This window comes from Cololabis saira, chromosome 5, assembly GCF_033807715.1.
Source record: "Cololabis saira isolate AMF1-May2022 chromosome 5, fColSai1.1, whole genome shotgun sequence".
In the NCBI taxonomy this organism is placed as follows: Eukaryota; Metazoa; Chordata; class Actinopteri; order Beloniformes; family Belonidae; genus Cololabis; species Cololabis saira.
In genome coordinates, this window is record NC_084591.1 from 6,975,722 (window position 1) to 7,040,721 (window position 65,000).

General features: G+C 42.4%; 4 protein-coding genes and 1 long non-coding RNA gene across 12 annotated transcripts; all 5 read left to right on the forward strand.

Annotated features, from left to right (window-relative positions):
- The first annotated feature begins 953 nt into the window (after nt 1-953).
- On the forward strand, nt 954-2,811 carry LOC133444574 (uncharacterized). Its single transcript, XR_009782724.1, has 3 exons — nt 954-1,007; nt 1,447-1,575; nt 2,780-2,811. It is a non-coding gene; the product is annotated as an uncharacterized LOC133444574 (long non-coding RNA).
- Nucleotides 2,812-2,817: 6 nt separating this feature from the next.
- On the forward strand, nt 2,818-8,663 carry LOC133444535 (mannose-binding protein C-like; the record flags this gene model as incomplete). The annotated part of the gene is made up of 3 exons (XM_061722376.1): nt 2,818-2,947; nt 7,965-8,030; nt 8,259-8,663. Coding segments are annotated over 3 exons (576 nt in total), but the record flags the coding sequence as incomplete, so codon positions are not given.
- A 10,592-nt stretch (nt 8,664-19,255) lies between these two features.
- LOC133443708 (mannose-binding protein C-like) lies at nt 19,256-32,378 on the forward strand. Of its 5 annotated transcripts, none has more exons than XM_061720876.1 (6): nt 19,262-19,309; nt 19,457-19,482; nt 19,758-19,886; nt 21,202-21,336; nt 28,494-28,559; nt 29,780-32,378. In XM_061720876.1, the coding sequence occupies exons 3-6, from the start codon at nt 19,796-19,798 to the stop codon at nt 30,157-30,159; spliced, it is 672 nt and encodes a 223-aa protein (XP_061576860.1). In that variant the 5' UTR covers nt 19,262-19,309; nt 19,457-19,482; nt 19,758-19,795; the 3' UTR covers nt 30,160-32,378. The 5 variants fall into 5 exon arrangements, with proteins under 5 accessions (XP_061576857.1, XP_061576860.1, XP_061576856.1 ...); XM_061720872.1 differs by having other exon boundaries at nt 21,202-21,342; nt 29,780-32,377; XM_061720873.1 differs by lacking the exon at nt 19,457-19,482 and having other exon boundaries at nt 19,256-19,309; nt 21,202-21,342; nt 29,780-32,377.
- A 1,445-nt stretch (nt 32,379-33,823) lies between these two features.
- Nucleotides 33,824-44,967, forward strand: LOC133443709 (mannose-binding protein C-like). Of its 4 annotated transcripts, none has more exons than XM_061720878.1 (6): nt 33,824-33,871; nt 34,019-34,142; nt 34,312-34,440; nt 35,749-35,889; nt 44,258-44,323; nt 44,551-44,967. In XM_061720878.1, exons 3-6 carry the CDS (start codon nt 34,350-34,352, stop codon nt 44,928-44,930), a joined length of 678 nt encoding a protein of 225 aa, XP_061576862.1. In that variant the 5' UTR covers nt 33,824-33,871; nt 34,019-34,142; nt 34,312-34,349; the 3' UTR covers nt 44,931-44,967. The 4 variants fall into 4 exon arrangements, with proteins under 4 accessions (XP_061576862.1, XP_061576863.1, XP_061576861.1 ...); XM_061720877.1 differs by having other exon boundaries at nt 33,828-33,871; nt 34,019-34,044; XM_061720879.1 differs by lacking the exon at nt 34,019-34,142 and having other exon boundaries at nt 33,827-33,871.
- On the forward strand, nt 37,230-38,342 carry LOC133443707 (uncharacterized). The gene has a single exon (XM_061720870.1). It carries the CDS (start codon nt 37,397-37,399, stop codon nt 38,267-38,269), a length of 873 nt encoding a protein of 290 aa, XP_061576854.1. The 5' UTR covers nt 37,230-37,396; the 3' UTR covers nt 38,270-38,342.
- Nucleotides 44,968-65,000: the final 20,033 nt, after the last annotated feature.

Sequence of the window (65,000 nt, forward strand, 5' to 3'; positions counted from 1 at the left end):
TATATATTTTTTTTAATTAATATATATATATATATATATATATATATTTTTTTTTATATTTTTTTTAAAGCTTAAGTAAAAAATACTTACCAAGCCAGGCTAGGAACCAACAGACGAGAGCAGTGGGCGGACCACTGAACGCGGCTGGGACATCTAGCATGTGGAGGAATCAGCCCAACAACAAACAATTCAAGACCGTTTGTGTGGCTGGGGAGCGAGCCAGCCCGACACACGGGCGCTCGATCCAGATGGAAAAAGGGAGAGGTAAGATGGCTTGACAGCCACAGCCTTAGAGGGCACAACGTGCGCTCCGACCAAGAGTCACAGGCAGGCTGTCAAACACCACCAACCAGAGTTGAGCTTACCTCCCCGAACCTGCAGAAAATATAGATCCGAAACACGGATCTACGGAGCAATTAACCAGCGATGTACGTCAGGTTAACAGCGAGAAGATTCAAGAGGCCGGATGTAGTCTACCGGGCGGTATTTATAGACGCACAGGTAGCCTACACGTCACTCACGTGACACTGTTGTTATTAAATCTCGACCTGCGCGGAGCGCGAGGAGACATATCCACTCTGTTTACTGCCACTGGCAGTCTGGAAGGAATGAAACAGAACTTAATAAAGCTCCCTGGTTTCCTTGAATATTGTCAGGTGTGATCGTTTGAGTTAATTTTCCTTTTATTCTTTAATATTTGCTGCAAATCATTTAATTTTTTTGCAAAGAAATTTAACATAAAACTTTCCAATGCAAATCTGGAATGACAAATAAAGTATGTCTATATCTAAGTCTAAGTCTAAGAACAAACAAACTCTCTTTCACTGCAGCGTCTTGGCTTTTAGACCATGTTTAGTTTGTTTCTCCCTCGCTCTCTTTTCCCCTCTGTAGCTGTGTTTACACTGGGCTGGATCTCTGATCCGTCATGTGACTCAATTGTTTTCTTCATCACTTCTTTGGATACAGCAGAGGAGCAGAACGTCTTGGAGAAAATTCCTGTTTGCGCTGTGAGTCTTTTTGCTTTCTAGATTTAGATATCTGAAACTAATTCATAACCTCGAAACGACTTAAGAATGAATGTATAATCAATAATATTAAAAACTGAATTTGTGCATAGAACAGTCCTTTATTTCTGATAATTTGGCCTCCTCAGAAGGATCCTCGGAAAATTAAACCTGGGTGGGGTCTCTGAGGACACTTTAGCGGCTTCTTGAGGCGGGTTGAATCCTGAAACTTGAGAAAATCTTGCAACAAACGTCATGCATCAGGGCATCGAGTTCGTCTCAGTGTTGCAGCAGTAAAATTCCTGATGTGTACCTTTAAAATAAAAACCACGTGGACGTTGCTTACAATCTCATTGTCAATTACTGTATGTATTTCTTAGTTATAGTTTTGTGGAAACAGTTTATAAAAACTGTAAATACAGAAATGTCTGTATCTTCTTAGTTTTTGTTTTTAACAGCGTTCCAGCCTAGACTGAGGGGATGAGGTCTTGTCTTCTGCTTTGTGTCCTGTGCCTGATGGTTGCTAAAGGCCTTTCCACGCCACCATGTGTGTGTAATGATGGACCTCCAGGTTAATATCACTGGTTTGTTTTGACTTCACAACTTTTACCCCAACTCTGATCATGCATTGAGTTGAACATGATGGGTTTTCATTCATTCATTCATTCATTATCTTACCCGCTTTATCCCTTGCGGGGTCACGGGGGTCTGCTGGAGCCTATCCCAGCTCATTTTAGGTGAGAGGCAGGGGTTACACCCTGGACAGGTCACCAGTCCATCACAGGGCCACATAGAAACACACAAACCATGCTCACAATCACACTCACGCTCACACCTACGGGCAATTTTAGAATCATCAATTAACCTAGCATGCATGTTTTTGGACGAAAAAATGGATGGGTTTTCAACTGTGGAAAAAGAGACCTCAGTAGTTTGTTTACTGGAAATTACAAATTTTACTGTCATATCTACAGAAACAATGCAAGACCATTGATAGATTTAATGTTTAACCTTGAATGTTTTGCCATTTGTTTGCCAGTGTCTATATGACTTTGTAGAGGTGTGTACAGCTTACAACAGAGTACAATATTAACATGATTATTTTTTACCACATTGGATAAGAAAAGAAAAAAAAACCTGAGTAACACTGCAGTTCCCAAGATTGAAAGGGTTTTTTGATGTCTTAACCGTGTGGTCCTTCAGGATGGGGGAGATCACGAGCCTGTTTATTTTATCTTTGCTTCTTTTTATTTAGCTAAATGATTTTATAGAAAAACGGCACTGTTTGTTGGCTGTCTGGATGTGAAGGTGACTTCCCATGGGCTTTGGAAGACCTGGCTAAATGCAGAATTGTCCGTTGTTATTGAGGGTTGGTGTTGTTAAGAGTATGTGATGTACAACAGGAGGCAGATACAGAAATTACTCTTTTTGACTGTTTCCTCTTCTTTTGGGTGTGTTTCCTTCTTTTTTTCCTCTGTGATGGATAATGTTTTGTTCTGGATGGTTTATTTCTAAAGGGTCAATAATGGACTTTTTAAAATGTAAAATCTCTTATCACAGTTTGAATGCACCATTTTTGTTTAGTTCAAACATGTCATCACACACCTTTTCTGTTTTTACATTTGGTAACATGAATATTCCATTCTTGTCTTCATTCAGTATTATTTTGCTCCGTTTCTACTTTCTTACTTTCCAAACTAGTCTTTATTTTTGTATGTGTACAAAGACATGGCAGATGCAGTTCTTCTGATATTTTTTGTTTGTGTGGGTGTTAGGATCACCTGGACCTAGTGGACCACCTGGAGCCGATGGAAATCCTGGAAGCGATGGAAGGCCTGGAGAGCGTGGAGCGCCTGGAGCCTTTGGAGCACCTGGATTCCCTGGAGCCGATGGAAATCCTGGAAGCGATGGAAGGCCTGGACCAGTTATAATGTGTGGTAGAGGTGATTCTTTTATTTTTTACACAACTGTCCTAGGAATCTGATTTCTGATAATATGAAAATTATAAGATACTATGTGTTATTGCTATTTATTTTTCAGCTGTAGTACAATATACAAGTACATGTCAGATCTCAACGGGGGATTAATAGTTTTATGGAATTGTATTCTTAGTACGCTGAATATGCAGCTTACATTCGCTAGAAAAAGAGTTTTTAATGATTTTACGTTGTTGAAATACAATCGCAGATCAAGTCTGGCATCAATTATTGTTAAGTGCAGAGGCAGTTATGATAAAAATATATCCAGGAGTAAAAAGATCTGATGGATCTGTTGTAGCGGTCTGAAGGATATCCTGTACGTTTGTAGGATCTCCTCTTGCGTTCTGTGTTGCTGAATCACTGTGTTGTGAAGAGGATGCTCAGGGTTGTCCATGATCTTCATTTTGTGAAGTATCCTCCTTTGCACAATCATCTCCAGCGGTTCCCGAACAGCATTCTTTATCAGTTTGTTTAGGTTTTTTAAGTCACTCCAATGTTGCTCCACCAACACATGACTGCATGTGTGATTGCATTCTCCACAACAGACGCGTCATAGAAGACATACCGTATTTTCGCGACCATAAGGCGCACATTTTTATTTTATTTTTTTTTAATGTGCCGGGCGCCTTAAGAAACGGTGCGCCGTGTCTATTACCTGAATTACGGTAATGTAAGGCCGGCCACCATGAGAACGGTAAAGGGAGAAGGGGGCGGGTGAAGCCCCCGTGAGTTGCGACGTGAATGAGACTCCACTGAGCTGATTAATGCGAAACAGATGATGAAAACTTTTAAGGATTTTCTTGATGTGTAAAGTGAAATAAAATACAATCAAACTAAGTTTTGCTCCGCTCTATTTAAATAAGCACACTTGTGTGTGAGTGTTCTGCAGCGCGCGTGTGTTTTGCATGTCGGGAACCGAGGATGCACCTGCCGTGGGGTTGCAGGGTCCGATCGCCGCATCCCTGCGGCAGATCCGGCTGAAATGCCGGTGCTCTTTCCCCGGGAGCCCTGCTACCAGTCCATGTGGGCTACTCCGGTCCCGGCCGGTCGGAACCGTCCACATTCCCCGGTTAAAGCCGCGGTGATGGGCGCTGCTGCAGCCCGACTTCCTGGTTCCCCAAGCGGTCCGATCGACCTGGTTCCCGGCCGCTTTGCGAGCAGAGATTTCTGGGGTCTGTCTCAGGTCAGATCAGCTTCACACTCCGAGATTTTCAGCCAAATCTGTCGGTTACAAACCCGGTACCGGATCTCCGACATGCGCGTGTGTGTATTCGCGGCGCGACACACACACATTCTCGTTTATGTGCTCCTTGCCTGGCGCAGCTGATGGACAGAAACTGTATGGTGATTTTTAAAAGAAAAACTTTGCATAAGACGTTTCCAGCCGGAGTCATTATAAGGACGAATGAAAAGGGGTGGCTGGATGAAGGGATGATGATCAAGAAGCTGAGACAGGTCTGGAAATTCGGACTGGCGCAGCTGAATTAGCGGAGCGGAGTTCCTGTCTGTTACAAACCCGGTACCGGTGTTGTGCCAAAAAGTGATTGCCTGCCAGAATCGGATTTCTCCCCTGAAAATGGGTCTTTTTACCTGCCAAAAATTGATTGAAGGCCAAATACAATTAATGAAAGGTTGTTTCTACCTAAATAGGATTTTATCTTATTATTGAGCGTCATAATAAACACTAGAGCTCACAGGATTGCTTTTAACTCTTTTTAAGGACCATTATAACACAAAATAGGCATTTTCACCTGCCAAAAATTGATTGAAGGCCAAATACAGTTAAGGAAAAGTTGTTTCTGCCTAAATATGACTTGATCTCATTCTTGAGCTTCATAATCTGAAAATCTGACGTTTAAACGCTATCACTCAACGGGCTGCTGTGCGCGCTCCCGCGGCCACAAATCAGAAGAAATCCGATTCTGGCAGGCAATCACTTTTTGGCACAACACCGGCTCCCCGACAGCGCGTGTGTGTGAGCGGGACCAGCGCGCGGGGGGGGGCGGACCGGGACCCGGGACCCGGGACCCGGTCCAGCGCGAGGGGGGCGGAGCGGGACCCGGGACCCGGGACTGCCGCGGGACCAGCGCGGGGGGGGAGCGGACCGGGACCCGGGACCCGGTCCAGCGCGAGGGAGCGGGACCCGGGACCGCCGCGGTCGGGATCCGCAGCACAACGGGGTATGAAAAGTTTATTTAGTCTTGTGCTTGCCTGCCACGCTGATGGACAGAAACTGCCGGCTATGGTGATTTTTAAAAGAAAAGCGTTCCCTAAACAGACTTTTCCAGCCAGAGGGAAATGAAAAGGGCTGGATGGATGAGGAGATGATCGGGTGGCTGAGACAGGTTTATGTGCGGCGTCCCAGTGGTTTTTTTTTTATTCTTTAATGCAGAAACAGAATATGAACCTTTGAAGGGTTTGATTGATGTGAAAAGTGAAATAAAATATCAAACTAAGTTTTGCTTCCGCTCTATTTTTAGCGCGTGTGTGTTTTGCAACGCGTGTGTGTGCAGCACCGTCTCCGTATACGGCGCCTTTTGGGTCGGTGCGCTGTATGTGTGTTTTAAAACCAAAAATGACACACAAAACTGAGGGTGCGCCTTTCCACACAGTGCGCCATATGGTCGTGAAAATACGGTACATCTTGCTGCAAACCCCAAAGGAACTTAGCTTCCTTAAGAGGCTCTGTTAAGTCCTCTGTACGTTCATATAAACAGGATTGGTGTTGTATCTTCAGTCCAGTCTGCTGTCCAGGTGAACACCGATGTACCTATACTTCTCCACCACCTCCACTTCTACACCCATGTTGGAAAAACTATTCATCTTAATCCTGACTCTCCTAAAATCAGTAATAATTCCCTATTGGCTTGTTCACATTCAAGATGAGATGATTGTTCCCACGCCATACCACAAAACAGTCCATCAGTACTCAGTCTCTTTTCCATCACTGATACAATCCAAAACTGCAGTCATCCATTGTTTCTGCAGATGATGCGGCTCTGATTTTTACTCCAAAACTGAGCCGTACAGCGTGAAGAGGAATGGTGAGAGGACAGTTCCCTGTGGTGCTCCTGTGCTGCTGACCACCTGGTCAGACACACAACCATTCAGTCTCATACACTGTGGCCTGTTTGTCAGGTAGTCTGTAATCTAGGTGATTGTGGAGGCATCCACCTGTGTCTTCTGGAGTTGTTTACGTAGTAATGCAAGCTGGATGGTGTTAAAAGCACTGGAGAAATCAAAGAACATGATCCTCACAGCGCTGCCTGCTTTGTCCGGATCAGGTAATACTGCTGATGATAATAATGCTGATGTGGGCTTCTATGACATACTACAACCCCCCTGGTCTGCATGCACCTCACTTTGGTCTTGTTTGCAACAGATAGTTTATTTATTTATGTATTTTTGGCTACAATTACATCCAGCACTGAAGCAGGATGAAGAAGGATGTATCCATCTGAACTATAATAATATATTAAATGTAATCCCTCTGTTCAAGTGTCATGTTCAATTCAATTTTATATAACAGAAGTTGTCTCTAAGTGCTATCCAGAAACCTAGAACATGACGTCCGAGCAATTATTACATAAAACATGGCAGGTAAAATCTCTCTGAGTGGGTGGAAAACCTTAAGCCAAATAGTGGCAAGAAAAACTCCCCTTTAGGAGGGAAGAAACCTGGACCAGGACTTGGATCAGCTGGGCTGAGTAGGAAAAGAGAGAACAGACACAGAGAATGAAGAACAGAGAGAGGAGAGATACAATGGCTAACTGGGGCACTACAGGGATGACTATATAAGCAGATGTAGCCAGCACTGATGTGGTTAGGGGGGGGGGCTGCAGTTGAGGATTTCAGCAGACATCCACCAGATATCCACACAGACAGGTGGAAGCAGCAGTGGGATGATCAGAGGGGGGGACTGCAGGTCAGCATGCAGCTCCTGAAGCTCCGGCCTGCAAACGTGCACAAAAGAGAATCAGACCAGCACAACAAACTACAAGAATGATGGACAACAATGATGGCCATGAAATACTTCTAATTAACAACTGAGAAAGGAAAGAGAAGGAGGGGTGATGGCCACCGCTCAGTGGATCATGTTGGTGTCCCCCTGCAGCGTGGGCCTATAGCATTATACACTAATGGGGCCCGTTCATTGCTGCTTGCAGCGTTAATTTATGTTTTAATTGTGTCTTGCCGCTTTTAATGTTGATGTAAAGAACTTTGATTTACATTGTGTTAAATTGTGCTCTACAAATAAACTTACACGCACAAAAATCGGTACAGACCTGTATCATGTCGCAACTTAAAGAAAAGTCTCTTGGCGCCATGGCCGAAACCGAACAGAAAGTCGGCCATTTTGAATTAATCGTGTCATTTTGGCGAAATTTATGCCATTTCTTCGGACGCTTCTTCGCCCGAATCATAACGTGCACCCAGGTGTGTTGTACATCAAAATGTGCGTCTCCATCCTGCGACGACGGGCATTACTTTTCTCAGTCAAAAGCATTACCGTGGCGACGATAGATGCCAAGTACCTGACCTTCATTGGCATGAATTAGCCCCGCCCCTTCTTCTGATTGGTCGATATGTGATGGTCCCTATTTTCTGCCATAACTTTTGAATGGTTCGGCATAGAGAGTTGTGGGTGGTGTTATCCACTAAATGTCCAGGCCTGAAGAATCTACATGTAAGTCATACAAGCTTCCACTGCAGCCTGAACGTGCACAAGGGTGTGAGGGCCCGTTCATCGCTGCTTGCAGCTTTAATTTATGTTTTAATTGTGTCTTGCCGCTTTTAATGTTGATGTAAAGAACTTTGATTTAACTTTTGATTTATTTTTCCTCAAAACCAATTACAGCAGTGTTTCTTGGATGAAAGCATCAGCTAAATATAATGTAATGCCTTACAGTCTTTAAAAACCTTTTACTTTTAAAATTGCACATTTTATATTAGCTTAGTACCTGTTCTTTGTTTCCTCCAGATGTCTTTGGAGCTATTGCACAGGATGTTGACACACTGATGAAGACCACAGCTAAGTTTGAACTGGGTAAGTATCCCACCAAAAGACTATATGACTATATGATTTTATAAAGTAAAATCATACAGATAAGGAACATTTCTGTAACATGAACATTATTGCTTTATGTCGGTATTTCTTAGATATACATATATTATTATTTTGTCCACATTATACAGATATGAACGAAAATTCAACTTTATTCATGACAACATTTTTGTTTCTGTGTGACTTTATTCCTGATTTTCTCTATTTCAGCTGCAAATTTTGACTTTACACGGAGGGTTGGGCAGAAATACTTTGTGTCCAACAAACTCAGAGGCTCCTTCCAGGAGGCCGTCGAGTTCTGCTCTCAACAAGGTTTAGAGCTGGCTTTACCCCACAAGGACCAGGAGAACCGCATCCTGACTCAGCTGTTTGGTGACGTGGATAACGTAGCCTGGATCAACGTCAACAATAGAGCAGTGGCAAACTTTCAATCTGACATGAAAAACCAGCGTCTCACCTTCACCAACTGGGAAGGAGGACAACCAGATAAATCCATCCAGGATACTGGCTGCACCACGCTGCGAGACAATGGCTACTGGCGAGTGACGCGCGACTGCTCCCTGAACGCTTACATCATCTGTCAAATATAGACCCCCATGGAGTAACGTTAAGGACACAAATCTTTTTTTTTTTTTTTTTAAACTTTATTTTTCAGTTTTTCGTTAACAAACATTGAACTTACAAACGTAGATATACAAAGAGAGTATCCCCCCACCCCCCACCCCCCACCCCCAAGGCTCTTACACAGGCATAAAATTAATGAACAAACAAAAGTAAATAGATACACAGAAGCAAAAACAAATACAATCCTTCATTGGAAGTGAAAGCTTTCCACAAATTCTATAAATGGACTCCAGGCCAAAGTGAAGTTTTTGCGGGCTTTACATATCTTGTATCTCAGTTTCTCTAACGGTAAGAAAGATAGTACATCCCTCAGCCACTGTAGGAATGACGGGGCTACCCTTGATTTCCAGTTAAAAAGTATAAGTCTGCGTGCAAGCAGAGAAGCAAATGCTAAGACATTTGCCTGTAATTTTGAGACTTTACAGCCCGGAGGTGGTACACCAAAGATGGCTGTGTGATAGCTAGGTGTTACAGTTTGATCACAAATTGTAGAGAATACACCAAATATCTGTTTCCAATAATCATTAAGAGAAGTACATGACCAGAACATGTGTCCAGTTGTGGCAGGCACATAGCCGCACCTAGGACAACCAGGGACGGTAGTGGGAAAGAGTTTGGACAATTTATCTCTTGAGTAGTGCAGGCGGTGAAGTATTTTAAATTGAATTAAGCCATGGCGTATACACAACGATGAAGTGTGAATATGTTCCAAACTACTTTGCCACATATCCTCAGAAAGCTCAACCCCCAAATCCCCCTCCCATGCTACTTTAGTCTTATCCCATGACATCGGTTTCAAGCCCCTTATCATGTTGTAAATCACAGAAACTCGTTTCTTCCCATAGGGATCCAGTTCTAAAATAGCATCTAACTGGCTCTTAGGTGGTATAAAAGGGAATGAGGGAAACTTTGCTCTGGTGAAGCTACGTATCTGGAGAAATCTAAAATAATGCGATCTGGGTATATTATGGTCATTTTCGAGCGTTTCAAACGAAATAAAGGTGTTATCTTCGTATAAATCGCAGAAGAATATCAGTCCATTTCTATGCCAATAATGAAATGCATTGTCGAACCCAGATGGAAGAAAGAAATAGTTATTTGCTACTGGGAAGAATCTGCTATGCTGCTTCAAATGAAAATGTCTCCTAAACTGTGACCATATCTTGAGTGAGGCTTTAACTACCGGATTTGCAAGCTCTGTATTACAGTTGGATGGTAACGATGACGTGAGTGTTGGTAGAGGGTTGGATAATAATTCCATGTGGACCCAGTCTGGACCTTGCTTATTCTCATATGTGTAAATCCAATGAGTAAATTTAACTATGTTAGCTGCCCAATAATACCAGAGAAAATTGGGTAGTCCTAACCCACCAGCATCTTTAGGAACCTCCAGATATATTTTTTTCATTCTAGGATTAGAATTGTTCCATATAAATGAAGAGATAAGTCTGTCTAATTGTTTAAATGATTTCAGAGAGATAAATATAGGGATCATCTGAAAAACATAAAGAAATCTAGGGAGAACTGTCATTTTAACTATATTAATGCGACCTGCCAGTGAAATCGGTAATATTGACCATTTCGCAAAATCCTGTTTCGTTCGGTCAAGTAATGACTTAAAGTTATGTTTCTCCAAATTCTCCATCTTGTGGGTAACTGCAATTCCTAGATAGGTAAACACGCTGCGTTCTATCTTGAACGGGAATTCAGAATAGTCTGTGTCTGAGTCGTCAATTGGAAAAAGAAGGCTCTTTGAGTAGTTCAATTTATAGCCTGAGAGATGTCTAAAGTTTTCTAGGATCAACAATAACTTTGGTATTGATACTATCGGATTGGATATATATAAGAGCAGGTCGTCTGCATATAGTGCCACCTTGTGGATTTTACCACCACGGGAGATACCAGTGACACCCTCTTCCGCTCTAAGGGCTATAGCAAGGGGCTCGACCGCCAGATCGAACAAATATGGGGAGAGGCCGCAGCCCTGCCTGCAAGATCTGTGAAGGGGAAAATAGTCAGAGATATTGTTATTGGTTCGTACAGCCGCAGTGGGTGCATCATATATTATTTTAATCCATGTCAGGAATGATGATCCAAAGCCAAATTTACCTAAAACCGCAAACAGGTACTGCCACCCAACACGATCAAAAGCTTTTTCGGCATCCAAGGAGATCACCACCTCTGCGCTCTCCTCAGATGCCGTATGTGGGGTGTACAGGATGTTGAACAATCTATGCATATTGTAAAATGATTGTCTGCCCGGGATGAAGCCCGTTTGATCCGGGTCAATGACTGTTGGAATCACACCGTCTATGCGGGTGGCTAGTATTTTTGTGAGAATTTTATAATCGCAGTTCAGAAGGCTTATTGGGCGGTACGAGCCGCATAGTAAAGGGTCCTTGTCCTTTTTGAGTAGTACTGAGATTATAGCTTGGGTCATTGTTTGCGGCAATTTCCGTTGCTCAAAGATGTCCTGGTACAACTGGCTAAGTAATGGTGCTAGCTTATTAGCAAATTCTTTGTATATCTCAATCGGAAACCCATCAGGCCCCCCCGCCTTACCACTCTGCATTGATCTAATTGCCTGCATCACCTCAGCCGCTGTAATTTTCCTATCCATTTGCAAACTGTCCTCTGGGTTGATCGTCGGTATAGTCAGCCCCTCTAAAAATTTAATGATATCAGACGGGTCGTTCGGTGGCTCCGATCTGTATAGAGTCATATAGAATTGTTTAAATTCGTCATTTATTGCATTAGGGTTGGTGGTTTTCTCTCCCAGTTCTGTTCGGATCTCAGGAATCGTGTTTACAGCTGCGGACTGTCTAATTTGGTGGGCTAAAAGTTTACCAGCCTTCTCCCCGTGTTCATAGAATTTTTGTTTTGATTTAAAAAATAGTTGTTCAGTTTGTTGAATGGAAAGGTTGTCGAATTCAGTTTTTAACAATAATTTTTCTCTGTAGAGCTCGGGCGTTGGAGAGTCGGCGTATTTACGATCAACCTCTGCTATACTGCGAGACAAATCACTCAAGCGCTGTTTGCGTTTCTTTCTCTCATAAGCTGTGTAGGAGATTATCTGGCCTCTGAGATAGGCCTTAAGGGCCTCCCACACAGTGGTTAGAGGCATATCTGGAGTGAGATTGAATTCCAGAAAACTATCAATTTGTTGGGAAATTAACTCCTTAAAAGAGTCCCTGGATAACAACAGAGGATCAAACCGCCATGTACGGCGTGGTCTGGTACACTCTGGGAAGCATATATCCAGCTGTACTGGGCCATGGTCGGAAATAACAATGCTATTGTACTGGCTATCCTTGATCATAGGGAGAGTTCCACTATCTACAAGGAAAAAGTCAATTCTAGAAAAAGAGTGGTGGACTGGGGAGAAGAAAGAATATTGTCCAGTAGTTGGATTGTATCTCCTCCAGGGGTCAGAAAGTGCATAAGTTTCTATAAATGCCTGGATGACTGCACCCGATTTTGAAATTTTACTATTAGGCCTGGGATTCGATCTATCAAGTTTTGGGTGCAAAACACAGTTAAAGTCGCCCCCCAGTATCAATTGGTTGCTGCCGGGATCTGGTAATAGTGCGATAAAATTAGTAAAAAAAAGGGGGTCGTCCCAATTGGGTCCATATACATTAGCCAATGTTACCTGGGTACCGTACAGTTTGCCAGTTACAATAACATATCTACCCCTGGGATCACAAACAGTCTGCGATGGGATGAATGGGATGCCCTTTCTGATCAAAATAGCTGTACCACGCACTTTATCCTCATTTTTTGAACAGAATAATTGCCCTATCCAAGCTTTCTTTAGTTTAGTACATTCACTAGATCGTAAGTGAGTCTCCTGTAAAAATACGATATCACTTCTTAGTGTTTTTATATGTGCAAACACCCTGCTTCGCTTCACTGGGTTATGGATTCCCTTTATGTTCCAACTCAAAAAACGAATATGGTCTGACTTAAGTGTATTGGACATTGTATTTCTAGGAAAAAGAAAAGCAAGAAATGTGACAAAATGCAAAAGAGTCCCTGCCTGACTACAAAACTAAAACTAAAACTAAAACTGAGCCTTGAATCCCTATGCTGATCTACTAAACCCGTCGAGATCGCACTTCCCTCTTCTAGCATTACCCTGCAGATAACCATGTAACCTATCCTCTTAACAGGCCCTAACCAGGGCGAACCATGATGTAGATTGGGTCGAACTTAGACTGAATGTTATTTGCATATAGCCAGTTACAAAAGAAACAAAAAAAAAAAACACAAAAAAAAACACACAAACCAAAGTATCTCTGCATGACCCAACTCTCTCCTTTAAATCGTTTCCCATGCACACAATATTAGCATTTAACATCCCTTCCTCGTATTTGTATGTCTGAGAATAATTAAAGGGTTCAGAGCATTGTACATATAAACTTGCTTAAGGAGGGGAAAAAAAAAAAAAAAAAAAACTATAACTAACTATATAGCAGACCGCCATATAGAAATGGCATGCATGTGTGCATATACACAGACTTCTTATTCACCGAGGGAAAAAAAAATAAATAAAAAAAAGGGTAGGCTATAAAATGAATAAATAAAATAGGAGAGAGGAATAAAGTATATATGATGTATTTCAAACACCAGGCACCATCATCACTGAGCTAAAACATGTCAATATCTCCCGGGAGCCTCGCTGCTGGCATCATGGAAAAAGGGGGCGGGTGAATAAATGTTGTCAGAGAACAGAAAAAAAAGAAGGGTCTGATATTCAAACCCTCCACAATTTGACTCACCCACTTGTTATTAACATCTAGTCCCCATTGTCCGGTTAGTTAAATCAATTTACACTGTCCTTGGGCTTCAAGTTCTTTTTAATGTATTCCACCGCTGCCGCTGGATCCTCGAACCGCTTCTCCAGACCAGCTGAGTCGGTGATGCGCAGCACCGCGGGAAACCGGACCCCGAACCTGACATTCTGGCAGCTCCGTAGTAGACGTTTAGCTTCGGCAAATGTCGCTCTCTTCTTGGCCACCGTCACCGTGTAGTCTGGAAAGATGCTCACTCTCTTGCCGTGCAGTGTCAGCGGCGCCGAGCGCGCCGCGCCGCGGAGGACCTCATCCCGTTCCGGTAGGTAATGGAATCTGATCACGATGACTCTGGGGGGGTCCCCGTCGGCGGCGCGTCGGGCGGTGCGGTACGCCGCATCCAGGGTCGGGGTAAAGCTCAGGCCCAGTAGTTCTTGCAGTAACTTGGCGACATTCACAGTGGGCCGCTGTCCCTCGCACAATTCAACACCTTCTTTTATCCCAACCAGACGCGCACAATATCGGCGCTGCCCCCCGTCGATTTCTTCCACTTTCTGGCGGAGTGAGGCAACCTCTGTTTTTAGCACGGCAACCTCGTTCTCAGTGGTGGTCGTTTTATCGGAGTACATGTTCAAGCCGGATTCCAACTCGCTCAGGCGGGTCTCCTGCTTCACCACGTCCTCCCGGAGCGCATCTATCTTAGTGTTCAAATCAGCCGCACTTGAGTCTATCCGTGACAGAATCCTATTTTCACTGCTCGCAATGGCAGCCATGACGGCAGATAGATCTGTTGTCTCCTCATCTGAGGATTCCTCATTTGCGGACGCGTTTTCAACCGAGTCCGAGGTTTTAGCAGAGGCCTCCTTCTTGCTGCGTTTTCCTTTAGGCATTTTGCGGTTTAGTCGTCTGTTATAAAACAGATAAAGCTGTCAGTACGATGCCTTGGCGTTGTTCAGTTGCCAGAGATGAACTCAGTCCGTCCAAAATTGTTTTCTAAAAAAATTATTTACAAAAAAGGTTCGCCCCGATCGGGAGCTCTGTACAAACACGACCTCACATGTCTCTGCTCGCTCAAGGACACAAATCTTACTTTTCACATATTCCTTTTATTGTACAGTATTCATTGTAGAGTCGTACAAAGAGGTCTGTAAGAAGTGTTCCAGAAATGAAACCAGTTTAATCAAGTGAGACTGCTGATCAGCACATTTAACTACACGTAACCAATGAAAAATAACCATTAAATCAACACAGGTGAAGGAATGGAAATGATCATGGGCGCAATTTCCACTGGGGACAGGGGGGACATGTCCCCCCCACTTTTCAAAATCATGTTTTTGTCCCCCCCACTTTTTATAGTTTAAAAACTAACGGTAGGCTCAGCCTGTAATTGCGAATCATCAAGACACCCAGTGCTAAGGTACTGACGGCACGGCGGCACAGCAGCCCCGCTCCCCCTCCTCCCTCCGCTCTCCCCTCACTGCTGCTCAAGGCTGATTTATGGTTCCGCGTTAAATCGATGCAGAGCCTACGGCGTAGGTTACGCGGCGATGCGCACCGTACAGTGCGCGTCGCCGCGTACGCCGTAACCCTACGACGTAGGTTCTGCGCCGATTAACGCAGAACCATAAATCAGCCTTCACAGACAGACAGCCAGGACGCGGCGCAGAAATGAAGAGGAGCCGGCAGCTCAGTTTAAAATCCATTTTTGCTATTAGTATTGTTACTTTAGAACAATATTACTCCAGTAAAAGTAAAAAGAACTTTGCATTAAAACTACTCTTAAAAGCACAATTTATCCAAAACCTTACTCAAGCAAATGTAACTGAGTACTACCCACCTCAGGTTATGTGTGTTGTATAGAGTATGGAAAGCACATTTTCTCTCTGCTGTTACTTCACTAACTGTAATGTTGGACGTGTACCACAGGCTCAAACTCAGAGAGAGGCAGGGGAAAGCAGTAGCACTGTAGTGCAGGTTAATATGTTGTAAATGGTTAGGTGATTTTGGTTTGTTTATAAGGAAAGGAAGAAATGAACATGATCTATTTTCATACTGTATTTCATAGGAGAAATATGTGGAGACAGGTGTAAGTGAAGAAGTGCAGGCAAGCAGGAACCCAAACATGTTAGCCCAAAAGTGATTGTAGAACAGCATCTCAGCAACAAAACCTTAAGATCAAGAGAAGTCATACTGTGAATTTCCTTGGCTCAACATTATAAACAAGGAGGAGTCAATGGAATCCTATGTTTTTTTTGTGCCCAAGCTTTTGAAAATGAAAAATCAAGCCTGGCCAAGAATGCAGATCCAGCATTTTCCCAAAACAGGCAAAAAAAAAAAAAATGTAAAATTTCTAAAAAAGTAAATGCATATTAAAATTGTTTGATTGTTCGCATTCACACACACATAGTCTTACAAAGCCACACTGCACATCCACGCTACAGCTACACGCACAAATTTGCCATTCCTACTTGTGTCCCCCCCACCTCTGAAACGAAAGTTTCGCCCTTGGAAATGATGTTTGTTGTACCCTCTTTTACTTATTTTCTTTATTTGGATAATACATGGAAAGCTCTTTATTAAAACCATAAGTACGTTTTCCTCAAAAATCCATCACACTGAATCCGCGATCACCCTGTGATCACATCGCAAAGATGTTTGTTGCTGTTACAAGTTTAATTTCAAGGAAAACATTGATGTTGGACAAGATTAAGATAATTTAGTCAGAAATGAAAGTGGGTATTCTGGAAAAATCTGCCTCCAAAATCCTCCAGAAACATCTGTGAATATCATTACGATGAACCCATCTGTGGGCAGTAATTTGTTTTATGCGTATGAACATTTATGACTTACACTTGAATGACGAGACAAAACATGTTATTTCATTTTCACACATATTAAATTTGAAAAATGATTTGCCACAACTTGAATCCAAAGTAAACCTATGAGGTTTCTTTGTGTTATGTTAATAAACATCAATGGGTGCTCGGTTGTTAGGTGCTAAGATGCAGATGATATTAAAAAAAAGATAATGCTATAGGCCTACGCTGCAGGGGGACTCCGACATGATCCACTGTGCCCATCACGCCTCCTTCTCTTTCCTTCCTCAGTTATTAATAAGAAGTATCTCATCACCATCATTGTTCTCCATTGTTCTTGTAGTTTGTTGTGTCGGTCTGCTACCTCCTTTTCTCTTATGGACATGTTTGCAGGCCGGAGCTTCAGGAGTTGCATGGTGACCTGCAGTCCCACCCTCTGATCATCCCACTGCTTGCTTCCACCTGTCTGTGTGGATGCTTTGTAGACGCCTGCTGAAATCCTGACCTGCAGCCCCCCCCTCTGACCACCTCAGTGTCTGCTGTCTACATCTGCTTATATAGTCATCCCTGTACTGCAGTAGTTAGCCATTGTGTCTCTGTCTCTCCTCACTCTGTTCTTCATTGATCATAACATTCTTCTCAGCAGACTGGAAAAGTGGGTGGGACTTACCGGCACTGTGCTTCAATGGTTCAAATCTTACTTACAAGATAGGGCCTTTTTTGTGTCAATAGGAAACCATGAGTCTAAGAGAACCAAGATCACATGTGGGGTTCCTCAAGGGTCCATTCTCAGACCACTTCTATTCAACATCTACAGTATATGCTACCCCTAGCTCAGATTATGGAACATCACAACATTTCCTACCATACTTATGCCGATGACACACAGCTTTATATTTCAGTGTCACCACATGACTACAGTCCCCTGATCTCATTGAGTAACTGTATTCACCAAATCAATGAGTGGATGTGCCAGAATATTCTCCAGCTAAATGCAGAAAAGACAGAGGTGATAATTTTTGGCCCTAAAAATGAAAGGGAAAAGATCAGCGCTCACCTTGGCTCCATGTCATTGACAGCTACAAATCAAGCCAGAAATCTTGGTGTAATTATTGACTCAGACCTGAACTTCAACAGCCATCTAAAGTTTATCACCAAATCTGCCTATTACCACCTAAAAAACATTGCTAGAATTAAGGGTATTCTGTCTAAACAAGACATGGAAAAACTTATTCATGCATTCATTTTCAGTAGGTTGGATTATTGCAATGGCATCTTTACAGGCCTTAACAAGAAATCTATCAGGCAGCTGCAGCTGATCCAGAACGCTGGAGAGTCCTTACAAACACCAGGAAACTGGACCACATTACACCGGTCATGAAATCACTACACTGGCTTCCAGTGAGTCAAAGGATAGAGTTTAAAATCTTACTGCTGGTCTACAAAGACCTGAATGGTCTTGGACCAAAATACATGGTTGATCTGTTAGTTCCTATGAAGCTCCCAGACCCCTGAGGTTCATCTGGATCTGGTTTGTTATGTGTCCCAAGAACCAGAACCAAGCTAGGTGAGGCAGCGTTCAGTTATTCTGCTCCTCACCGGTGGAACAAACTTCCTGTAGACCTGAGGTCTGCTCCAACTGTCAGCTCCTTCAAATCAGGGTTAAAAACATTACTGTTTACTGAAGTGTACTCTTAAATTAAACCTGCTGTACTCTACTGCCCTTATTTTTTTTTATTTTTTATTTATTTATTTATTTTTTTAACAGCTTGTGCTTTTTATTATTTTACTTCTTTTCTTATTCTTACCTATTTGTTATTATGTCTTGCCGCTTTTAATGTCAATGTAAAGCACTTTGAATTACCTTGTGTTGAATTGTGCTATATAAATACATTTGCCTTGCCTTGCCTTGCCATTGTCTTTTCCTGCTCTGCCCAGCTGGCAGCCGGCAAGAGGGTCCCATCTTATGATCCAGATCCTGATGGAGGTTTCTTCTTCTGTAATAATTGCTCAAGGGGTCATGTTCTGGGTCTCTGGAAAACGCCTAGAGACAACTTCTGTTGTAATAGACCCTATATAGATAAAATTGAATTGAATTGAATTCAAAGCTTGTGTAAAATTATACTAGTGATAATTGCATGTTTTTTTTGCAACGCAGATGCTTTAGATTGGATGTCTTTTTGCAGCGCAGCTGCTTTAGATTGCATGTGTTTTTGCAGTCCAGCTGCTTTAGATTGGATGTCTTTTTGCAGCGCAGATGCTTTAGATTGCATGTTTTTTTTGGAGAGTAGTTGCTTTATATTGCATGTCTTTTTCCAGCGCAGCTGCTTTAGATTGCATATCTTTTAGCAGCGCAGCTGCTTTAAATTACATGTCTTTTGCAGTGAAGCTGCTTTAGATTGGATGTCTTTTTGCAGTGCAGCTGCTTTAGATTGCATGTGTTTTTGCAGCGCAGCTACTTTAGATTGCATTTCTTTTTGCAGTGCCTCATAAAAATGGTAATATGGTCTCAAGAGCTTGGCTGGGCAAACAGTTTTATTGTGGGGTTGCAGTGTTCACATTGGAAGCATTAAATACCCTGGGGGAGTGGAAAGCTTCCCCAGGTTGGATCCATCCTCAGTTTTAATGAACTTTGGAAAACTTAATAAAGCTCCCTGGTTTCCTTGAATATTGTCAGGTGTGATCGTTTGAGTTAATTTTCCTTTTATTCTTTAATATTTGCTGCAAATGATTTCATTTTGTTGAAAAGAAATTTAACATAAAAATTTCCAATGCAAATCTGGAATGACAAATAAAGTCTGTCTATATCTAAGTCTAGGTCTAAGAACAAACACACTCTCTTTCACTGCAGCGTCTTGGCTTTTAGACCATGTTTAGATTGTTTCTCCCTCGCTCTCTTTTCCCCTCTGTAGCTGTGTTTACACTCGGCTGGATCTCTGATCCGTCATGTGACTCAATTGTTTTCTTCATCACTTCTTTGGATACAGCAGAGGAGCAGAACGTCCTGGAGAAAATTCCTGTTTGCGCTGTGAGTCTTTTTGCTTTCTAGACTTAGATATCTGAAACCAATTTATCACCTCGAAACGACTTAAGAATAAATGTATAAATCAATAATATTAAAAACTGAATTTGTGCATAGAACAGTCCTTTATTTCTGATAATTTGTCCTCCTCAGAAGGATCCTCGGAAAAATAAACCTGGGTGGGTTCTCTGAGGAAACTTTAGCGGATTCTTGAGGCGGGTTGAATCCTGGAACTTGAGAAAATCTTGCAACATACGTCGTGCATCAGGGCATCGAGGTCGTCTCAGTGTTGCAGCAGTAAAATTCCTGATGTGTTATTGCAAAGTTTTAAAATAAAAACCACGTGGACGTTGCTTACACTCTCATTGTCACTTACTGTATATATTTCTTAGTTATAGTTTTATTGAAACAGTTTATAAAAACTGTAAATACAAAAATGTCTGTTTCTTTTTAGTTTTTGTTTTTAACAGCGTTCCAGCCTAGACTGAGGGGATGAGGTCTTGTCTTCTGCTTTGTGTCCTGTGCCTGATGGTTGCTAAAGGCCTTTCCACGTCACCATGTGTGTGTAATGATGGACCTCCAGGTTAATATCACTGGTTTGTTTTGACTTCACAACTTTTTGTCAAGGTTTGACATTCCCCCCAGCTTTCAGTTTCTGTCTTGCCCCGCCTGTGTCCCATCTGCCTTGATTGTCTGCACCTGTGTCTCGTCATGTCTCGTTATCCCCTGAGTATATCTGGTCTTGTCATTCCCTTGTTCCCTGTCGGACCGTACTGTTTGTTCCCCATGTTTCCTGCCACGTTTTGTTCCTCAAGTTTTTTGATCCCTTTTTAGTTTGTCTTGATCCTGCCCAGCAGCGCCTTGTTTTCGCCTTTTTTTTGGAAATAAATCCTGTTTTTTGCCAACTCCTGCCTCCCGCCTCCTGCTCTCCCTGCGTTTGGGTCCACACCTTACCCCAGACGGGACACCTTTACCCCAACTCTGATCATGCATTGAGTTGAACATGATGGGTTTTCAACTGTGGAAAAAGAGACCTCAGTAGTTTGTTTTCTTTTTACTGGAAATTACAAATTTTACTGTCATATCTACAGAAACAATGCAAGACTGTTGATAGATTTGATGTTTAACCTTGCATGTCTTGCCATTTGTTTGCCAGTGTCTATATGACTTTGTAGAGGTGTGTACAGCTTACAACAGAGTACAATATTAACATGATTATTTTTTACCACATTGGATAAGAAAAGAAAAAAAAACCTGAGTAACACTGCAGTTCCCAAGATTGAAAGGGTTTTTTGATGTCTTAACGGTGTGGTCTTTCAGGATGGGGGAGATCACGAGCCTGTTTATTTTATCTTTGCTTCTTTTTATTTAGCTATATGATTTTATAGAAAAACGGCTCTGTTTGTTGGCTGTCTGGATGTGAAGGTGACTTCCCATGGGCTTTGGAAGACCTGGCTAAATGCAGAATTGTCCGTTGTTATTGAGGGTTGGTGTTGTTAAGAGTATGTGATGTACAACAGGAGGCAGATACAGAAATTACTCTTTTTGACTGTTTCCTCTTCTTTTGGGTGTGTTTCCTTCTTTTTTTCCTCTGTGATGGATAATGTTTTGTTCTGGATGGTTTATTTCTAAAGGGTCAATAATGGACTTTTTAAAATGTAAAATCTCTTATCACAGTTTGAATGCAGCATTTTTGTTTAGTTCAAACATGTCATCACACACCTTTTCTGTTTTTACATTTGGTAACATGAATTATCCATTCTTGTCTTCATTCAGTATTATTTTGCTCCGTTTCTACTTTCTTACTTTCCAAACTACCGGTGGTCTTTATTTTTGTATGTGTACAAAGACATGGCAGATGCAGTTCTTCTGATATTTTTTGTTTGTGTGGGTGTTAGGATCACCTGGACCTAGTGGACCACCTGGAGCCCCTGGATTCCCTGGAATCCATGGAAAGCCTGGAAGCGATGGAAGGCCTGGATTCTCTGGAATACCTGGAGCCCCTGGACCACCTGGACCAGTTATAATGTGTGGTAGAGGTGATTCTTTATTTTTTACACAACTGTCCTAGGAATCTGATTTCTGATAATATGAAAATTATAAGATACTATGTGTCATTGCTATTTATTGTTCAGCTGTAGTACAATATACAAGTACATGTCAGATCTCAACGGGGGATTAATACAGTTTTATGGAATTGTATTCTTAGTACGCTGAATATGCAGCTTACATTCGCTAGAAAAAGAGTTTTTAATGATTTTACGTTGTTGAAATACAATCGCAGATCAAGTCTGGCATCAATTATTGTTAAGTGCAGAGGCAGTTATGATAAAAATATATCCAGGAGTAAAAAGATCTGATGGATCTGTTGTAGCGGTCTGAAGGATATCCTGTACGTTTGTAGGATCTCCTCTTGCGTTCTGTGTTGCTGAATCACTGTGTTGTGAAGAGGATGCTCAGGGTTGTCCATGATCTTCTTCATTTTGTAAAGTATCCTCCTTTGCACAATCATCTCCAGCGGTTCCCGAACAGAACCAGCATTCTTTATCAGTTTGTTTAGGTTTTTTAAGTCACTCCGATGTTGCTCCACCAACACATGACTGCATGTGTGATTGCATTCTCTTCAAAGAAGACATACATCTTGCTGCAAACCCCAAAGGAACTTCACTTCCTTAAGAGGCTCTGTTAAGTCCTCTGTACGTTCATATAAACAGGATTGGTGTTGTATCTTCAGTCCAGTCTGCTGTCCAGGTGAACACCGATGTACCTATACTTCTCCACCACCTCCACTTCTACACCCATGTTGGAAAAACTATTCATCTTAATCCTGACTCTCCTAAAATCAGTAATAATTCCCTCTTGCCTTGTTCACATTCAAGATGAAATGATTGTTCCCACACTATGCCACAAAACAGTCCATCAGTACTCTGAACTCATTCTCTTTTCCATCACTGATACAATCCAAAACTGCAGTCATCCATTGTTTCTGCAGATGATAAGGCTCTGATTTGTACTCCAAAACTGAGCCGTACAGCGTGAAGAGGAATGGTGAGAGGACAGTTCCCTGTGGTGCTCCTGTGCTGCTGACCACCTGGTCAGACAAACAACCATTCAGTCTCATACACTGTGGCCTGTTTGTCAGGTAGTCTGTAATCTAGGTGATTGTGGAGGCATCCACCTGTGTCTTCTGGAGTTGTTTACGTAGTAATGCAAGCTGGATGGTGTTAAAAGCACTGGAGAAATCAAAGAACATGATCCTCACAGCGCTGCCTGTTTTGTCCGGAACCCCCCTGGTCTAAAATATTCTTCCATGCACCTCACTTTGGTCTTGGTTGCAACAGATAGTTTATTTATTTATTTATTTTTGGCTACAATTACATCCAGCACTGAAGCAGGATGAAGAAGGATGTATCCATCTGAACTATAATAATATATTAAATGTAATCCCTCTGTTCAAGTGTCATGTTCTATTCAATTCAATTCAATTCAATTCAATTTTATATAACAGAAGTTGTCTCTAAGTGCTATCCAGAAACCTAGAACATGACCTCCGAGCAATTATTACATAAAACATGGCAGGTAAAATCTCCCTGAGTGGGTGGAAAACCTTAAGCCAAATAGTGGCAAGAAAAACTCCCCTTTAGGAGGGAAGAAACCTGGACCAGGACTTGGATCAGCTGGGCAGAGCAGGAAAAGAGAGAACAGACACAGAGAATGAAGAACAGAGAGAGGAGAGACACAATGTCTAACTGGGGCACTACAGGGATGACTATATAAGCAGATGTACCCAGCACTGATGTGGTTAGAGGGGGTGGGGTCTGCAGTTGAGGATATCAGCAGACATCCACCAGATATCCACACAGACAGGTGGAAGCAGCAGTGGGATGATCAGAGGGGGGGACTGCAGATCAGCATGCAGCTCCTGAAGCTCCGGCCTGCAAACGTGCACAAAAGAGAAGCAGACCAGCACAACAAACTATAAGAATGATGGACAACAATGATGGCCATGAAATACTTCTAATTAATAACTGAGAAAGGAAAGAGAAGGAGGGGTGATGGTCACCGCTCAGTGGATCATGTTGGTGTCCCCCTGCAGCGTAGGCCTATAGCATTATACACTAATGGCCCTTTTGCACTGGTCCCGCTTCACCTCGGTTCTACCCGCCACAGCCCCGTCTTGCCCTTTTGCACTAGGGCTGAGACCAGTACTCGAGTTGTAAAAAAAAATCAGGGGGGATGGTGGATTTTATCATATGGGGACAGATAATTTGTGCTCATTACAAATAATATAATATATTACAAATAATAGCATTGACCAAAACACCTGCAGGAATGACATAGCAGCAGTTAAATGCAGCCTTCTGTAAGCTTTAAATATCCACTGGGCTTGCATCAAATACATCAAAACACAAAAATAAAAAACAGTTTTCTGAACTTATCAATATGACTCTGTCCTTCAGAGTAAAATGGTTCACTGCAAAAACTCAAAATAAGAATATTTGTCCTATTTCTAGTTAAAATGTCTCATTTTAGTAAAAAATCTTATTACACTTAAAACAAGACTCATCACTGGAAAAAACAACAATTTTCACCTGTTTCAAGTAGATTTTCTCTTGAAATAAGTAGAAAAATCTGCCAGGGGAACAATATTTTTTTTGCTTGTAATGAGAAGATAAATCTTGTCCCACTAGCAGATTTTTCTACTTATTTCAAGTGAAAATTTACTTGAAACAGGTGAAAATTGTCAAATAAGTTATTTTTCTGGTGTTATTTTTCTGGTGATGACTCTAAATGTTGAAATAGCACTAAAACCACATTCATTGATGAAATGACATAAGGGATGGAAAGGGGGGATGGCAGTTTTACAGGGGGGATGATTTTTACTGTTTTTATTTCAAGGGGGATGCCATCCCCCCTCATCCCCCCTCAACTCCAGTACTGGCTGAGACGGGTAGAGCCGCTCCAAGCCGATACTATTTCTGTAACCATTCGAGCGAGGTTCTATCCGGGCTGAGCCGGGACTATTTCTGACGTCACCACACTGTGCGCCACTGATTGGTCGGGGGACGGGGCCGTCATCAAACTACAGGCCCCTGATTGGTCGGGGGGCGGGGCCGTCAAACGTTTGAATCAGGAAGCGGGAGTCAGCGCGAGAGCGACCCGCGGCTCGCGGCGATTTTATTATAAAGCGCAAAACGTCTTGTTGGTGATCCAACTCTGAGGTGCAGATGTTCATAAACCTGGTGGCTGACGAGAGAATTAAAAAGGGATGTAGACTGGCTGTTTTACTCTCAGCCGCTCGCGGCTCCAGCTGATTTCTGATCAGCACCGACATGAACAAAGCGGTTGCGCAATCGAGTACGTCACAGCAGCTTCCCCCCAACCTGCCCACTTCTCATCTGGCTGTGGAAAAACAAACGGGGACAAACGAGTAGAGGCGTGACGAGCCGAGTCGGGCTCAGTAAGTCCGAGTGCAAAAGTGCCATAATGGGGCCCGTTCATCGCTGCTTGCAGCTTTAATTTATGTTTTAATTGTGTCTTGCCGCTTTTAATGTTGATGTAAAGAACTTTGATTTACATTATGTTAAATTGTGCTCTACAAATAAACTTAAAACTTACATGCACAGAAATCGGTACAAACCTATATCATGTCGCAACTTAAAGAAAAGTCTCTTGGCGCCATGGCCGAAACCGAACAGGAAGTCGGCCATTTTTAGTTAATCATGTCATTTTGGCGAAATTTATGCCATTTCTTCAGCCGCCTCTTCGCCCGAACCGTAACGTGCACCCAGGTGTGTTATACATCAAAATGTGCGTCTCCATCCTGCGACGACGCGCATTACTTTTCTCAGTCAAAAGCGTTACCGTGGCGACGATAGATGCCAAGTACCTGACCTTCATTGGCATGAATTAGCCCCGCCCCTTCTTCTGATTGGTCGATATGTGATAGTTCCTATTTTCTGCCATAACTTTTGAATGGTTTGACATAAAGAGTCGTGGGGGGTCCTTGAACATAATTGGTCTAAATTAGCCCCGCCCCTTCTTCTGATTGGTCTATATCTGATAGTTCCTACTTTCTCCCGTAACTTTTGAATGGTTTGATATAGAGAGCCGTGGCTGGTGTCATCCGCTAAATGTCCAGGCCTGAAGAATCTACATGCAAGTCATACAAGCTTCCACTGCAGCCTGAACGTGCACAAGGGTGCGAGGGCCCGTTCATTGCTGCTTGCAGCTTTAATTTATGTTTTAATTAGGGCCCGAGCACCTTCAGTGCGAAGGCCCTATTGTATCTGTAGGAATTTTTTTTCTTTCGTTCTTCTGACGAAAGGAGGGCCTTTTTGCCCCCCTAAACGTGCCCAAAAAGTCACCAAATTTTTCATGCAAGTCAGGCCTGGCGAAAAATTTGATATTTAATGGTTTACATTAATGGGCGTGGCAAAATGGCTCAACAGCGCCCCCTTGAAAACTTTGTGCCTCAAGCCCCACGATACGGTTTGACGTACATGCACGAAAATCGGTACACACCTGTATCATGGCACAACTGAAAGAAAAGTCTCTTGGCGTCATGCCCTAAACCGAACAGGAAGTTGGCCATTTTGAATTAGTCGTGTCATTTTGGCGAAAATTATGCCATTCCTTCCAAAGTTAATTCAGCCCGAACCGTAACGTGCACCCAGGTGTGTTATACATCAAAATGTGCGTCTCCATCCTGCGACAACACGCATTACTTTTCTCTTTCAAAAGCGTTACCGTGGCGGCGCTAGACGCCAAAAAGCGCGTCCACCCTTCATCTGATTGGTTCGACAGAAAAAACTTTGCGCCTCAAGCCCCACAATACGGTTTGACGTACATGAACGAAAATCGCTACACACCTGTATCATGTCGCAACTAAAAGAAAAGTCTCTTGGCGCCATGGCCGAAACCTAACAGGAAGTCGGCCATTTTGAACATTCTGAATTAATCGCGTAATTTTGGAGCAATATATGCCATTCCTTCGAGAATCAATTCAGCCCGAACCGTATTGTGAACCCAGATGTGTTATACATCAAAATGTGCGTCTCCATCCTGCGACTACACGCATTACTTTTCTCTTTCAAAATTGTTACCGTGGCGACGCTAGACGCCAACAAGCGCACCCCCCCTTCATCTGATTGGTCCATATTTGATAGTTCCCCAAAAGGCACCAAATTTGGCATGCAAGCCAGGCCTGGCGATAAATTTGATATTTCATGGTTTGCATTAATGGCCGTGGCAAAATGGCTCAACAACGCCCCCTGGAAAACTTTGTGCCTCAAGCCCCACAATACGGTTTGACGTACATGCACGAAAATCGCTACACACCTGTATCATGGCACAACTTAAAGAAAAGTCTCTTGGAGCCATGGCCGAAACCGAACAGGATGTCGGCCATTTTGAATAAATTGTGTCATTTTGGCGAAATTTATGCCATTCCTTCGGAAGTTAATTCAGCCCGAACCGTAACGTGCACCCAAGTGTGTTATACATCAAAATGTGCGTCTACATCCTGCGACTACCCGCATTACTTTTCTCTTTCAAAAGTGTTACCGTGGCGACGCTAGACGCCAAAAGGCGCGCCCCCCCTTCATGTGATTGGTCCATATTTGATAGTTCTCCAAAAGTCACCAAATTTTGCATGCAAGCCAGGCTTGGCGATAAATTTGATATTTCATGGTTTGCATTAATGGGCGTGGCCTAACGGCTCAACAGCGCCCCCTAGAATAATTTTATCTTCCATAACATTGGAATGGTTTGACATAGAGAGTCCTGGGTGGTGTCATCAGATTCTTTATGGAGTCCTTGACCTTCATTGGCCAGAATTAGCCCCCCCTCTTCTGATTGGTTGTCCCTTTTTTCTGCTATAACTTTTGAATGGTTTGACATAGGAAGTCGTGGGTGGTGTCATGGGACTCTGTAGTGAATTCTTAAGCTTCGTTGGCCTTAATTAGCCCCCCCCCTTCTTCTGATTGGTTGTCCCGATTTTCTGCTATAACTTTGGAATGGTTTGACATAGAGAGTCGTGGGTGGTGTCATCAGATTCTGTATGGAGTCCTTGACCTTCATTGGCCTGAATTAGCCCCGCCCCTTCTTCTGATTACAAATCAGGAAAAAAAAGTTCCAGACATTTTATCGCTATGTTGGTCTCTCCTAACCCAGTAAGTCAAAGTGAAAGGAATAGCTGAGACATAGCTCAGCCAGGAAATTGCAGTCTTTGGTGCCAGAGGTCGGGAGTTCGAGCCTTGCTGTATGCCAAAATTTTTGTCAGCAATTTTTGTGTTTTTTTACATCAATATGTGCGTCTCTGTCCTGCGACGACGCACATTACTTTTCTCTTTCAAAAGTGTTACCGTGGCGACGCTAGACGCGAAAAAGCGCTTGTCCCTTTCATCTGATTGGTCCATATTTGATAGTTCTCCAAAAGTCACCAAATTTTGCATGCAAGCCAGGCCTGGTGATAAATTTGATATTTCATGGTTTGCATTAATGGCCGTTGCCTAACGGCTCAACAGCGCCCCCTAGAAAACTATTCTCTGCCATAACTTTTGAATGGTTTGACATAAAGAGTCGTGGGTGGTGTCATGGGACTCGGTATTGAGTCCTTGACCTTCATTGGCCTGAATTAGCCCCGCCCCTTCTTCTGATTGGTTGTCCCGATTTTCTGCCATAACTTTTGAATGGTTTGAAATAGAGAGTCGTGGGTGGTGTCATCATACTCTGTATGGAGTCCTTGACCTTCATTGGCCTGAATTAGCCCTGCCCCTTTTTCTGATTGGTTCTTCCTTTTTTCTGCTATAACTTTTGAATGGTTTGGCATAGAGAGTCGTGGGTGGTGTCATTTCTGATATGCTTATGGGGGGCGGTGGACGTGAGTGCGAGGGCCCGTTCATCGCTGCTTGCAGCTTTAATTGTGTCTTGCCGCTTTTAATGTTGATGTAAAGAACTTTGATTTACCTTGTGTTTAATTGTGCTCTACAAATAAACTTGCCTTGTCTAATAAATGATGTGTGATTTTGGCTCAGTTGTTTTTTATCTCCTAAACCATTGACAGCAGTGTTTTTTGGATGAAAGCATCAGCTAAATATAATCTAATGCCTTACAGTCTTTAAAAACCTTTTACTTTTAAAATTGCACATTTTGTATTAGTTTAGTACCTGTTCTTTGTTTCCTCCAGATGTCTTTGGAGCTATTGCACAGGATGTTGACACACTGATGAAGACCACTGCTAAGTTTGAACTGGGTAAGTATCCCACCAAAAGACTATGGGCCAAATCCACAAAGAATAGTTTGCGCCCGCAAATAGCGCCCGCAATTTGCCCCGCTTTACAGGCCCGCTTTACTGTAATACAGGCTCAGCCTGTATTACAAATCATCAAGACACTGTGCGAAGAGCCCCGCTCCCCCTCCTCCCTCCGTGCTACTCAAGGATGATTTATGGTTCCGCGTTAAATCGACGCAGAGCACTGTACGGGCTGGCGCACCGTACAGTGCGCGTCGCCGCGTACCCTACGGCGTAGGCTCTGCGTCGATTTAACGCGGACCATTATTTAGGCATAATTAGGCTTAACTAGTGTGTGCGTATGTGACAGACGCGCATGGGACGATTGTGAAATACGGAATAAACGGTTTTATATCAGCGCTATTTTATTATAAGTCTGATATATGTTGTGATATGTGATGACATTATTAAGCTGTTAAACACACACATTCTAGATTTATATGTTTATATGGTGGAATTGTTATAAGCAGCCCCTTACTGTATGGATGAATCCTGAGCTCCTGTTATTTTTATTTTTAAATCCGAGATAAGTCCACAACCCCACTTGATCTGACTGTGTACAGTCATGTCTGACTATAGATTTCACCCTTAATATCATTCAGTATCACACAGGCTTGAATGACATTGAATAGAGAGAGAAACAGAGAGATGGGGAGTGAGGAGTGAGTTTGCGTTGCAGTTTAATACAAGCTTCTGAAAGACGGTATTTGCTCCACTATGTTTGCGTGTGGCAAATAGCGCTGGCCTTTGTGAATTAGGCGCTTTTTGCAATGAGGCTTATTTGCATAGAAAGGGGGCAATTTTGCGCCGAATGTATGAATATTACCTAATTTACATGCATGCAAATGGCACAGGCGCACCATGACGCTATTTGCTTGGCAGCGCAGTTTGTGGAGCAATTCGCCCTTTGCGGGTGCTTTGTGAATTAGACGCTCTCTTTTTGTCTCATTTGCACCGGTTTAGCGGCCGCAAAAGCCGCGCAATCCTTTTGTGGATTTGGCCCTATATGTTTTAAGATTTTATAAAGTAAAATCATACAGATAAGGAACATTTCTGTAACATGAACATTATTGCTTTATGTTGGTATTTCTTAGATATACATATATTATTATTTTGTCCACATTATATAGATATGAATGAAAATTCAACATTTTTGTTTCTGTGTTGTTTCTCTATTTCAGCTGCAAATTTTGACTTTACACGGAGGGTTGGGCAGAAATACTTTGTGTCCAACAAACTCAGAGGCTCCTTCCAGGAGGCCGTCGAGTTCTGCTCTCAACAAGGTTTAGAGCTGGCTTTACCCCACAAGGACCAGGAGAACCGCATCCTGACTCAGCTGTTTGGTGACGTGGCTAACGTAGCCTGGATCAACGTCAACAATAGGGCAGTGGCAAACTTTCAATCTGACATGAAAAACCAGCGTCTCACCTTCACCAACTGGGAAGGAGGACAACCAGATGAATCCATCCAGGATACTGGCTGCACCACGCTGCTAGACAATGGCTACTGGCGAGTGACGCGCGACTGCTCCCTGAACGCTTACATCATCTGTCAAATATAGACCCCCATGGAGTAACGTTAAGGACACAAATCTTACTTTTCACATATTCCTTTTATTGTACGGTATTCATTGTAGAGTCGTACAAAGAGGTCTGTAAGAAGTGTTCCAGAAATGAAACCAGTTTAATCAAGTGAGACTGCTGATCAGCACATTTAACTACACGTAACCAATGAAAAATAACCATTAAATCAACACGGGTGAAGGAATGGAAATGATGTTTGTTGTACCCTCTTTTACTTATTTTCTTTATTTGGATAATACATGGAAAGCTCTTTATTAAAACCATAAGTACGTTTTCCTCAAAAATCCATCACACTGAATCCGCGATCACCCTGTGATCACATCGCAAAGATGTTTGTTGCTGTTACAAGTTTAATTTCAAGGAAAACATTGATGTTGGACAAGATTAAGATAATTTAGTCAGAAATGAAAGTGGGTATTCTGGAAAAATCCCCTGCCTCCAAAATCCTCCAGAAACATCTGTGAATATCATTACGATGAACCCATCTGTGGGCAGTAATTTGTTTTATGCGTATGAACATTTATGACTTACACTTGAATGACAAGAAAAAAAATGTTATTTCATTTTCACACATATTAAATTTGAAAAATGATTTGCCACAACTTGAATCCAAAGTAAACCTATGAGGTTTCTTTGTGTTATGTTAATAAACATCAATGGGTGCTCGGTTGTTAGGTGCTAAGATGCAGATGATATTAAAAAAAAGATAATGCTATAGGCCTACGCTGCAGGGGGACTCCGACATGATCCACTGTGCCCATCACGCCTCCTTCTCTTTCCTTCCTCAGTTAATAATAAGAAGTATCTCATCACCATCATTGTTCTCCATTGTTCTTGTAGTTTGTTGTGTCGGTCTGCTACCTCCTTTTCTCTTATGGACATGTTTGCAGGCCGGAGCTTCAGGAGTTGCATGGTGACCTGCAGTCCCACCCTCTGATCATCCCACTGCTTGCTTCCACCTGTCTGTGTGGATGCTTTGTAGACGCCTGCTGAAATCCTGACCTGCAGCCCCCCCCTCTGACCACCTCAGTGTCTGCTGTCTACATCTGCTTATATAGTCATCCCTGTACTGCAGTAGTTAGGCATTGTGTCTCTGTCTCTCCTCACTCTGTTCTTCATTGATCATAACATTCTTCTCAGCAGACTGGAAAAGTGGGTGGGACTTACCGGCACTGTGCTTCAATGGTTTAAATCTTACTTACAAGATAGGGCCTTTTTTGTGTCAATAGGAAACCATGAGTCTAAGAGAACCAAGATCACATGTGGGGTTCCTCAAGGGTCCATTGTCAGACCACTTCTATTCAACATCTACAGTATATGCTACCCCTAGCTCAGATTATGGAACATCACAACATTTCCTACCATACTTATGCCGATGACACACAGCTTTATATTTCAGTGTCACCACATGACTACAGCCCCCTGATCTCATTGAGTAACTGTATTCACCAAATCAATGAGTGGATGTGCCAGAATTTTCTCCAGCTAAATGCAGAAAAGACAGAGGTGATAATTTTTGGCCCTAAAAATGAAAGGGAAAAGATCAGCGCTCACCTTGGCTCCATGTCATTGACAGCTACGAATCAAGCCAGAAATCTTGGTGTAATTATTGACTCAGACCTGAACTTCAACAGCCATCTAAAGTTTATCACCAAATCTGCCTATTACCACCTAAAAAACATTGCTAGAATTAAGGGTAATATGTCTAAACACGACATGGAAAAACTTATTCATGCATTCATTTTCAGTAGGTTGGATTATTGCAATGGCATCTTTACAGGCCTTAACAAGAAATCAATCAGGCAGCTGCAGCTGATCCAGAACGCTGCCGCCAGAGTCCTTACAAACACCAGGAAACTGGACCACATTACACCAGTCATGAAATCACTACACTGGCTTCCAGTGAGTCAAAGGATAGAGTTTAAAATCTTACTGCTGGTCTACAAAGACCTGAATGGTCTTGGACCAAAATACATGCTGGATCTGTTAGTTCCTATGACGCTCCCAGACCCCTGAGGTTCATCTGGATCTGGTTTGTTGTGGTTCCAGAACCAGAACCAAGCAAGGTGAGGCAGCGTTCAGTTATTCTGCTCCTCACCGGTGGAACAAACTTCCTGTAGACCTGAGGTCTGCTCCAACTGTCAGCTCCTTCAAATCAGGGTTAAAAACATTACTGTCTACTGAAGTGTACTCTTAAATTAAACCTGCTGTACTCTACTGCCCTTATTTTTTTTTTTTTTTTATTTATTTTATTTTTTTTTTAACAGCTTGTGCTTTTTATTATTTTACTTCTTTTCTTATTCTTACCTATTTGTTATTATGTCTTGCCGCTTTTAATGTCAATGTAAAGCACTCTGAATTACCTTGTGTTGAATTGTGCTATATAAATAAATTTGCCTTGCCTTGCCTTGCCATTGTCTTTTCCTGCTCTGCCCAGCTGGCAGCCGGCAAGAGGGTCCCATCTTATGATCCAGATCCTGATGGAGGTTTCTTCTTCTGTAATAATTGCTCAAGGGTCATGTTCTGGGTCTCTGGAAAATGCCTAGAGACAACTTCTGTTGTAATAGACCCTATATAGATAAAATTGAATTGAATTGAATTCAAAGCTTGTGTAAAATTATACTAGTGATAATTGCATGTTTTTTTTGCAGTGCAGCTGCTTTAGATTGCATGTCTTTTTGCAACGCAGATGCTTTAGATTGGATGTCTTTTTGCAGCGCAGCTGCTTTAGATTGCATGTCTTTTTGCAACGCAGATGCTTTAGATTGGATGTCTTTTTGCAGCGCAGATGCTTTAGATTGCATGTTTTTTTTGGAGAGTAGTTGCTTTATATTGCATGTCTTTTTCCAGCGCAGCTGCTTTAGATTGCATATCTTTTAGCAGCGCAGCTGCTTTAAATTACATGTCTTTTGCAGTGAAGCTACTTTAGATTGCATGTGTTTTTGCAGTGCAGCTGCTTTAGATTGCATGTGTTTTTGCAGTGCAGCTGCTTTAGATTGCATGTGTTTTTGCAGCGCAGCTACTTTAGATTGCATGTGTTTTTGCAGTGCAGCTACTTTAGATTGCTTGTGTTTTTGCAGTGCAGCTGCTTTAGATTGCATGTGTTTTTGCAGCGCAGATACTTTAGATTGCATTTCTTTTTGCAGTGCCTCATAAAAATGGTAATATGGTCTCAAGAGCTTGGCTGGGCAAACAGTTTTATTGTGGGGTTGCATTGTTCACATTGGAAGCATTAACTACCCTTGGGGATGGAAAGCTTCCCCAGGTTGGATCCATCCTCAGTTTTAATGAACTTTGGAAAACTTAATAAAGCTCCCTGGTTTCCTTGAATATTGTCAGGTGTGATCGTTTGAGTTAATTTTCCTTTTATTCTTTAATATTTGCTGCAAATGATTTCATTTTGTTGAAAAGAAATTTAACATAAAAATTTCCAATGCAAATCTGGAATGACAAATACAGTCTGTCTATATCTAAGTCTAGGTCTAAGAACAAACACACTCTCTTTCACTGCAGCGTCTTGGCTTTTAGACCATGTTTAGATTGTTTCTCCCTCGCTCTCTTTTCCCCTCTGTAGCTGTGTTTACACTCGGCTGGATCTCTGATCCGTCATGTGACTCAATTGTTTTCTTCATCACTTCTTTGGATACAGCAGAAGAGCAGAACGTCCTGGAGAAAATTCCTGTTTGCGCTGTGAGTCTTTTTGCTTTCTAGACTTAGATATCTGAAACCAATTTATCACCTCGAAACGACTTAAGAATAAATGTATAAATCAATAATATTAAAAACTGAATTTGTGCATAGAACAGTCCTTTATTTCTGATAATTTGTCCTCTTCAGAAGGATCCTCGGAAAAATAAACCTGGGTGGGTTGTCTGAGGAAACTTTAGCGGATTCTTGAGGCGGGTTGAATCCTGGAACTTGAGAAAATCTTGCAACATACGTCGTGCATCAGAGCATCGAGGTCGTCTCAATGTTACAGCAGTAAAATTCCTGATGTGTACTTTTAAAATAAAAACCACGTGGACGTTGCTTACACTCTCATTGTCACTTACTGTATATATTTCTTAGTTATAGTTTTATGGAAACAGTTTATAAAAACTGTAAATACAAAAATGTCTCTTTCTTCTTAGTTTTTGTTTTTAACAGCGTTCCAGCCTAGACTGAGGGGATGAGGTCTTGTCTTCTGCTTTGTGTCCTGTGCCTGATGGTTGCTAAAGGCCTTTCCACGTCACCATGTGTGTGTAATGATGGACCTCCAGGTTGATATCACTGGTTTGTTTTGACTTCACAACTTTTTGTCAAAGGTTGACATTACCCCCAGCTTTCAGTTTCTGTCTTGCCCCGCCTGTGTCCCATCTGCCTTGATTGTCTGCACCTGTGTCTCGTCATGTCTCGTTATCCCCTGAGTATATCTGGTCTTGTCAATCCCTTGTTCCCTGTCGGACCGTACTGTTTGTTCCCCATGTTTCCTGCCACGTTTTGCTCCTCAAGTTTTTTGATCCCTTTTTAGTTTGTCTTGATCCTGCCCAGCAGCGCCTTGTTTTCGCCTTTTTTTTGGAAATAAATCCTGTTTTTTGCCAACTCCTGCCTCCCGCCTCCTGTTCTCCCTGCGTTTGGGTCCACACCTTACCCCAGACGTGACACCTTTACCCCAACTTTGATCATGCATTGAGTTGAACCTGATGGGTTTTCAACTGTGGAAAAAGAGACCTCCAGTAGTTTGTTTTCTTTTTACTGGAAATTACAAATTTTACTGTCATATCTACAGAAACAATGCAAGACTGTTGATAGATTTGATGTTTAACCTTGCATGTCTTGCCATTTGTTTGCCAGTGTCTATATGACTTTGTAGAGGTGTGTACAGCTTACAACAGAGTACAATATTAACATGATTATTTTTTACCACATTGGATAAGAAAAGAAAAAAAAAAGTAACACTGCAGTTCCCAAGATTGAAAGGGTTTTTTGATGTCTTAACCGTGTGGTCCTTCAGGATGGGGGAGATCACGAGCCTGTTTATTTTATCTTTGCTTCTTTTTATTTAGCTATATGATTTTATAGAAAAACTGCTCTGTTTGTTGGCTGTCTGGATGTGAAGGTGACTTCCCATGGGCTTTGGAAGACCTGGCTAAATGCAGACTTGTCCGTTTATATTGAGGGTTGGTGTTGTTAAGAGTATGTGATGTACAACAGGAGGCAGATACAGAAATTACTCTTTTTGACTGTTTCCTCTTCTTTTGGGTGTGTTTCCTTCTTTGTTTTTCTCTGTGATGGATAATGTTTTATTTTGGATGTTTTTTTTTCTAAAGGGTCAATAATGGACTTTTTAAAATGTAAAATCTCTTATCACAGTTTGAATGCACCATTTTTGTTTAGTTCAAACATGTCATCACACACCTTTTCTGTTATTACATTTGGTAACATGAATTATCCATTCTTGTCTTCATTCAGTATTATTTTGCTCCGTTTCTACTTTCTTACTTTCCAAACTATTCTTTATTTTTGTATGTGTACAAATACATGGCAGATGCAGTTCTTCTGATATTTTTTGTTTGTGTGGGTGTTAGGATCACCTGGACCTAGTGGACCACCTGGAGCAAATGGAGTGCCTGGAGTCGATGGAAATCCTGGAAAGGATGGATGGCCTGGAATACCTGGAGCCCCTGGAGTGCCTGGACCACCTGGACCAGTTATAATGTGTGGTAGAGGTGATTCTTTTATTTTTTACACAACTGTCCTAGGAATCTGATTTCTGATAATATGAGAATTATAAGATACTATGTGTTATTGCTATTTATTGTTCAGCTGTAGTACAATATACAAGTACATGTCAGATCTCAACGGGGGATTAATAGTTTTATGGAATTGTATTCTTAGTATGCTGAATATGCAGCTTACATTCGCTAGAAAAAGAGTTTTTAATTATTTTACGTTGTTGAAATACAATCGCAGATCAAGTCTGGCATCAATTATTGTTAAGTGCAGAGGCAGTTATGATAAAAATATATCCAGGAGTAAAAAGATCTGATGGATCTGTTGTAGCGGTCTGAAGGATATCCTGTACGTTTGTAGGATCTCCTCTTGCGTTCTGTGTTGCTGAATCACTGTGTTGTGAAGAGGATGCTCAGGGTTGTCCATGATCTTCTTCATTTTGTGAAGTATCCTCCTTTGCACAATCATCTCCAGCGGTTCCCGAACAGAACCAGCATTCTTTATCAGTTTGTTTAGGTTTTTTAAGTCACTCCGATGTTGCTCCACCAACACATGACTGCATGTGTGATTGCATTCTCTTCAAAGAAGACATACATCTTGCTGCAAACCCCAAAGGAACTTCACTTCCTTAAGAAGCTCTGTTAAGTCCTCTGTACGTTCATATAAACAGGATTGGTGTTGTATCTTCAGTCCAGTCTGCTGTCCAGGTGAACACCGATGTACCTATACTTCTCCACCACCTCCACTTCTACACCCATGTTGGAAAAACTATTCATCTTAACCCTGACTCTCCTAAAATCAGTAATAATTCCCTATTGGCTTGTTCACATTCAAGATGAGATGATTGTTCCCACGCCATACCACAAAACAGTCCATCAGTACTCAGTCTCTTTTCCATCACTGATTCAATCCAAAACTGCAGTCATCCATTGTTTCTGCAGATGATGAGGCTCTGATTTGTACTGCAAAACTGAGCCGTACAGCGTGAAGAGGAATGGTGAGAGGACAGTTCCCTGTGGTGCTCCTGTGCTGCTGACCACCTGGTCAGACAAACAACCATTCAGTCTCATACACTGTGGCCTGTTTGTCAGGTAGTCTGTAATCTAGGTGATTGTGGAGGCATCCACCTGTGTCTTCTGGAGTTGTTTACGTAGTAATGCAAGCTGGATGGTGTTAAAAGCACTGGAGAAATCAAAGAACATGATCCTCACAGCGCTGCCTGCTTTGTCCGGATCAGGTAATACTGCTGATGATGGGGTAACGTATTGCGTCACGCATCGCGTCACTTCCTGGTGTTGCGGTCTGTTGCTGCTGCACGGCGTGCAGGCACAGATCTCTCCCGACTTTTTTGTCTTAAACTTAGACTGTTTTCTGGTAAAATAGCACTATATCTGGTACATTACTGTCTTTATTTCAACACTCGCTCATTTTCTCTTCCGTAACTTTCACTGTCACCAATCACCAATACATTTTCTGTCCGTTAGCCTCCGTTAGCATCTTAGCATGGGCTCTCCGTCTCCCACCGTTTCACCTCTTTGCTGCTCAGTGTGTGAAATGTTTAGTTATTCCTCTGCCTCCTTTAGTGAAGACGGTAAGTGCTTAAAATGTAGTTTATTTACAGGGCTGGAGGCGAGGCTCAGTCAGTTAGAGGTCCGGTTCTGCCAATTTGACCATAGTCCGATAGCCTCCTCAGCTAACCAGGCTAAGCTAGCGGCGGACCGGCCCATAGCAGCTGAGGGTAGCCGCTCCCCTGCAGCTCCCGAGCAGCCGGCCAGTCAGGACCGGTGGGTGACGGTTCGGGGGAAGCGTAGTAAAGGGCTCACGGAACACCACCACCCGCTTCATGTGTCTAACCGATTTTCCCCACTCAGCGACACACCCGTTGAGAAGCCGACCCTGGTGATTGGCGACTCCATAGTCAGACATGTGAATCCGACTCCAGAGACCATAGTTAGGTGTATCCCGGGGGCCAGAGCGGGCGACATAGAAGCAAATTTGAAGCTACTGGCAAAGGGTAATCGTAAATATGGTAAAGTTATCATCCATGTCGGAGCTAACGACTCCCGTCTTCGCCAGTCGGAAGTAACCAGAATGAATATTGTCTCGGTGTGTAACTTCGCTAAAACCATGTCGGACTCCGTAGGTTTCTCTGGCCCCCTCCCCAATCTGACCAGCGATGACATGTTTAGTCGCATGCTCTCGCTCCGTCGCTGGTTGTATCGGTGGTGTTCAGAAAACGACGTGGCCTTTATTGACAATTGGGAAACGTTCTGGGGAAAGCCCGGTCTGATTAGAAGAGACGGCATTCATCCCACCCGGGATGGTGCTGCTCTTGTCTCTAGTAATTTGGCCTGTTTCATTAGACCCTCTCCCTGACATCGCAGGGTCCAGGCCAGGATGCAGAGCTGTAGTTTAACACACTTCTCTGCTGCTTCTCGAGGACCAACGCCTGCCAACAAAACTATAAGATTACATGATGTAACTGGTAACTCTAACCAGGTGCCTAGCAAAATAGAAGTAGTTGCAGTTCCCCGCCCTCCACTAGTTCACCAGGTGCGGCGTTATAGAGGCGTTAACCAAAATAATCTTGTAAAAATTAAAACCAATGCACATTTGGTACCAATAAGAGACCGAAAAATTAGATGCGGACTAATAAATATACGATCGTTAAGCTCCAAGTCTCTGTTAGTAAACGATATAATTACAGAGAGCAGGAGTGATGTTTTCTGCTTAACAGAAACATAGTTACAGGATGAAGAGTATGTTAGTTTGAATGAATCAACTCCGCCCGGCTACTTTAATCATCACATTCCTAGAAACACGGGCCGGGGCGGAGGAGTCGCAGCAATTTATAACTCCAGTCTCCAAACAAAAATTGAACCTAAGTGCAATCATAATACGTTTGAAAGCCTCACGCTTAGTTTGAAATTTCCGAGCTGGAAATCAGAGAAGCCAGTTGTGTTAGTGGTAGTGTATCGGCCCCCTGCTGGCGCTTATCTAGAGTTTTTGTCTGAATTTTCAGATTTCCTTTCTGGATTATTGATCAGTACAGATAAATTCATCATAGTGGGTGATTTTAATATTCATATGGATGTTGAAAGCGATAATCTTAAATTAGCTTTCAATTCTCTTCTAGAATCAATGGGTATCTCACAAAAAGTGGACGGGCCGACGCATTGTTTTGGTCATACTCTCGATCTCGTTCTCACCTACGGTGTTGAAACTGATGGTCTGTTGGTGTCACCTGTTAACTCCCTTTTATCCGACCATTATTTAATAACGTTGGAATTGAATGTTGTTGATGTTGAAGTGCAGGGCAGGAGGTATTATTTTAGCAGATGTTTGTCTGATGAAGCTATTGCTAAATTTAAGGAGACCATTGCTCGTCTTGCGACAGTGGAAAATAGTGAAGCCTCTACTGAAGCAATAGAGGCCAGTGACCTGGGTTCTACCTCTGATGTTGATGTTGATTTTCTTGTTAGTAACACTGCTGATCTGTTGCACTCAGCTTTAGATGAAGTTGCTCCTTTGAAAAGGAGGGTTTCTAGCCACAGGAGCTTAACTCCCTGGTACAATTCAGATATTCGCATGTTGAAACAAAGCGTGCGTAAAATAGAAAGGAAGTGGCACTCTTGTAAGTCTGTAGACTCTTATCGTGAATGGAAAGATATTCTAATAGTATATAAAAAAGCCATTCGCAAAGCAAGAACAGCTTATTATTCAACGTTGATAGAGGATAACAAAAGTAACCCACGTTTTCTGTTCAGCACTGTAGCCAGGCTGACAAAGAGTCACAGCTCTGTGGAGCCGTGTATTCCTGCAGCTCTCAGTAGTGAGGACTTTATGAGCTTCTTTAACAGTAAAATCACGAGAATTAGAGAAGAAATCAACCAGCCGGTTGTGGGCGTTTCTTCAGCTTTAGCGACTTCCCTAGGCTCTGACTTGTCTCTATACTGTTTTGATCCTATAGACCTCCCTGAGCTGACTTCACTCGTTAATAGAGCTAAGTCAACCACATGTATGTTAGACCCCATCCCGACTCGACTATTCAAAAATGTTTTTTCTCTTATTGGTGTGACAATACTGGACCAAATCAACCTATCCCTAAGCTTAGGATATGTACCACAGGTTTTCAAAGTGGCAGTAATTAAACCTTTACTTAAAAAACCTTCCCTTGACCCAGACACCTTAGCTAATTATAGGCCAATTTCTAACCTTCCATTTGTATCTAAAATTCTGGAAAAGGCAGTTTCAAGCCAGTTATGTGACTATTTGTATAGAAATGATCTGTTTGAAGTCTTTCAGTCAGGGTTCAGAATGCATCATAGCACAGAGACAGCACTGGTTCGAGTTACGAATGACCTTCTTATGGCCTCAGATAAGGGATTAGTGTCCATATTGGTTTTACTGGACCTCAGTGCTGCTTTTTACACTGTTGATCATGGCATTTTACTGCACAGGTTAGAGCATGTTGTTGGGATTAAAGGGACAGCTCTACGTTGGTTTAAATCATATCTATCTGACAGGTTCCAGTTTGTTCATGTACATGAGGTTTCTTCAGAACAGTCGAGGGTCTGTTATGGTGTTCCGCAGGGTTCAGTGCTAGGGCCAATCTTGTTTAGTTTATACATGCAGCCCTTGGGAAGTATAATCCAGAATCACGGCATACACTTTCATTGTTATGCTGATGATACGCAGCTGTATTTGTCTATGAAGCCGGATGAGACAGAACCATTGGTTAAACTTCAGGCATGTCTTAGGGACATCAAGGACTGGATGTCCAGAAATTTCTTGCTTCTAAATTCAGATAAAACAGAGGTTATCATTCTTGGTCCAGAGCATCTTAAGAAGGGATTAGATGGTGTTGCGATGGCCTCCAGTGCAACTGTGAGAAACCTTGGTGTTGTTTTCGATCAGGATTTGTCGTTTAAACCATATGTTAATCAGGTTTGTAAAATAGCGTTTTTCCATCTCCGTAATATTGCAAAAATTAGGAAAACCCTCTCGCAGAGGGATGCAGAAAAACTAGTTCATGCGTTTGTATCTTCTAGACTGGATTACTGTAATGTGTTGTTAGCAGGATGTCCAAGTAATTTGCTGAATAGGCTCCAGCTGATCCAGAATGCAGCAGCACGAGTACTGACAGGAATTAGCAGGAGAGACCACGTCTCTCCAGTGTTAGCGTCGCTCCATTGGCTACCTGTAAAATTCAGAATTCAATTTAAAATTTTATTACTTGCATATAAAGCCCAAAACGGCTTAGCTCCGCAGTATTTACAAGATTTGATAGTGCCTTATGTTCCTGGCCGAGCTCTCCGCTCCCAGGGTGCAGGTTTACTCGTAGTTCCTAGAGTATCTAAATTTAGATTTGGAGGGCGGGCGTTCTGCTATCAGGCACCATTACTTTGGAACCAACTTCCAATCTGGGTTAAGGAGGCTGACACCACCTCCACCTTTAAAACTAAACTTAAAACCTTTCTGTTTAGTAAAGCTTATAGTTAGTGTTTAGTAAACCTCTAGCTGGTGTTGGTAAATCTCTAGGTAGTGTAAACTTTAGTGTGTTAGAGTCAGTAGTCATAGTTGCAGCTATAGAACAAGACTATAATAGTTAGTCTCAAATATAGCTTGGTGGTAGATATGCTGCTATAGGCTTATGCTGCAGGGGGGCACCGACATGATCCGCTGGGCGGTGCCTCTCACCCTTCTTCTCCTCTCCTTTTCCCTGCCTCTCTTCTCCATTACCATTTTTATTTATTATAAATATCTCATAGCTATCATTTTTGTCCATCGTTCCTGTAGTTTCTTGTGCCGGCCCCCCCTTTTTTTTTTTTTTTTTCTCTTTTGTGTATGTTTGCAGGCCGGAGCCTCAGGAGCTGCGTTCTGGCCTGTGTTCCCGGCCCCCCCCCCCCCTCTGGTCATCCCATTGCTTCTTCCACCTGCCTACGTGGATGTCTGCTGTTGCTGCTTCCGCCTGCCTGCACACCCCCCCCCCCCTGGTCATCCCGCTACTCCTTCCACATGACTGTTGTGTGCTGCTGACGCCCCCCCCCCCCCCTCTGGTCATCCCGCTGCTGCTTCCACATGACTGTTGTGTGCTGCTGACGCCCCCCCCCCCCCCCCCCCCCCACCTCTGGTCATCCCGCTGCTGCTTCCACCTGCCTGCTGTGTGCTGTCAACGTCCCTGACTCCCCCAGTCTGGCCTTCGGCAGGAGGGTCCCCCCTTATGAGCCTGGTCCTGCTCAAGGTTTCTTCCCTCCTAAAGGGGAGTTTTTCCTTGCCACTGTTTGGCTTAAGGCTTTTCTCCCACTAAGGGAGTTTTTACCTGCCATTGTTTATGTAATAATTGCTCGGGGGTTTATGTTTATGTTTATGTTTATGTTTATGTTTATGTTCATGTTCTGGATCTCTGGAAAGCGTCTAGAGACAACATCTGTTGTATTAGACGCTATATAAATAAAATTGAATTGAATTGAATTGAATGATAATAATGCTGATGTGGCCTTCTATGACATACTCCAACCCCCCTGGTCTGCATGCACCTCACTTTGGTCTTGTTTGCAACAGATAGTTTATTTATTTATGTATTTTTGGCTACAATTACATCCAGCACTGAAGCAGGATGAAGAAGGATGTATCCATCTGAACTATAATAATATATTAAATGTAATCCCTCTGTTCAAGTGTCATGTTCAATTCAATTCAATTTTATATAACAGAAGTTGTCTCTGAGTGCTATCCAGAAACCTATAACATGACGTCCGAGCAATTATTACATAAAACATGGCAGGTAAAATCTCCCTGAGTGGGTGGAAAACCTTAAGCCAAATAGTGGCAAGAAAAACTCCCCTTTAGGAGGGAAGAAACCTGGACCAGGACTTGGATCAGCTGGGCTGAGTAGAGAGAACAGACACAGAGAATGAAGAACAGAGAGAGGAGAGACACAATGTCTAACTGGGGCACTAGAGGGATGACTATATAAGCAGATGTAGCCAGCACTGATGTGGTTAGAGGGGGTGGGGGCTGCAGTTGAGGATTTCAGCAGACATCTACCAGATATCCACACAAACAGGTGGAAGCAGCAGTGGGATGATCAGAGGGGGGGGACTGCAGATCAGCATGCAGCTCTTGAAGCTCCGGTCTGCAAACGTGCACAAAAGAGAATCAGACCAGCACAACAAACTACAAGAATGATGGACAACAATGATGGCCATTAAATACTTCTAATTAATAACTGATAAAGGAAAGAGAAGGAGGGGTGATGGTCACCGCTCAATGGATCATGTTGGTGTCCCCCTGCAGCGTGGGCCTATAGCATTATACACTAATGGGGCCTGTTCATCGCTGCTTGCAGCTTTAATTTATGTTTTAATTGTGTCTTGCCGCTTTTAATGTTGATGTAAAGAACTTTGATTTACCTTGTGTTAAATTGTGCTCTACAAATAAACTTACACGCACAAAAATCGGTACACACCTGTATCATGTCGCAACTTAAAGAAAAGTCTCTTGGCGCCATGGCCGAAACCGAACAGAAAGTCGGCCATTTTTAATTATACATGTCATTTTGGCGAAATTTATGCCATTTCATTGGCCGCTTCTTTGCCCGAACCGTAACGTGCACCCAGGTGTGTTATACATCAAAATGTGCGTCTCCATCCTGCGACGACGCGCATTACTTTTCTCAGTCAAAAGCGTTACCGTGGCAACGACAGATGCCAAGTACTTGACCTTCATTGGCATGAATTAGCCCCGCCCCTTCTTCTGATTGGTCGATATTTGATAGTCCCTATTTTCTGCCAAAACTTTTGTATAGTTTGGCATAGAGAGTCGTGGGGGGTGTCATCGGACTCGGTTTTGAGTACTTGGCATGAATTAGCCCCGCCCCTTCTTCTGATTGGTATATATCTGATAGTTCGTACTTTCTCCCGTAACTTTTGAATGGTTTGATATGGAGAGTCGTGGCTGGTGTCATCCGCTAAATGTCCAGGCCTGAAGAATCTACATGCAAGTCATACAAGCGCTTCCACTGCAGCACGCCTGAACGTGCACAAGGGTGCGAGGGCCCGTTCATCGCTGCTTGCAACTTTAATTTATGTTTTAATTGTGTCTTGCCGCTTTTAATGTTGATGTAAAGAACTTTGATTTACCTTGTGTTTAATTGTGCTCTACAAATAAACTTGCCTTGTCTAATAAATCATGCGTGATTTTGGCTCAGTTGTTTTTTTTCTCCAAAACCATTGACAGCAGTGTTTCTTGGATGAAAGCATCAGCTAAATATAATCTAATGCCTTACAGTCTTTAAAAACTTTTTACTTTTAAAATTGCACATTTTGTATTAGTTTAGTACCTGTTCTTTGTTTCCTCCAGATGTCTTTGGAGCTATTGCACAGGATGTTGACACACTGATGAAGACCACAGCTAAGTTAGAACTGGGTAAGTATCCCACCAAAAGACTATATGTTTTAAGATTTTATAAAGTAAAATCATGCAGATAAGGAACATTTCTGTAACATGAACATTATTGCTTTATGTCAGTATTTCTTAGATATACATATATTGTTATTTTGTCCACATTATATAGATATGAACGAAAATTCAACTTTATTCATGACAACATTTTTGTGTCTGTGTGACTTTATTCCTGATTTTCTCTATTTCAGCTGCAAATTTTGACTTTACACGGAAGGTTGGGCAGAAATACTTTGTGTCCAACAAACTCAGAGGCTCCTTCCAGGAGGCCGTCGAGTTCTGCTCTCAACAAGGTTTAGAGCTGGCTTTACCCCACAAGGACCAGGAGAACCGCATCCTGACTCAGCTGTTTGGTGATGTGGATAACGTAGCCTGGATCAACGTCAACAATAGGGCAGTGGCAAACTTTCAATCTGACATGAAAAGCCAGCGTCTCACCTTCACCAACTGGGAAGGAGGACAACCAGATGAATCCATCCAGGATACTGGCTGCACCACACTGCGAGACAATGGCTACTGGCGAGTGACGCGCGACTGCTCCCTGAACGCTTACATCATCTGTCAAATATAGATCCCCATGGAGTAACGTTAAGGACACAAATCTTACTTTTCACTAATTAGTGCCACGGCTGCGCCAAGTGGCACGCCTCCTCCATAGCTATGCAATAACAATGGAGGAGCAGTGCTTCTTGGCGCAGCCAGAGGCACTATTGTTATTGTGTGCGTTTCATTTTATTATTCATTTTCCGGACAAACTTCGGCGCGTAACTAGTCCCGCAGCTTTGAGAAAACACAAAAAGTAAAAACGTAGAAATTTGCGCCTTAAGCGGGAATCGTGTGCTATGACTTTTATTAGCGATTGGTTCGCCTGTTTTTGCGCAACTTGCAAAAACTTGCGCTCTTAGCGCCATCCGGAACGCATTGGGAGAACTTTGGGGCCTCACCACTCGCACACTGTTACTCGAAAAATTCGGAACCAATTTAGAAAGTTGTAGGCCCTGAATTTAACTACAGTCCTGTGGATTTTCAGAGCGATGGCAAAAATAGTTTTTTGCACAAAGTGCAAAAACATTTCCAAATTTCCAAACTAATGGGGAGATTTTCCCTTGTAAGTGAATGGGGCAGAATGTCACACTGTGGGTGGAAGGAGGTTCGAAAAAACCCAAAATTCACCTTTTTTCTGAGTCACGTATCTTTCTCATACTTGCACGTAAAAATGTCATTCAAACTTCAAAACGGAGGAAAACTTCTCTTCTCTCTCCAAACCTGAAACAGTTTTTTCCTAAAAATGTACACTTTTCAAGATATGAGCCCTCAAGCGAGGACTAGAAATCACTTTTTTGTTAAATTTAGAGTGAAGCTCTCATTCTTTAGAGTGGGAGGGACAGTAAAAAAATGACCTTAATTTTTATTTGTAACTCGAGCTCACGGCCGAACCGTGAAAGCTAGAAAGATAATTTTTGGTCAGAATGTAGACATAGATGTTGGGATTCATGAAATGTGACTTTGACAGGTGGGGTATGCACAAAATTTAAACGGGGGAGGCTAAAGCGGCGCCAATTCCTGCCTCGGCCTCCATTCACTGTAATGTAATCAAAAGTTTTCTTCAAAAAATCTCACTTTGTTTTCGCACTGCCGTTACTAACACATTTTAAGGAATATCTGAATAAAATTAAGATTGTCAGAATCTGCCGGGTTCTGTGTCTCTCATGATGTCTTTGTTTTTCTGCTAGGAGCTATGGTTTTCTCACAAATCGGAGTTATTTGAGAACTTGTCACAAGGCAAAATCTGGGGTTTTCTCACAGCGAACCCGGAACCTTCCTCATGTCGAGGTTCTTGTTGCCCATAGCAACCAGAGCTCAGCTGCTGAGTCTTTGCCTGAGCCAGAACTGGTCACATGACTCAGTCAGTACAGACTTCATATATTTTAACCTGGAAAATGGAGATATCTGAACCCTGACCTTTGGACCTTAGATGATCACCAGTCCTGCTGGGAACCGGTTCATGGGATATATATATATATATAATTATTATTATTATTATATATATAAATATATACATTTGTATATTATATATATGCAAATTAGCCCCGCCCCTTCTTCTGATTGGTTGATATATTATAGTCCAATACCTTTTGAATGGTTTGACAAACAGAGTCATGGGTGGTGTCATTGGACTCTGTATTGAATCCTTGACCTTCATTGGTGCAAATTAGCCCCGCCCCTTCTTCTGATTAGTTGTCTCTATTTTCTGCTATAACTTTTGAATGGTTTGACATAGGGCTGAACGATTTTTGAAAATAATCTAATTGCGATTTTTTTCCTCAATATTGCGATTGCGATTTAATATGCGATTATTTTTTTCAAGGTCCTGTTCTCATGTATTTTTCAACTACACAAGCAATAAATCAGTCTGTTTTATAATAAACAATGCCAGATTTATTTAAAGCACAGATTACAACAATAAAGAAAACAAATTTGTGCCTTTACCTCTTTAACACGTCTACACATGGGTCGTTCTCTCTGAACCCAAACCGGGTTAAACTTTAGCCAAAACGAGGCATAGTTTAATAGAAAAACACAGAAAAACTCCCACAGGGAACAAAAAACCTTCCTCACAGGCAGTACTCGAAAAAAAATCAGGGGGGGATGGTGGATTTTATCATATGGGGACAGATAATTTGTGCTGATTACAAATAATAAAATATATAACAAATAATAGCACTGACCTGCAGAAATACTGCAGGAATGACATAGCAGCAGTTAAATGCAGCCTTCTGTAAGCTTTAAATATCCACTGGACTTACATCAAATACATCAAAACACAACAATAAAAAACAGTTTTCTGAACTTATCAATATGACTCTGTCCTTCACAGGATAAGTAAAATGGATCACTGCAAAAACTCAAAATCTTAACGAGAATATTTGTCTTATTTCTAGTTAAAATGTCTAATTTTAGTCAAAAGAAATCTCATTACACTTAAAACAAGACTCATCACTGGAAAAAACAACAATTTTCATCTGTTTCAAGTAGATTTTCACTTGAAATAAGTAGAAAAATCTGCCAGTGGAACAATATTTTTTTGCTTGTAATAAGAAGATAAATCTTGTCCCACTGGCAGATTTTCCTACTTATTTCAGGGGAAAATTTACTTGAAACAGGTGAAAATTGTCAAGTTATTTTTCTGGTGATGACTCTAAATGTTGAAATAGCAGTAAAACCACATTCATTGATGAAATGACATAAGGGATGGAAAGGAAGGATGGCAGTTTTACAGGGGGGGATGATTTGAACTGTTTTTATTTCAGGGGGGGATGATTTTGACCGTTTTTTATTTCATCCCTCCTCAACCTCCTCAACAAAAATCACAGAGAGAAAAAAAAACACCAGCAAACTAACAAACAAACCAATAAAGCTCACAGAGTTAACAAAACGAACCAGCAATTAACAACTCACAGCCGCTCTTTAACTTCTCCTGATGAGCTGAAAGGGCTGCAGCTGGTTTAAGGCTGATTTATGGTTCCGCGTTACACCAACGCAGAGATACGGCGTAAGGTACGCGGTACGCGCATCGTACGGTGCGCGTCGCCGCGTAACCTACGGCGTAAGCTCTGCGTCGATTTAACGCGGGACCATAAATCAGGCTTCACAGCGCAACTGTCCGCCCGGCTCGTGCTCGGCGCCGCGCGCAGCTCCTCGCCACGCCGACTCCGTGTTCATATATTTAATACATTTATAAAGCCCATATATTTATAAAGCCCTGCCTGGCCGAGTCTTAACCCTGAGGCCACGGTAGATACAGTAGGTTACAGGCGGACACGCGGCACTGTTGACTTTTTTTCTCTGCCGGCAACGTGACCAGATCACGTGACCAGATCACGTGACTGGTCAAATCGCAGCCTTTGCGGTTAGAAAATCTCGTTTTATCACATCGCGATATTATCGCAAATGCAATTAATCGTTCAGCCCTAGTTTGACATAGAGAATCCTGTGTGGTGTCATTGGACTTAGTTTTGAGTCCTTCACCTGTATTGCTTGCAAAATGCAATAATGTACACAAATGGGCAGCAGCCCGCTGTGGCACTCTTGAAATTTCTGCGAGGAAATTGTCTAGTTCCTTTTATTGTACAGTATTCATTGTAGAGTCGTACAAAGAGGTCTGTAAGAAGTGATCCAGAAATGAATCCAGTTTAATCAAGTTTAATCAAGTACATACTGTACTGCTCCCTCGTACTTCCATACTTAACTTATTGTGTAGAATTATGGAGGAACACCTACAAAACAAACATCAAACTACTATACAGTACATGCTGCAAAAGAAAGCAATACGAATTATAAACCATGCACACTACCTTGCTCCAACTAGGGTTGCAAAATTCCGGGAATTTTCAAAGTTGGAAACTTTCCCTGGGAATTAACGGGAATATATGGGAATTAACGGGAATATATGGGAATTAACGGGAATTAACGGGAATAAATAAGAAATTTACAGAATTGAAGGTTGGCCCTTAAAAGGGAACTTAAATATAGTTGGGGGAAATATATTGTAGCATAGTCTTGGCTAAAACAACCAGATTTAATGCAAGTACACTCCTCAATCACATGCACACAGCACATTGCTTACTGCAGGGCTATTGAGGCCACGCCCCCTACAGGCACTGTGCATCCCTCCATCACATGCACACAGCTTACTGCAGGGCTATCCACCTTATTCCTACGCCCCATGAGGCTTTGCGCGAATTGTGGGAGCTCCTTCCGGTGCTGCCAGAACCGCGTTTGTTTACATGCTGAGTGAACGCGTTAACCCTCTTTCTCTGAGCGTTGGGGATATAAAACATGTGGAAACACCACCTGTCACAGCTCAAACGGGACAATATCATCTTACCGCTGCCTCCTGCTGTTGAGGGATGGGAGGACGACCTGAAGAAGTGAAGAAATGCTTAGAAGATGAGAAGTATCTCATTCTTCCCAATGGGCAAAGTGGATACTCCTCCAGGTGGGTAAATATTGTTACTTATCAGTACTCGAGATGAGAAATAAATACGGTCCAAATCATCCCCCCTTTCCATCCCTTATGTCATTTTATTAATGAATGTGGTTTTACTGCTATTTCAACATTTAGAGTCATCACCAGAAAAATAACATTTGACAATTTTCACCTGAAATAAGTAGAAAAATCTGCCAGTGGGACAAGATTTATCTTCTCATTACAAGCAATAACATCTTGTTCCACTGGCAGATTTTTTTTACTTATTTCAAGTGAAAATCTACTTGAAACAGGTGAAAATTGTTTTTTTTTTTTCCAGTGATGAGTCTTGTTTTAAGTGTAATGAGATTTTTTTTTACTAAAATGAGACATTTTAACTAGAAATAAGACAAATATTCTTGTTAAGATTGTGAGTTTTTGCAGTGATCCATTGTACTTATCCTGTGAAGAACAGAGTCATATTGATAAGTTCAGAAAAGTGTTTTTTATTGTTGTGTTTTGATGTATTTGATGTAAGCCCAGTGGATATTAAAAGCTTACAGAAGGCTGCATTTAACTGCTGCTATGTCATTCCTGCAGTATTTCTGCAGGTGTTTTGGTCACTGCTATTATTTGTAATATATTATATTATTTGTAATCAGCACAAATTATCTGTCCCCATATGATAAAATCCACCATCCCCCCTGATATTTTTTTTTACAACTCGAGTACTGCTTATAATCTATGAACTAATGTGACAGGTAGGCTACTTGTGAACCTTCATTAAGACAAACTGTAAGCCATCTTTTATATTTATTCTTTCAGGTCCAGCTGGCAGTGATGTTCCTGGGGCTGCAGAGCTGCAAGCTGCTTATCTGGACCAACTGAGCACCTGGAGTTCCAAATTTCATTTGACAAAGACTTCAGATACACACATGAAACACCTCCAGAACTTTCACATACTTCCAACATTTGTAGATGAATTTGGTACAAAGAAGATTCAGCTCTGCCTCTCTGTATAAAGCTAGGGGGAAAACAATACAACAGACTTCATTTTTGTTTTCAGTTTTATAAAAAACAGAACCTGAAAGATCCCCTCCTGACATATTAGGACATACAATATAGAGACATGAATCAAAACATTTTAACACAAAAATATTGTTTAACAAAAGCACATTACATTTGTGTCTTAAGTGAGAGAGATTCAGTTTACTGTCAGAGGACTATTTGAACTTTTATTTCCTCAAAAAAAATAACAATTGCAGTTGGACCTCAGTTGTTTTCAGAAAATGTTAAATGAATGAAATATGTAAGTTCAGCTCTACAAACTACATACAGCACTTAACCTGTTGAGAGTTATGTGTTAAAGATACTGTAAGTTTAACTGAACCTCAATTGTTTTCAGAAAATGTTAAATGAATGAAATATGTAAGTATGTTTAAGTGCAATATTAAATGTCTTCTCACTTTTCACTTGAAATAAACTCAGCTCTTTAATTCACTAAACCAGCACAGATCTTGAGCATTTTGTCAATTTTGGGCACAAAGTGAATTGGCCCTGTTTGAGAAAGAATCTTGTACACCTTCAGGTGCCATTTTCAACATGAATGCGGGCATGAGCAATGCGGCGTGTGTGAGTGACCTCCTCACTGGTCAGCTGGCATCCTTTGCGTGTGAATGCTGGAATGATTAGCTTCCCCCTACGCTCCTCCAGCAAGTCTCTAACTGTGAAACCACGGTCACCCATCACCTCATCTCCAGCACGTAAATAATAGAATAGGTGTGGTCCTCCATCCCTGGATCTGACCACTGTGTTTGGGCATCACAGGAAGCTTTGGTGTTGATCACAGCTCCTCCTTCTGATCCATCTGGTCAGGCTCATCTGAGGGAGCAATACAGTACACAATTATTAACCACTAACACCCCCAGCCCCCTCATCAAATGTACCTGGGGGAAGACCCACAACCCCCAACCTGCAACCACATCACCTAAGCCCTCCAGAAGTTTAGGAAAAAACCGGTACATTATCACAGCCAGTACTGGAGTTGAGGGGGGATGAGGGGGATGGCATCCCCCCCTGAAATAAAAACGGTCCAAATCATCCCCCCTGTAAAACTGCCATCCCCCCTTTCCATCCCTTATGTCATTTCATCAATGAATGTGGTTTTACTGCTATTTCAACATTAACATTTAACATTCTGGTTAGAGTCATCGCCACAAAAATGTGACAATTTTCACCTGTTTCAGGTAAATTTTCACTTGAAATAAGTAGAAAAATCTGCCAGTGGGACAAGATTTATCTTCTTATTACAAGAAAAAAAATCTTGTTGCACTGGCAGATTTTTCTACTTATTTTAAGTGAAAATCTACTTGAAACAGGTGAAAATTGTTGTTTTTTCCAGGGATGAGTCTTGTTTTAAGTGTAATGAGATTTTTTTACTAAAATGAGACATTTTAACTAGAAATAAGACAAATATTGTTGTTAAGATTTTGAGTTTTTGCAGTGATCCATTTTACTTATCCTGTGAAGGACAGAGTCATATTGATAAGTTCAGAAAAGTGTTTTTTATTGTTGTGTTTTGATGTATTTGATGTAAGCCCAGTGGATATTTAAAGCTTACAGAAGGCTGCATTTAACTGCTCTATGTCATTCCTGCAGTATTTCTGCAGGTTTTTTGGTCAGTGCTATTATTTGTAATATATTATATTATTTGTAATCAGCAAAAATTATCTATCCCCATATGATAAAATCCACCATCCCCCCTGATTTCTTTTTTACAACTCGAGTACTGATCACAGCTAAGATTTAAAATTTAATTAACAAAAAACTTTTTTCTTATCAACATGTCTGTAGTGAAACTATTGTATTTTTATTCTAATGCTGCCCTGCAGTCCGTGCCATAAACACACTTTGTATTTTAACTGCACAGAAAATAATAATAAATAATACTAAAGGTTGTCATTACCGGACAAATACTACAATGCTGTGTCCTCCATACACCTGAAATCATAACTGATATTCTCATGACATTAACCTGAAATCATACCTGATATTCTCATGATATTTCTGTCAATCCTCTGAGGATTCCCGTCTCTCCTCCGGCAGTCTGTCGGATCCGAGCCACAAAGTATGATGCAGGTTTTCCTCCACAAAACGACGTACCCGAGCTCCGCAAGGACATTTTAGTAAATGCTACGGTTGATAAACATGTTAAACATTAAATGTCAGAAAACAAAACCGTAACTTCTCTGCTAGATTGAAAGCAAATTGCTTTAAAATAAACCGCTGTTCATGCTCAGCTGCCATGGTTAGTCAATGGCGTTACGGAACTTCCGGCGGCTAACCGGAAGTTACTCCCACAGCAGTTTCTACAGTAGAGGCTCCAGGAATAAGGTGGATTGAGGCTTTTTTGGGGGGGGGGGGGGGTTGGGGTCATTTTACTTTTTGATTGGGTGGGGGAGTGGGGTGAGTTAGTATTTACTCAACATTCATGTTTTTGTTGTTCATTAAAATAATTGTTCATACAAGAATAAAAACTAAAGTTCTACTCAAATAAATCTGTTGAAATGTCATGTTTTTGTATTATCTTGCATGGATATCTGCTTATGACAAAATAAATATTTACATTTATGTTTGGATATGATACAGTTTGTTTAAATTACCCCCAATTTCCAGTTAATTCCCATAAATTCCCATAAATTCCCAATAATTCCCATAAATTCCCATAATTCCCATGGAAAGTTTCCAATTTGGAATATTTCCAAAATTCCCCAGCTTAACTTCCCATGGAAAGTTTCCGGAAAGTTTCCAGAAATTTTCCACCCCTTTGCAACCCTAGCTCCAACCAACCCACTTTTTATTAAAACAAACACCCTAAAATTGGAAGACCTAGTGGACATTAATACAGTTTTAATCATGTACAAGGCACACAATAATATACTCCCACCCTGCATGCAGGAGCTGTTTGAAGTTAGGGAGTCCAAATATCCACTTAGGGGGTCCTGTATTTTTAAGAAAATTGGTGTACGGATATATGGGAAAGTGTGTCCAAACTTTTGATTTGTACTATATATATGTAGACAGAAATAAAGTTATCTGTTCTTATGGAGTATTTAACAAGCTTTAAGAACTGAACAGCAGCAGCCGCTACCAGCATGTTCATATTGATCCAAACAAGGTAAGCTTTGCAAGCTGTTGGGTGGGCGGTAATGACTATTAAAATTATACATTATGCTGTTATGAACACAGCAAACACCTTATTTTCTACTTAATGATTTATTTTACATATAGTTCAGGCAGATCTTCTGCATTTTCAATTAACCTTGTTCAAATAGCACAGCCTCATTCAATCTATTTAAGAACGTCCCATTTTCCTGTTTAAAGAATTACATGTAACCACTTCAAGGTCTGTACAGAACACAGTCTAGGTGGGAGCTGAGATTTAGTGCAGTAACCAAACAGACGGGTAATTACAGTTATTGTGTACTATGGTTTCAGAATATAAAGAACAGTGCAACATACAATATCACCTATGGGCCCTTTAAACTAAGGAAAATAAAGTGCCTCTTTATTTAATGTTCCTTTCTGAGAGGAACAGAAGAGCTGATCTGCATCTACAAACAGGTGTGTAGGTTCACCTCTCATCATACACTTCCATGTTCAATATCATCTTTAAGTGTTGTACAACAATAAATGCATTTTTCAAATAGTATGGTAACTAGATGATGATAACAGGCAGAGAACTATATATGTTAATGTATAATATGTGTTTCTTATAGTAGTGTGCAGTGTTTTAAAGTCTGTGCGTGAATAACATTGCAGGGACAACTAAACAAGATTTCTCTGGAGCTGCATTTTGTCACTGACTTATTGAATTATTATTCTGTCATATTAAAATGACAAACCGATCAAATAAACTTTGAAGTAATGAAAACTTCACACATAAATGACTCCCTTATGAGTTTTTGAAGCCGTTTGTGCAGGTGGGCCATGAAAAGTGCAATTTTCGCTGAACTAAGAAATATGAATCAACCTGTGGAAATTATTGAGAAGTCCTAACATTGAGTTGCATTGAGTAGGATGGTTTAAAAGCCCTGGATGGATAGCAAATAGATTTAATTCACCTTTATGAGTGAATAAATACAACTTTTGAGAGCACGCTTTCATTTACAAAAAAAAAAAAACAGTTCTACAGGATGAATGAAGCATGAGCTGAGTCAGACCAGTGTGCAAGTTTGTGAAACACATTTTCATGGGTGCTTGGGCACCAGATAGCTCAGTTGGTCGAGCGGGCACACCAATTCAGGCAGCCCAGGTTCAAATCCTGGCCTGTTGCTTATTATTTTCCCGCTCTCTCTACCCAAAGTTTAAAAGTTTAAAAGTCGTTAGAGCCACAAAAAAATGGCTTAAAAAAATAAAGAGTCACATTTGTGCATTACGGATGACTTCCACATGAACACAATGAAAATGCTTCTGATTTATTTAAGCAAATTCATTTTCTGATATTTCCCCTTATAGCAGTGTGAGCAAAGTGAATCTCTGGTCGCTTTAGGAAATCAGCTATTTGCTACTAATTGCATTTGAAATGTTATCTGGGTATCATCCGGACTAGGCCGTCACATACGGCCGGTGTCGTGCAGGAACGAGCGCCCTCTCTCAAGGAAAGCAGTGACAGCCAGTTGCCTGCGGATGGCGTGCTTTCCTATTTATTATCCACGAGAACTTACAGTACCAACAGCCTCTACCAGCCTGTTGATATTGCTTTTAAAATAGTTTAAAAAGATTCAATAACATTGATAAAATGATCTCATTCCTTTTGTGGTCAAATAAAAAACCCAGAGTAAAATTAGTCCCACTATGGGAGTTTTTACCTGCCATTGTTTATGTAATAATTGCTCGGGGCTCATGTTCTGGGTCTCTGGAAAGCACCTAGAGACAACTTGTGATGTATTACATGCTATATAAATAAAATTGAATTGGCTACATAACTAAACAACAATGTAGACATTCTAACCATTAAAACCTGATTTATAATTATTCTTCTGTTACAACTTGCAGGTCACAGTGGCTGAAAGTTACCACTATTTTTTGCTAAAATTACATAAATTAGGTACTTTTAGAAACTAATGCACTCCTTTAAGTTTATTTAATATTCATTTATTATTTCAGGTTGGCGTTTTTTACTTGTAGGAACAAAAAAAAGGCTGCTGAGGCGGCTTGCTGACGCGTCACTCAAAAAGGGGAAAATAAAAGTCAGTTGAATTGGTTCTTAAAGTGATCCAGGTTTATTTTAACAAAAAGATCAAAAGGCAGCAATCAATTATTATAATGCAAAAATAAAATAAACAATGAATATTTGTGTGGTTGAAGCAAAACAGTGACGGTCCTTTCCTTTTGTCTTCCACCCGCCACCACACAATCAAACCAACCAGCCAACAAATTAAAGCCACACATGGGCGCAATTTCCACTGGGGACAGGGGGGACATGTCCCCCCCACTTTTCAAAATCATGTTTTTGTCCCCCCCACTTTTTATAGTTTAAAAACTAACGGTAGGCTCAGCCTGTAATTGCGAATCATCAAGACACCCAGTGCTAAGGTACTGACGGCACGGCGGCACAGCAGCCCCGCTCCCCCTCCTCCCTCCGCTCTCCCCTCACTGCTGCTCAAGGCTGATTTATGGTTCCGCGTTAAATCGACGCAGAGCCTACGGCGTAGGTTACGCGCCGATTAACGCAGAACCATAAATCAGCCTTCACAGACAGACAGCCAGGACGCGGCGCAGAAATGAAGAGGAGCCGGCAGCTCAGTTTAAAATCCATTTTTGCTATTAGTATTATTACTTTAGAACAATATTACTCCAGTAAAAGTAAAAAGAACTTTGCATTAAAACTACTCTTAAAAGCACAATTTATCCAAAACCTTACTCAAGCAAATGTAACTGAGTGTCACGGCTCAGACAGGACAGAGAACCCAAATGCACAACACCAGGCAGGATCAGAGTCCAAGAGGCTTTAATCTTTGTCAAAAGGCAGGCAGGGGTCAAACCGGGTAGTCAGGCAGATCAGTCAAACAAAACCAAAAACGGACAGGCAAAAATCCATACCCCAAGAATCAGGCAGGCTCAAAGACAGGCAGGCCGGCAGAAACAAAACAGGATATGCAGGCTGGAAAGCGAGGCAAAAACACACGACAATCTGGCAAACTAGAAGGTGGAAATGGGCCGGTATATGAGGGGAACTGCTGATGAGGGAAACCAGGTGTGGAGCTGGGTGGGGAAGCACAGGTGAAGGGAATGAGTGGATCTCTGGCTGATTAGGGTGGCAGGATCTGGAAAAACGGGAGTGAGTTAAACAGTAAAAAAAAAACCTATCCTACACTGTGAAACTGTGACAGAACCCCCCCCTCAAGGGACAGATTCCAGATGTCCCAAAACCCCCCACCCAGGGCGGGAGGAGGGAGTCCGGAGGAGGGTGCCGGCCAACAAACGGCCAAAGCTCCGGGGGCCGTCCTCGGTGCCGGGCAGACCAGCGAGGCAGTTCCGGGGGTCGCCCCTGGGGCGTAACAGGCGGATCCGGGGGTCGGTCTGGGGGCTTGGCAGGCTGGTCAGGGGGTCGGTCTGGGGGCTTGGCAGGCCCGTCAAGGGGTCGGTCTGGGGGCTTGGCAGGCCCGTCAAGGGGTCGGTCTGGGGGCTTGGCAGGCGGCTCGTCAGGGGGTCGGTCTGGGGGCTTGGCAGGCCCGTCAAGGGGTCGGTCTGGGGGCTTGGCAGGCTCGTCAGGGGGTCGGTCTGGGACTGCGGCAGGCTGGTCCGGGGGTCGCTCTGGGGGCTTGGCAGGTTCGTCCGGGGGTCGGTCTGGGGGCTTGGCAGGCTGGTCCGGGGGTCGGTCTGGGGGCTTGGCAGGCTGGTCCGGGGTCGGTCTGGGGGCTTGGCAGGCTGGTCAGGGGGTCGGTCTGGGGGCTTGGCAGGCTGGTCAGGGGGTCGGTCTGGGGGCTTGGCAGGCTGGTCAGGGGGTCGGTCTGGGGGCTTGGCAGGCTGGTCAGGGGGTCGGTCTGGGGGCTTGGCAGGCTGGTCAGGGGGTCGGTCTGGGACTGCGGCAGGCTGGTCAGGGGGTCGGTCTGGGACTGCGGCAGGCTGGTCAGGGGGTCGGTCTGGGACTGCGGCAGGCTGGTCAGGGGGTCGGTCTGGGACTGCGGCAGGCTGGTCAGGGGGTCGGTCTGGGACTGCGGCAGGCTGGTCAGGGGGTCGGTCTGGGACTGCGGCAGGCTGGTCAGGGGGTCGGTCTGGGACTGCGGCAGGCTGGTCAGGGGGTCGGTCTGGGACTGCGGCAGGCTGGTCAGGGGGTCGGTCTGGGACTGCGGCAGGCTGGTCAGGGGGTCGGTCTGGGACTGCGGCAGGCTGGTCAGGGGGTCGGTCTGGGACTGCGGCAGATCCATCCAGGATCGCCTCAGGAAGGGGAACAGAGACCACCTCCAGAACAGAGACCGGCGGGACCGCCTCAGGAACCGAGGGCTGCGGGACCGCCTCAGGAACAAGAGTCGGGGCAGACAGGAGGCGGGGAGCCGGAGTCGGGGCAGACAGGAGGCGGGGAGCCGGAGTCTGGGCAGACAGGAGGCGGGGAGCCGGAACCGGGGCAGACAGGATGCGGGGGGCCGGAACAGGAGCAGACAGGATGCGGGGGGCCGGAACCGGGGCAGACAGGATGCGGGGGGCCGGAACCGGGGCAGACAGGATGCGGGGGGCCGGAACCGGGGCAGACCGGATGCGGGGGGCCGGAACCGGGGCAGACCGGATGCGGGGGGCCGGAACCGGGGCAGACCGGATGCGGGGGGCCGGAACCGGGGCAGACAGGATGCGGGGGGCCGGAACCGGGGCAGACAGGATGCGGGGGGCCGGAACCGGGGCAGACAGGATGCGGGGAGCCAGAACAGGAGCCGGAGCAGGAGCTGGAGCTGGAACAGGAGCCGGAGCAGCAGCTGGAGCTGGAGCTGGAACAGGAGCCGGAGCAGCAGCTGGAGCTGGAGCTGGAACAGGAGCCGGAGCAAGCTGGGGCTGGGGCTGACGCCTTCGTCGTTGCCTCCCCTGAGCCTGCAGGCTCCTGGGCCCACCCAGAGCCAGGCGTGTTCCCCAGAAAGGGGGAAGGGACTGGGGTGGGTCTGGGACCACCTCGGGAACAGCAACAGGCCGGAACTGGGGCCATGTCCCCGTCCCCTTCACCGTACGGTGGTAGAACTCCACTCGGTCCCCATAAAAAAAATCCCACAAATCCTCTTCCTTACGTGGTAGGTCCATGTTGGCTGGGTTCAGTCTTGGCCAGATTGTACTGTCACGGCTCAGACAGGACAGAGAACCCAAATGCACAACACCAGGCAGGATCAGAGTCCAAGAGGCTTTAATCTTTGTCAAAAGGCAGGCAGGGGTCAAACCGGGTAGTCAGGCAGATCAGTCAAACAAAACCAAAAACGGACAGGCAAAAATCCATACCCCAAGAATCAGGCAGGCTCAAAGACAGGCAGGCCGGCAGAAACAAAACAGGATATGCAGGCTGGAAAGCGAGGCAAAAACACACGACAATCTGGCAAACTAGAAGGTGGAAATGGGCCGGTATATGAGGGGAACTGCTGATGAGGGAAACCAGGTGTGGAGCTGGGTGGGGAAGCACAGGTGAAGGGAATGAGTGGATCTCTGGCTGATTAGGGTGGCAGGATCTGGAAAAACGGGAGTGAGTTAAACAGTAAAAAAAAAACCTATCCTACACTGTGAAACTGTGACACTGAGTACTACCCACCTCAGGTTATGTGTGTTGTATAGAGTATGGAAAGCACATTTTCTCTCTGCTGTTACTTCACTAACTGTAATGTTGGACGTGTACCACAGGCTCAAACTCAGAGAGAGGCAGGGGAAAGCAGTAGCACTGTAGTGCAGGTTAATATGTTGTAAATGGTTAGGTGATTTTGGTTTGTTTATAAGGAAAGGAAGAAATGAACATGATCTATTTTCATATTTCATAGGAGAAATATGTGGAGACAGGTGTAAGTGAAGAAGTGCAGGCAGGCAGGCAGGAACCCAAACATGTTAGCCCAAAAGTGATTGTAGAACAGCATCTCAGCAACAAAACCTTAAGATCAAGAGAAGTCATACTGTGAATTTCCTTGGCTCAACATTATAAACAAGGATGAGTCAATGGAATCCTATGTTTTTTCTGTTCCCAAGCTTTTGAAAATGAAAAATCAAGCCTGGCCAAGAATGCAGATCCAGCATTTTCCCAAAACGGGCAAAAAAAAAAAAAAAATGTAAAATTTCTAAAAAAGTAAATGCATATTAAAATTGTTTGATTGTTCGCATTCACACACACATAGTCTTACAAAGCCACACTGCACATCCACGCTACAGCTACACGCACAAATTTGCCGTTCCTACTTGTGTCCCCCCCACCTCTGAAACGAAAGTTTCGCCCTTGAAGCCACACCTATAAGCCCCAACGAAATGACGTAACGTAAGTATAATTTCTATAATTTACACTTATCCATAACTTAAACTTAAAGTACCATTATAATTAAGCAAAGCAAAAATATGTTATTTTGGCTGCTACATTACTTAATATTTATTTAAGGTTGAATTTTTATTTTATTTTATTCGACTCATACAGTCAAACTACTATATCTATACATTTGTTATTATTAATAAAGGTTGTCAAGTTAAATGGCATGTTGTTATACAGTCATTTTTGATGTCACATCCTGACTCAGACGTCTGACTCCAACCCCCCGACCAATCGGTGGCCTGTAGTGTGATGATGTCAGATACAGTCGACTCAGCCGCTTAGAACCTCGGCAGATAAGTTACAGAAAAGTATCTACTCTGCACATTAGACCCCTAGTGGGAAAGAACCAAACCAAGGCGAGGCGAGGCGAGTTGGGCTGAGTAGGTACTAGTGGAAAAGCGCCACATGAGGCCAGATCCAGATCCAGATCCAGATCCAGGCAGAGGGCCAGGAGGATAGTGGCAGAGCATCACACATCACACCCAGCTCACCACCTGTTAGGGCTGGGCGATATATATCGAGATTTTAATATATATCGATATATTTTCAAACGCGATATGGTATGAGACAATATCGTTTATATCGATTATTAAAAAAAAAAAAAAATTTTTAATGATTTTGATATAGCTTATTTTGTGACAAATTGACTTGAATGTTTTATTTGAGATTTTCACAAATGTTTTGTTATTTGCACAACTGTCAACCTCAGTGGAAATGTCTGCCTGTTACTGTCTACATTGTATTAATTGCACAGTGTATTTTAATTTAATTGTTATGCAGGAAAGGGATATTTGTTTTATTTTATTCAACAAGCATTTTTATTCTATATATGCAAGCAGTTTATTTTTATTTCATTTGTTTTATACATTTTGATATTGTGCAGACCTCTGTTAATAAAGGAACCTGTGTGACATTTGGCACGAGGCTTTGTATTAAAACTGACTGTTTTTTTAAGGGTTTGCCTCAGAAAGAAAATGAAGCTAACAGAGATGCTATGCTATAATGCTTTGGGGGAAAACCCCAATTATGGCACAGAAAGAATATCGATACCATTTAGCTAGAAAATATCGAGATATGACTTTTGGTCCATATCGCCCAGCCCTACCACCTGTTCACAACGCTTCCTTCAGGTCGCAGGTTCAGGTCCATCAAGACCAAACCACCAGACTCTTGAACAGTGATGCACATATTCATTGCATCACTGTATATATTCCAGTTTTTATTTTTTTTTCTTTCTAAATTGCATATATTGTTATTTTCTTTCTTGTTAATTTAAGTAATTTAACTAAAATCTAAACGGTAAGGTTTGCTGGAGTGAGGCTGTTTGTGGCTAATCTTTTCTATGTTTTTAGTTCCTGTTCCTTTCAGCTAAGGATAAGATATAAGATACAGCCGAGTGGAAAACCTTGGGGCAAGGCCCCAGCTCCCGCCTGCGGCTGGAGAGGACATCAGCCTGGAGTTATCGCTGACACCTCCTGCACCAACTGACAGGAATAAAGACCCGCCCTCATCAAACTCATCCTCCCCATCTCTCCCTCTGCTGGACTTAACTGACCACATTAAAGGATCTGGTCACTGCTGCCACCAAAATTACCCCACGCCCCATTCCTGCACCCAAAACCATAGTGAAAAACAACAATAATGCACTTTGTTCACTACTGTTAACAGGCTAACAACCCCCACCCCCACCCCATCCGTCAGTGGAACTTGAACTTCTATCAAGCGTGCCTGGAATCTCTACTGCCAAAATTCAGAGAATCAGCGTTCCTATGCTACATGATGTGCCGTCTCTGTGTCCACTGAGACAAATATGACACAATTCTGTCCAATCCGTCATAAGAAAGTGGATGACATCTTACACCACCTGCACTCTAAGATGTGATAAGAAAGATGTGGTTTTTAATGCCAAGACGGATGACTACAGATGCAGTGTTGGCTTCAAGAATGCTGACCAAGTGAAGAGAAAGACAGCAGTTGCACTGTCTTTGAGGAATTGGAGAAATCATACAACAAAGTCCAAAGGAGGAATTGTGGTATTAAATAAAGTCTGGTTTGAGAAAAGTATTCTAGAGATCAGTACAGGACATGTCTGAGGACAGCATGACAGCAGCGAGGTGTGCAGTAGGAGAAAAGGATTGGTTTCAGGTGGAGATGGAACTACATCAGCAGAGGTGTCAAGTAACGAAGTACAAATACTTTGTTACCTTACTTAAGTAGAAATTTTGACTTTTTACTTCTACTCCTTACATTTTCACACAATTATCTGTACTTTTTACTCCTTACATTTTAAAAACAGCCTTGTTACTATATTTCTTTTCGGCCTTTAATAAAAACTATCCAGTTAAATTGCTCCATCCGGATAGAGTGAATTTGGTTGTGGTTGTTTCAGATGTTCTTGTCCAGTTTTGTTCTTACATCCGTTCCCTCAGATTCCTGCAACTAAACTTGGATGTACATTCCAATAAAGGTTAGGATAAATGATAACATGCCTCTGAAGTTTGACTTTTTGCACCATTACAATACTTATAGACAACTAGTCATCATATCTCCTGCTCTCTGAAACACATGTTAATGCTCAATAGTACACATATATGGTTCTTTAATATATTTGCATTATACTAAGATACATTCATTTTCAATGGCTTTTGGCCTTAATGGCTTTTTTCCCCCTTACGTTACTTTTACTTTTATACTTTAAGTAGTTTAGAAACCAGTTCTTTTATACTTTTACTAGAGTAAAAAACTTGAGTTGATACTTCAACTTCTACAGGAGTATTTTTAAACTCTAGTATCTATACTTCTACTAATGAATGTGAATACTTTTGACACCTCTGTACATCAGTGATCAGCACTGAGCTCCTTCACCACGGTGATGGACAAGTTCACAGATGAGATCAGACAGGAGTCTCTGTGGACTATGATGTTTGTGGATATTCAAGTTTTCTTTGAGTGAGGATGGATATAGGATTAGGAACAAACACAAACAGGTGAACCAGCAGGATTGGACTTCTTGGAGATGATGTAAGATGACAGATTTAGCTTGAACACATAAAGATGAGGGAGGATTCGAACATTGGTAGAAGGATGCTGGAGATGGAGGCTCCAGGCAGGAGAAAGAGGAGAAGATCAACAGGAAGATTTCCAGATGTTTTTAAAGAGGATATGATGGTAGTTGGTGTTACAGACGATGATGTAGAACAGTGGTTCCCAACCTTTTTTCCGTGTTTCCCCTCTACTTGTGTCAAAGACCAGCCCGGGCCCCCGACCCGTACATACTAGCAGCAAAACAGGAAAGTGATTCGTTACAAATCTTTAATTGAAAAAATGAACATTAATTATATTTTTTTGATACATTTCTCTTTGGTTTACCCTGTACTTTGTTTTTCTCACCTTCCTTTTGTGTCACCAATGTATAAAATACGCACAGAAAATAATTGTAAGGACATAAAATAATTTCTGAAAAATGTCTCTTTTAATATGAGAGCAAATATTTTTAACATTTTTTCCTTTAACAACCTGTCGGAGTAGTAGTATGATTAAATGTTGAATAATGATATAATAATAAGTTATTACGTTTTTATTATGCTAAATAACTTCGAAATATATTTTGGTCATTTTAAAATACTACATGGGTTTATACAGACTTGGATTACAGTATTCCATTAGGTGTGTTATTATTTTTTATTTATTTAACATCCGCAAATATAATTTTTACAACTGCATATCCTCAAAGCAGACAAAGTTTCTTGCCCCCCCAGAGATCTCAGACGCCCCCCAGGGGGGGCCGGACCCCAGGTTGGAAGACACTGATGTAGAAGATGGGGTGGGATGGAAGTGGATGTTCCACTGTGGAACCGCTGAAGGATAAAAGCTGAAAGGAGGAGAAGCCTCTCACTGGGTTGCTGTGATTATCTCATGAGATTGTAGAAGGATTTTTATATTCCGGTATTTTATATTCACAGCTTTCAATAAGAGGATGAATAATGGAAATGAAGACCAGTTGACTGGGGAAGATGGAGGACATGATTATGTACTGTATATATGGAATTTAATTACTAGAAAAATAAATGGATTGTGAAATATATACAAATTTCATAAATGCGTTTTAAACAGTTTTGTTTCTGTGTGACTTTATGCCTGATTTTACTGCATTTTCTCTATTTTAGCTATTAGCTATAGCTATTTTAGCTATTAGCTAGCTATAATTTTTTACTTTACACGGAGGGTCGGGCTTTTAACCACATTTAACCAATAGATTAAAGGTATTGTGACATGAAAAACACATTTTTCTTGATTTTTTGTGTTTTGTCGGGTGTCTTGACATCAATTACACCCAAAAAACAACGAACTTTTAACATTCAGTGTATTGTGTGCTTTCTGGGATTTTCCGCATAACTGTGCAAAAACGGCGCACCTGGTTTGGTGGCGGGCCGTTACGTCAGGGCCCGCTAAATCACCGCCCCCTCCACCCAGCTCCCTGCCTCCTCTCCTCTCCAGTGCGCCATAAAGGCTGATTTATGGTTCCGCGTTACACCGACGCAGAGCTTACGGCGTAGGGTTACGCCATCACACGAAATCCATGATTACGTTATACACATAATTGTTGCTGTTGCACAGATGTTTTATTTTAATTGAAACATTTCAACTGGACTAGATTTAAATGTATATGAAAAGTGCCAAAATAAAACGTGGTATTCCAGAAAAATACCCAGCCTCCAGTTTCCCAGAAACGTGCCTGGGGGTCTTCATCAGATGATGAACTCATCTGTGGGAATTTGTATTTGTATTTTTAATCCACAAAGAACCTCAGAAACCGCAAGACCTCAAAGGCACGCCGCTGACTTCCCAGAATGAGACTCTCCAGCTGCGCCGTGTCCACATCCTGACCAGTTAGGAGTCCTGCTTTCATATGGTTCCATTCAAAGTTTGGCGTGTTTTCATCTTGTTGTGACTCACTGGTGTTAAGCACAATGAAATGTCTTGTCGGTAAAAAGTTCCGTCATTCAAGATTACCGGTGAATATGTTTCTTTATAACTTTTAATAGGAAGCATACATACATACATACATACAAACATACAAACATACATACATACACTAGTGCTGTCAGGTGATTAAAAAAATTTATTGAATT

Excerpts from the sequence above, each read along its gene's own strand:
- LOC133443708 (XM_061720873.1), top strand. The coding sequence starts at position 19,796 with ATGAGGTCTTGTCTTCTGCTTTGTGTCCTGTGCCTGATGGTTGCTAAA. Across the intron at positions 21,343-28,493 it reads AGTTATAATGTGTGGTAGAG|ATGTCTTTGGAGCTATTGCA; the intron begins GTGATTCTTTAT and ends TGTTTCCTCCAG. Across the intron at positions 28,560-29,779 it reads CACTGCTAAGTTTGAACTGG|CTGCAAATTTTGACTTTACA; the intron begins GTAAGTATCCCA and ends TCTCTATTTCAG.
- LOC133443709 (XM_061720878.1), top strand. The coding sequence starts at position 34,350 with ATGAGGTCTTGTCTTCTGCTTTGTGTCCTGTGCCTGATGGTTGCTAAA. Across the intron at positions 34,441-35,748 it reads GTGTAATGATGGACCTCCAG|GATCACCTGGACCTAGTGGA; the intron begins GTTGATATCACT and ends TGTGGGTGTTAG. Across the intron at positions 35,890-44,257 it reads AGTTATAATGTGTGGTAGAG|ATGTCTTTGGAGCTATTGCA; the intron begins GTGATTCTTTTA and ends TGTTTCCTCCAG.
- LOC133443707 (XM_061720870.1), top strand. The coding sequence starts at position 37,397 with ATGGGCTCTCCGTCTCCCACCGTTTCACCTCTTTGCTGCTCAGTGTGT.